Here is a 72,089-nt window from a genome sequence, read left to right as displayed (position 1 = left end):
CGTTAATAATCATATTAGATTTAAAATTCGAACTGATTTGGGTATTCAGGGAGCAGAAAGTTTATTTATTGAAATCTTAAATGATAATGAGAAAAATATTATAGTTGGTACTATTTACCGTCCTCCACAAAATGACGTTCAATCTTTTATTGACAACTTCGACCAATGTGCTAACGAAATTTTTGGAGAAAGAAAATCCATTTTTTTGATGGGAGATTACAATATAGATTTATTACAACCTACCCATTTCCATGACATATTACTTTCCAACTCACTGCATCCCCACATCAATAAACCCACCAGAATAAATAACACCACCAACAGTAAAACATTAATAGATAATATACTGTCTAATGTTATAACTGAAACCTGTATGAACGGTATCCTTTATTCAGATATATCTGATCATTTACCGATTTTTATGATTAATGATAAATCTGTAATAACTCCAATACGTCGCCAACCCAAACAATATTTGAAAATGTATCGAAATGAAACGCCACAAAATATTGAGTCATTGAATCAAGATTTATTCGAAGAACAATGGAATGAAGTCTTTGAACTCCAAGATGTTAATTCTTCCTACGAATTTTTTTTACAAAAACTATTAGATTATTATGATAAACATATTCCTTTAACTCCCAAAGTAAATGGAAGGAAAAGAGCCCGGCAACCGTGGATTACTCAAGGTCTTATACATTCCATTCTTACTCGAAACCGTCTTTATAAAATATCTCTGAGGAAACCTACTCCTGAAAACGTGAAAAGGTATAAAACATATAGAAATAGATTAACTTCTTTGATTCGAGTTTCACGTAAATCATATATTTCAAATAAACTCGAATCTAATAAGGATGATAAAAATGCTCTTTGGCGGATTGTTAATGAAATACTCAAAAAGAAACCTACGGAATGTCCTGATAGCATTACCCATAATGATAAAGTTATTACTAATTCTGATCAAATTGCAAATATTTTTAACAATTTTTTTGTTAATGTTAGTCCTTCTTTAGCTGCATCTATTCCCATAAATGATATCAAAAATTATAAAGATTACTTACCTGAAAGTAATCAAAACTCATTGTTTTTTACTCCAATAAATGAATCAGAAATTATTGATATTGTTCGATCTCTGAAATGTAGTAATTCCTGTGGGCCTGACAAATTAAGGGTGAATTTTTTGAAAAAAATAATCTACCCCTTAGCAGCCCCTCTCACCCATATATTTAATTTATCCTTACTTAACGGTGAGTTTCCAGACTCTTTTAAAATCGCCAAAGTTATCCCCATTTATAAAAGAGAAGATCCATCACTGGTGAAAAATTATAGACCCATCTCATTGTTACCTGCAATATCGAAAATTTTAGAAAAATTAGTTTATAAGCGTCTCTCCTCGTTTATGATTGAAAATGAAATATTAAATGTGAATCAGTTTGGCTTTAGGAAAGGATTTTCTACCGATTATGCTATAATTAAATCTGTTGATAATATTATTGATGCGCTTATTAAAAAGGAGCACATAATTGGAGTTTTTATGGATCTTAGTAAAGCATATTCGACACTATTGATCATGACATTTTGTTTGAAAAATTACATAATTATGGCGTGAGAGGGATTACTTTGTCATGGTTTAGAAGTTATCTAAGTCATCGAAAACAATATGTTGCATTTAAATCCAGTCATTCGTTCCATTTGAACGTGTCATGTGGTGTCCCTCAGGGATCTATCCTCGGGCCCCTACTTTTTTTGATTTATATTAATGATATCATTAATTCCTCTCCTCGTTTAAACTTCATTTTATTTGCAGACGACACCAATGTTTTTTATTCCCACAAGGATATTGTAACATTGGTGGATACATTTAACATGGAATTGAGTAATATTTTGAAATGGTTTAGAAGTAATAAGCTTTCATTGAATATTGATAAAACATGTTTTATACATTTTCATACGCTTCAATCTCAACCCACCCTTCCTCAAAGTATTTCTATTGATGATATAAACATTGCTGAGAAACATTCAACCAAGTTCCTAGGAGTGACCCTAGATAACAATCTAACTTGGAATACTCATGTCCAGAATATTATAACAGCAATATCTAAGGCAACTGGTGTGTTAAGGAGAATAAAATACTTAATTAATGATCAAACTTTAATGATGTTATACAACACCTTATTTCTACCATATGTAATGTACTGTAATATTGTATGGGGCAACTGTAGCAAAACCAAATTGAACACGATTTTTCTTCTTCAGAAAAAGGCTCTTCGTATATGCACACATTCAAATTTTTTGGCTCACACTGATCCCATATTTTATCGCCTAAAAACCCTAAAGGCCCATGATATACATTCATATTTAACTGCTATATTTATGTACAAACACATTCGAAATTTATTACCATTTTTCCATAATGCCCTAGTTACTAATGATCATATTCACTCATACCCTACCCGTCGTTCCCATGATTTTCATTTAAGTAATCCAAAGCTTTTACTTGCTCAAAAGTCGATTAGATATCACGGTCCGGATACATGGAACACTCTTCCTGAAGAGTTGAAACAGTGTGCCTCCTTGTTTTCATTCAAAGCAAACTTAAAGAAGCATATTTTATCACAGTATACTTCAAATACGAATTAAGCCCGAATAATTTATATGACTTATGTTGGTCTCCCGATAGTGGCAACATCGTAAGTCATTCCCTCTTCCAGCAAACCAATTTTATCATTCCAAATCCCAGCCTATCTGCCCCTGTGCACTCTTAAGCACTCGCACGCACATTCACCACCTTCACACATCAGAGTTTATTTTCCCCTGCTATCCTCGCAGCAGAATTTGTATTGTTTACCAATTTACCTACCTACCTTTTCCTCGGGCCGGCCATCTTTTCAAGCAATGCTTACAATGGCGGCCCTCTGCATTATCATTTCCTAAATATAATATTGTTATTGTAATCCCAGCTGCATAGACATGCATACTGTAATATCATTAATTTCCTTTTATATCATTGTTTATGCAAGTCAAACGACTCTGTTTCAAATATACTTTGTATATTTCCCATGTTCACGATTATTCAGTTTATGTACAATGTATATTGATTTGCAGAAAATAAAGTATCTATCAAACAAACAAACAAACAAACAAAAAAAGAACTGGCAATAGCGTGCAGGCTACTCGAGGCCAGTCATTTCAATGATATAGATTACAACGTTTTTACAATATTCACAGCAGCAATATTATATTTACATATTTACAGGTTTTGCAGGTTTTAATCTCGGTGAATAATTCCGTAAATCTTTTCATAAGGCACCGTCGCTAAATCGTGATTCTTGAAAAAAAAATTCATGGCATCGGAATGACATTACTTTATACAGGAATTCTATACTGAAAAAAAAAAGGAAATTGATTTGAAGTTGGTGTGCAAGCCAGTCTAAAGACTTGAGACGATTTGATTCCATTGATATTACTAATTGAGTGATCTTGATTAATATCGATATGTTGTGAAAACATTGGAATCCTTATGATTACAAATCGTTTTATTTTTGTTCAATTTGCGTGTCGGATTGAATGAAACTGTTATTACTTTGCTTAATTTCTATGTTATCTTTTAATAAAGTCAGCTCGAACGTAACGAGGAGGTTCTCTTTAAGGGCTCAACTTTCTTTTGTAGCACTTTCGGACACCAAAAATCGATACCTTATCAAATCAGTCCTTCAGGTGAAATAAAAAAGATGCAATTGGATTGACTTTAACAGGAGAGGAATGGTGAAGGAAACACATTCTTCAGCTCAGACGTCGAATTAAGTCTCGAGGTCATTTCCCAGAAAGTTTTACATTCCTCACTTGTGTGAAGAGGAAATCTTTAGCAGCAGTTAATGATGCTTTCGAAAACATTTGGTTTCCCAGAGCTTGAATCTTCCATTTTCTCCTTCACTCTTTCTTCTGCAATCTTCGGGGGGGGGGGGGGGGGGGGGATAACTGTTTTGAATAGGAATGTAATAATATAAGTATCTATCATGCATGCAACCCTGTTCTCGTTTGTTTTGATGCAATCTGTTTGGAATTGTATTCTATGTTATGAAGTATATAATCATTTAGCACACTGACCTGCCACTACGTGTACCATAATATAAGAACAGCCGACGTGTGGGGAAGATTCTCCGGGTGGAGCTAGTAAGTTGATAGTATCTTCTTCTTTCTTTAATCTTATACCAGCTTTGAATTATCCAAATAAAGATACTACACGACGAAGCACGCTCTCATTGAAAAATAATATGTATTCGTATTACATAGTAGTTTTGACGTTGCCAACTAAATGGCTGTAATGACACCAATAAAAAAACATGAAAATGTCAAAGAAAAAAATACAATATTGAAATCAATGTTGATGATAATAACAATGATAACAAATATGGAAAATACAACGGATTATGGATGACGTCAATAATAATGATAAGTAGATAACCAATAGTGTACAAAGACTTCTTTTCATTGATTCATATATTCTAAAGACTGAAGGCGTGTTTCCTTTGTTCATATCTATTGGACACAGAGCCTGAATTTCGCTTTAAGGTATTTAATTTCTCCTGATTGGTGACCAGTGTATCCCACAAGTTTTAAACAGATTTAACCCTTCTTTCACTCAAGTGAACTATTTTTTTCACTTATACGCAAATATATAATAGTGTGCAAGATATGACAATGCCATTTATACTTTGACTATTTGCTGTTTTTTAATTAACATGATAAACAACAAAATATTCAAACAACGTCTGCACATGTACAATATGAACGCGGGTTTGTTTGATTTTTTTTGACACACACACCAACATTTTTATAGAGAAGTCGCCCTTTGTGCAACTTTTTCCCCATTTCTTACTGTAATACAGAAAAAAAATAAGCTTGGGGATAATATCACATGCAACATTCGTTATTTCATTAATTTCTATTCATCTGTTATTATTATTATCATTATTATTATCATTATTATTATTATCATTATTATTTCGTTTTACTAGTATTTATACAGGGTGGCCCCGTCAGTAATCAAGTACTGTTTTCCAGGGGGCCCTGTAAAGACATACATACAAGGTAACAATCACAACAAATAACATTAACATAACACAATAGATAGTATATCATACAGAACAGAACTGTTCATAAAAATGAGAAAATAAGGAATAATACTAAATATATCAATTTACAACCAGGATGAAAAAAAATACTGACTAGGTTTATAAAAAAAAAATGAACCTTCTCTAATAAATATTAATATATCATATATGTATCAAAATATACGTGCCTGAAAAAAACCCAAACAACCATTAAATTCTGTTTCTATCAGTATACCAAGTCAATAACTATTATTTATACTAATCTCTTATTTCACTTATACATTATTATATTATATACTTCAAAATTCACAATTTATTTCTAATAACAACTAGAATTATCACTGAAGGTGATTAATACCCCCGCCCCTAGTGTTGCTTTATAATAGTGATGTCGTAAGGGCAATGACGTTAATACCAAGTTTATGCACTTGTAAAATTAAAAAACAAAATAATTTTATTTTACTGTACAATTACAGAGTTAACACTGAATATAAAACTTACAGCAAATGAAAACATGCTTTTCCCCAGCATCACTACACTTAAAAACCATCATACACACCAAGTTTAACCTTCATAACTTGAATGGTGTATTTTGATACAAAAATGAGTGGTTACCATGGCAACACATTTTCCTTATATTAACACATTGGTGTCTTGCAAAACTACATTTCTAAATCATAATACATACTAAATTTGACTTAAATTGCTTGAATGATGGAAAAGTTATTCAATCTGCAAAATTTTGGTAATATTGTGATTACCTTGGCAACGGTTTGTGTGACAAACACAAAAATTATGTGTTTCACATCTATACCTCAGGGCCATAATGCCTACCAAATTTAGTTTCAATTGTTTGGAGACTGTGGAAGAAGTTCACTCCACATGATTTCGCACTGGGGGTGGCAGGCTATTCCACAGTAGAGCACCGTCAACTGAAAAGGCACGTTTATCACATTCTGTTTTTACTCTTGGAATGATAACACCAAAATTCTCGGAACTTCGTGTTCTATATCCATGAGTGTGGAAGGACAATGTGAATATGTCACACAAATAGGATGGGGCGCTGTCGTTCATGATATCAAACAATAATTTGCTTTTCTGGAACTCCCATCTTTTTTCTATGTCAATCCATTTCAAGATACAGAACATTTCGGAGGTAGAAGTGAGCATGTTTGTTTTGAGGACAATTCTTGCCATCTGCTTCTGTTGCTTAATCAGGATATCTTTTGGTCCTTTACTGCAGTTGCTCCATGAGATACTGCAATAGTCGTAATAAGGGAGAATAAGAGAATTAGCGAGCAATTTGGCACTATCTGTGGTATGGTACTTTCTGACTCTGCGCAATAGGGCCATCCTAGAACCAATTTTGCTTGAGATGTACTTTACATGATCCTGCCAAGTCATGTGCTGGTCTAGCCAGACTCCCAAATAGTTAACACTGTTAACCTGCTTTATTGATACATTGGACACATTGATTTTGATTGGTGGGTGTTGCAATATTGATGTTTTTTTTTTTGTGGTGTTCCAAACATCATGAAACATGTTTTTTTCGGTATTCAGGGTGAGGTGGTTTCTCTCTAACCATATTCTCACTCGATTCAGATCATGATTAAGATATGTTTCAATGTTCCTTGGATTGGAAGCACAGTATACATAAGAGCAGTGTCATCTGCATACATGATTATTTTACCGTGGTCAATAACAGACGGAAGATCATTCATAAAAAGTGAAAAAAAAGAAGAGGCCCCAATATCGATCCTTGGGGGACTCCAGATTTTAACATTAACACATCAGATGTTCTACCAGCAAAGGATGTACGCTGTGTCCAGTTACGATGGTGACAAGGCTATAACCGTCTATTCAGGTCAAGTATAATCTCCATGATAACGTTCTCCTTATTTTCCCACGTTAACATGATATACTTTGTATACAGTCGAGCTCTCGTGGCCAAGCAGTTTGAGGGGAATGAAACAAAATGATAATAGTAATCGCAGAAATGTCATAGTAGAATATAATCAGTGAAGTTGAAAATCCGTTCAAAAGGTTTGAATTAATTAGGTAAATCCAGCCATCGTTGGACACGGAGAGTGTAGAACGATTCCTGATGCCACATGATGAGGCAATGACATAAGAAAATGGAGAGAAAATTCAACAACATTTCATATCTTACAAAAAGTAGACATTCTTCAACTTGTCGAAACTGACATAATGAGGGTATAATATATACACTAATCCCCGGCCTTCTGAAAAAGCCAAATGCTCTTTCATTATGCTAGAAAAAGGAAAATAAGTTGAATTCTCTTCATTTTTTTATTTTCTCTGCATATATTTCATACAGATAGTATAATATCCCTGCCTTCTGAAAAAGCCAAGTGCTCTTTCATAATGCTAGAAAAATGAAAATATCCTAAATTCTCTTCTTCATGAATCATCGTTCTCCAATACCTCAACTCCACGATTTGGAAATCATAATACTTAGCCGTTGCACATATTACGTGTCGAATTATCGGTAAAACGAACGTCACTTCTGAGTGTGTACAACGACAAATAATCCTTCGAGAGGTTGCCAAAACACTAACCAGTTGATAATTCATTACTCGAAAGATGATTCCGAGGTTGATTCTATACCTATGCTGTGTCAAAGTCCTGCTATATAACAGAGTTTGTTCCTTCTTGTGCATGCAATAAGAAAACCACTGTAGCGAAATTGCGTTTCAGTTTGTTTTCTTGCTGAGTTATATGAAACATAATTTTTGCCCATTTATTTTCTCTTTTTAATACTAGTTGTACTTGGAAGAAAAATGTACTGGCATCGAATTAGCAGTCAATTTGCTGACTCAAGCTGTTTGAACTTAAGCTGTTTGCGAAATGTGTAGGCAATTTGACACAAGATACAACCCGACAAATTACATTTTATTTCGCACGTCGTTTCGTTGTTGACGTAACAAAATATGTATGGATCTTCGATTATAGGCTTGCCAAACTTCCACCTTCGATTATGTGCAAACACGTTAAAGCTATAAACACAAATTACAGCTGCATGGATACAGTAACCAACAGTGGCCTTCTGGAAATGGCTTGCTTCATTCAATAGCTCAGTGTTCCAACAGTGCGACGGTAGTTGCAGTCAGGAGCGATCTGTTCACTATCAGCTATATACACAGATAGTCACAGATAAAATATGCCGAGTCGGAAGTACATTGTGTTTGGCTATCTGTAAACTCAAGGTGAATATGGACCACTAACATTGAGGCCTTCCTTTTTCGCCTATACATGGTGTATACGAGTATCTTATGGACGGTAATGGTAATTATACTGTAATCCCTCAACAATTCTTGATGGGTTGTACTTTGAAGTATATATATATATATATATATATTATATATATAGATATATAGAAAAGGAAATGCCCTGTCTAAAATCATATTGCAGGAATCACGTTTTCAAAACCTGCTATAATATGCCAGTCTCCTGAATTTACAATGGGATTACTTGCTTGTTGGACCGAAGACGGGGAATCACCGAATATTAAACATGTGGACTGTGATCACTCAACCTGATAACGCAGACCATATACTTTGTGGTATTTGTATTTGAAGTTTGACCTTAGTTTGTTCCTTTTTTGAGTGGAAGCCAATCGCAGATGACATTAGTTTTATGCGTATAGCTGTTTTATGATGATATTTTCTAATATCAATTCCTTATAAATTGAGCACTCATGAAGAAGCTCTCTCTGTATCTTTCACACATGAAACCTTTTGATTTAGCGTCCCTTGATAGAAATGATGATTATAGTAATAGCACTGCCCATAATAGCATAACATTCAAACCTATTGCGTCAACTGTTTTTTGCTTTGTTTTTATTTTCATGCGTTTTTTTTTAATGAAACACTTGAAGCAAAACGTTTGACTTTAAAAGAAAAACACAGCCAACGGGCAGACAATAAGCACACGAACTGCAAAATTGGCTTGTCTAGAGAATTCGTCGCCATATTCGTCTCATATAATCAGAGAAAATCAGGCAAAGAGAACTTTTATATGTTTCTGCATTTCAGCATATTTCTACAGCTTTTGCCAGTAAATGTACGGTACGAGTTCATACACAGATACAATGATTAGCAAGTAAAAGTCACTCAAGCTACTCTTTTTTTTAAGCTCCATTCTTTCTTCTTTTTTTCGAATTTGTTTGGTCCGAATTTCATTAAGCTTTTAAAGATCATGGTTCATTAAGCCAAAGAGAAGACTAATTCTTTGGGTCTTTATGGTGTGTGTGTGTGTGTGTGTGTGTGTGTGTGTGTGTATGTGTGTGTGTAACTGTGTGATGATATATGTGACTAATGTGAGTGTATTTTGAGTGTAGATTTATATAAATGGACACCATAAAGAATCACTTAGTGCACGTAATCATGCTACATGCTGGGACTCATGTGGATATTAAGTCTCCCATAAAAGATTGGGATTTGATAATAAAGTGCGTTGCCTTGAAGGGTTGCCCTATAGGGGCAAAACCGCTGTTGCAAGCATTTCCTACATGAAAAAGGTTTAAACATTAATATGTGAATAAATGTGTTAAATGTAAATGATTCCCATGGTTACTATCAATAATCGTGATTTCGTGAATTTATGTTTCCCATATCCCTATTGGATAAAACAAGTTACCTAAGACAGTAATGTTGATATGTATAGATATCTTAGCAAATAATTATATTCTTGTACTGTAGATATATTTCATGTGTTCGACGTAACATCATCCAATCGCACGTTAATTGAATTATACGTCCGATGTTCAATATCTTTTTTAATGGTACACAGTATAGTAGTCTCCTGCACCATAACCCTTCCTAATTTCGTTCCCACAGAAAGGCATGAAATCTATTATAGACCGATTCTGTGACGCGCTATGTGTATTTTTGGCATGGGCAGCGCCATTACTGCGGTGTCTCAGCCGACCCCCCCCCCCCCCCCTCCCCCACCCCCTTCCGCGCGCGGAATGAAAAACTGATGCATGGTTGTTTTAGCCAATAGGCGTGTCGTACTGAGTGCGCGAATGCTTGCTTAGTGCGCGAACCTTTGTTACAAGTGCGCGATAAACATGTTGCCCGTGGGGTGGTGGTGGGGGCGGGGGGGGGGGGGGGGGGTCGGCTAAGACACCTCAAAATGAGCTCATGGCTGCGCCCAGTGCCACAATTTGTCTGCTGCCCTCAACGAACCCGAATCGGTCTATAGTTAATTGCATTTTCGCTTATCAATTTCAAAATAACATGGTTTCTGATTGCTTGGATAAATACTGCGAAGTAGAAATCAAGCCCTGAAGTAATGTATACATCTTGAGAGGTATAGCGATTATTGAAACCGTAAGTACGGTCATTATAAGTTCTGTTCTTGTTGATTAAAGAATATAAACACTTAAGTAAAAACAAAAGAAGAAAGGAATCCGAGAGGGAAGGCTATAAATTAGCGTCGTGCGCTTTTTAAATATTATTGATTGCTTGAATGGACATACTTCCGTATATGAGATAAACGGAAGACCACACTCTCACACTATATTAAAAAATTGTCACATAAACATGAGTTAAAAGGGCTAGTGGGTATCACGTGTTTTGTAAACCGGATCAATTCAAATCAATTATGAGTATGGTGCGTTTCGGTCCTGCGACTATTTATACGGCATCGACACGTAAACATCAAATCAAACATTTTGAGCAATTGTAATAATTTACGACGGCATGTAGAACGTAAACACTGCAATTATTTTTGTTTCTCTTTCTCTTTCTCTTTCTCTTTAGAATTTGTTTTAATACCAGTATCCATGCCAAACTCAACCTATACATAATTACATTATATCGTATACGATTGCAATTTCCATCATTTTTCTTTCCTTTAAGATGTAATTGATTGAAATAACGTTGTTTGAAGTGCCTTCATCTAATCAGCTATAATATGAAATAACAATTTAGGTATACGAGTTGCTTTGTAACTTTCTTTTGTCATCATGCCACGTTATAACAATATAACATAGATATTTTGTTGTGTTAACCTTTCTGGACAAAACTCAGAATTAAAATTTAGTCATAATGACATGGCAGCTGAAAATGATGATGGTTTTTTAATTGGTCACGATCATTGCAATAGTTTCTTTAAGTCATAACCTTTGACATCTCCCTCCCCTCCCCCTGCACTCAAAAACGCTCCATGGACCATTATAATCAACGGTAAGACACACCGGATATATTTTATTCGCTTGTTACGGAAATGACTGTATATAGACACACACACACACACACACACACACACACATGAACACACACACACAAAAAAAACCCGGATATAGTTGTATTGCTTTTCTGATCAAGAATTTTTCTCTCAGTAATTTAGCAGACATTATTGTTGATCTGGAGCATAAATTCATTTCTGATGGCATTTTTCACGCCGGCCGGCCATGTGTGCATGTTGCACGTGTAGCGCTCCATAGAGAATTCTTCCGAAACCACGCACCAAGATAATCATATACTGGTAAGTCATTTGAATTCTTACCACTCTATTTTGTGTTTTCTAGTTTGATAGATGTATAGACATGATGTCGATGATAATGTGCAGCGAAATTCTAAATACTTGATGGGATGAATTGTTGTCAGAAAATGTTATCACACTAAACTTTGTAAATTAATGAAGTCTAATCATTCCGGAAATACTGTACTCATGTAGTTTACAGACTTCAAGGTTTTGTGGGGGGGGGGGGGCAGCTCGACTACAACTAATAGTTATGATTTCGAATTGCACACGTACAGATTTGGCAGATGAAGTTGCCGATAGTTCCATGCATGCAGCACACATTCGTGGTATTTCGGTATGGCTATAGAATACTTAGTATAAAGAAATTTGACTTTCGTCAGATTGAAGCGTCAACCCGGGAGTGTCAACTTGAAAGCAACTAAATTACAAATAACTCGAACATTTTGTGAGGTATCAGATTATTAGACTGATTTAGGAGACAGGGCTCTTCGCTTGTTATTAATGCACACAACCACGAGCAAAGCCCTTGCTGTGACTTGCATAACATGCACTTGTGACTTGACTCCGTCTCAGATAGCGACCACTGGATATTGCCTGTCCCATTCATATTATAGTTCGCTTTCCTTGCAGTCATCAAATCACTTTGAAAAAATGACAATGATTCGCTGCACGAAGCTCCGTGGGAATAAAATTAGTATAACATGCGAAGTAAAGAACACGAAGAGGGAGAATCCCTCCTGTAATACCTACCACTTTGGGTAGAAAACAAAATATTTCCCCCAAAGTTCCCCTTCAGCATATATTTCCCAACATTCTCACAGCCTGATGTCAACAAAGGGTATACAAATATGACTTCTCTTTCTCAGCCGGCAAGTGCACTAGCTCCTAGCATGGGACTGGGGGGGGGGGGGGGGGGACTGACATTCCTCCCACAAGACACACTCACTGACAATATAGCTAAGAACAGGAACACGCAAGAAGAAGTAAAGGAGGGGACTTAATACTCTTGTCAATCTTTCATTGTCCATTACCGAATTGTACAATAGAAGGAGATGAAAGACTTCACAGCACACCAGCAGGAATGTGAAAGAGGGGTATTCCCTGCACTTTTCGTTTATAATGGCTCCGCTACGCTCTGATGCTTTTGGATTGACGAGTAGACAACTGTTTGTCTATCTCTCGCTTTTTTTTTTTAGCATTTCACTGAATTATTGACATTTTGAGTGTATTACTATTGTATAACACAATGGCGACAAAATCTGCCATTTGGTTAAAATCCAAGTAAGTGAATAGAACAGGGGAAAAAAGGAAAACTACACTGCAAAAAGTCCGGTGTTAAATATGAAACACCGAGCTGGTGTTAAATTTCCGGTGCTCATTCATGGTGTTAGATTAACACCTCCGAGTGTCATTTCAAAATTTAAAATTGTGTTTTGAATAGTTTCTTAGTTACTGCACTTCTTGCTAATTTTGAACTTCAACAAGACGATAAAGAATTTTCTGATAAAGTACTTGATTTTTGAAAAAAAAAATGTGTAAACACATTTACACCACAGTAACACCAGTTGGTGTGGTCCCCGGAAGCTGGACGGGTGTTATACCATTGAAATTAACACAACCAATATCAAATCAATACCATGCGGTGTCATTATTGAATTAACTCTAGCGCAGTGTCAAAAATAACACCAGCCACAGTGTCAAATTAACACCACGAAGTGCCAGGCGAACACTTTTTAACACCGTCACAATACATTTTCAACACCTGTGGGTGTGGTCCTCTATTGAAGTTTGATCGGTGTTAGATTTAACACCCATGGTGTTAAATCTAACACCGATGTTTTTACAGTGTATGCAGAAATCAGGAGTGCTGTCATTGTGTTATCAGTTGTGATGTTGCAGATGTTACTTCACATCACATGTCCCTGTTGTGTCTATGATGGGTGGAAATGTATGCATCCTATGGTTCATAATCATTATGCTCTCTGCTTGTGGAAATGACCGGATGGGGGAAAAATTATGAAGATCTTTAGAAAAACTTTATGTTCTGATAACGACGTGAATAAACCGGAAAAGGGGGGACTTATGAATGCTTATAGAGAGGAGATTCCGAAATGGCGATTCCTTGCGATTCCAAAATGCAATAAAGAAATAAAGAATGCATTATTTTTAGTATGACAGCTCTATATACGCAATTACAATACTACAGAGCACTCCAGTTATAACGACCTAGGTTATACAGAAAGTCTGGTTACAAGATAGAAGATATTCAGGTTGCAATATTATTTGCTGTAGACCATATAGATGTTTTTTATCATTTTGTGCGGTTTTAACGAAAACGAGGACTTTGCTATATCACGGGAGTCCATTGTACATGGCCAATCCCATGTGGATCCGGTACACCCAGCTTGATGTTCGCTAAAAACATGATATCATTGTATTGTTATGATTGCATTTGAGCACTATGTATTGAATATTCTAAAATACATTATACTAGGTGTTACAAAAAACATTATTCTCAATTTTGATCCTCATAGTTCATAAAGTAAACTGTATCAGATAACTTCTACATCCATTCATGAGCAAAAGCTGAATAGTGTGGGGCTTTGTTGGAAGTAATTTAAACATGAAAACATCTAATTTTGTTTCAGATAAGATTTTAAGTTAGGGTTCAAATTTTTAATTGCTCTATTTTCAACCATCTGTCAATTAGGTGTATTTAAAAAACAAGGGAATGTGTGGGTAAAACCGAGGGCCCCATTTCAAAGAGTTGATTTGATGACAACTCTTTGCTGGAATGACAATTGTCATGGTAATGACAAGAATCCAGCTTCCCGATTGGCTGTTTGCTGTGGGAAGTTGTCATTCCAGCAAGATTTTATGAAATGGGGCCCCAGGTGGTTTTAATTATGCTTATTATTTATTCATAAAGGATTTCCACTATCACACCCCACCCCCCTTGCCCCGCCCACACATTCGTACCACTTTTACGTACACGTAATGTACATAGGCCAAGCGCACACATGCACACTCTGGTCGCCTTTTGAGAGTGAGCGGTGTACTCTGTACTAGCCATGCCACACACCATGCTTGATAAATTAGCAATTGTTGCCTTGACAGCAGTCTCCGTTAGATACTTGCCAAGGATATTGCGAAAGAAACTTCCCATCACAGTGGGAGGATTTGTCAAGCCGGGTTTCGAAGATGTGAGGGATGTTTTCAGGTAAGGTTGTTGCCCGGCATTCTCAGTTTCCCTTATCTTGTCTAGTACAACTGTAAATTTACCTCCACTTCCAGCTCCGCCAGCGCTGACTGCCGGCCGGCCGGCCGGCTGGTTCGATACGACGCCGTTGTGTGGGCGGTGTTGCGGTGCTGGGACTCGGTGAATACAGTAAACTACGCTAACAACACTCGTTGTGCACCATTAATTTTTATGTTTCACTTGTCATGCATATGTTAGAACCATCAACAGTGCCAATGTTAAGCTAAATTTGTTTCTGGATCTGCAAACACAAGATCTTAATCTGGAAAAGGCAGTTTCTGAAAAACAAACAAACAAACAAACAGAACAAAACAAGAAAGGCACACCAAATCGCAGTTACGGGACTGTAATACAGGGGCACGGCTCTTCAGATAACCTGCAGTGTATACGTGTAGGCTGTACCTACGCTGCAGATCGTCTCTCCAAGTGGTTGGTGGAGAACTTAACTTTCTAACTTTCTTCTGATTAGATCTAAGTTAAATAGATGCATGACGTTAGAATATGGAAAGGGCATGGTATTATGTACAAGTACAGCCTTGCTATAGGACTTGTCTGTATTTGGATTTGCAAGATCAATTAATTTAATTATCAATACAGCTGTATATATAATATAGGCCTACATAACATGTGTATGTCCATTGGCATTAATATAGGCTTATGGGTGCACCCACTCTGTGTAATATTATACAAATAATACACAGGTGAGAGTGTGTTAGTGGAGATGAAGCGCACTCTCTGGTATTTGCAATTGTGAAACATGCACGAGGCGAAGCCCAGTGCATGTTGCACTACATTCCGAGAGTGAGCTGCATCTCCACTATTAATACTAACGTCACAAACTCAAACCTGTCTGTGTATTATTTGATTTATAGAATGGGTCGAAAACTAACAGCATTTTTCATGTACCTTTGTAGGTCAATACCAGTCAGCTACATGTAGCACTCGCTCAAAAGTTGAAATGTGCAAAGATATTCGTCCCAGACATTTATGCACGTCGCACTCGTAAATCTCGCTTATAGTACTGTACGTATAAGCGTATACGTTCATACGCCACATGTTATGCACAAGAAAGGCCGGCTGGCAGCCCGAACTAGAAGTTGTTTACAGGATTGACAGCGCGTATAGTAGCGCGCGACGCACTTGTAACAACCGATTGTGTGTGCACTGCTTGTGTAAACATTGTAACGTCAGTGACTTTACGCTTTTTTGCACGGCGCCGTGCAATAGTATACAAATAATGAATGTTTATGAGTGCAATGGACAGAATATTTCATGAAGTGAAAGATGAAATGATCCATTCAACGAGGCGCAGCCGAGTTGAATGGATCTACATTTCATCTTTCACCGAATGAAATATTCTGTCCATAGCACGAATGAAAAACATTTATTATTTGTTTTATATAACGCCTAAATTAGATCCTTGTCATTTGATGTTTTATTAATTCAGAAACAAGAGAAAATCTGAGATCGCGAGAGTGCTCACTGAGCACTTTACGCTAGCGCGCTGTTGCATACACACACTGCAAACGCAAGCGTTTAACACGTGTAGTGTGCCGGGCTCTCATCGGTGCGTGCAATGGAGCAAATCGTATGGATCCAAAATTGCACGGTAAATGGAGTCGCAATTGCACGGGTGATGACGTCATAGTGAAGTGGACCGAATGATCAATGTCCAACAACCAATCAAATATTCGTCCTTTCTCCATTGATTCCGCATTCCATAGCCACACTGTTCGCCGACTTCGTTTTTCTTCTCTTGGTTTCATGAATCTTTACTGCTCTCCCCTATCTCCATGATTCTCCAACATTCAACTCCTTCCTCTTCCTCTTCCCTTCTATTTCATCTTTCCCCTTCTAACGATGTCCGAACATCCTACTTGATTCTCACACTATTCTTCCTTACCACTCTCTGTGTTCCTTTCTCTACCGTCTCCACGAGTGCAACTTCAACCTCTAGCCCATTACTGTCTCCCACTCTTCACTTTTTGCCCTCCTCACAACCCCCATATGTCGCTTCCCTCTTCGTTTCTCCTCTCTCTAGGCTCTTCTGCCAAACAGCGATCCGATTAAGGACTACATACACATGGTGTCACCGCAAATCTTTCTTCCTAACCAATCAAATGACGAGGATCTCTTCAGGCATTATATAAGAAATCATGCACGCACATGTGACTCATTTCAGCGCTTCCAATTGGCTACATTCTTGAACCCATTTTATGATAATAGATACCTCTAATGGTAATGCCAAATGAGAGCCTAGGGTAGATTAATTAATTAGACCCCAGTCACAGTAACAGTTATGATTGAAGGGGGCGGTACTGTGACACGTGGTGGACTATCACAACATACACATAGTAGGGTACAGTGGACTACCGTTATAACGAAGTCCAGGGACTGACAGTTCTTTCATATTAATCATAATATCGAAATTTTGTTATAACTGAACAAGTACAGTAAACAGTATTAAAGAACACAGAGCTGATAATGTTAGTTATGGCCTGAATTTCTGTTTTGTTGTTACCAGAATTTCATTATAACTGTGTTCGTTGTAACAGGAGTGCACTGTGGGGCCCTGTGGCTTCCCACAATAGGGAGCTTTTTCAATTTTTACCTCTTAATGGTGCGATCAGGTGCATACTTGCGTGACCATTTTTTACCTATTTTGAAAGACAAAAGGGAAATATACCTTCAATTGCAACTATCACTATAATCTTTTGAGCTATGCTCATTATTATAGGCCCAAGTTGCAGACTTCGCCCGATGCGTGAGAAAAATGGGTGCCATGCGTGAGATCGTGAGACGGCCCCTAAATGCTTGAGTCTCACGCAGAATGTGTGAGACTTGGTAGCTTTGCCGTACCTGCCACCGGCCCGGGGTTAACCAAACCCATGACTCCGAGGGTTCCACCCAGAAAATCTTATTGTAGAAGAAAGGGGGACCATTCACCTTTACCCCCATCAGCCTGCAGCCCCCACCCCCTACAAAAATGTTCTTTGACCCATGATTGTTATCATCCTTCTATACAGGTAGGTAGGTAGGTAGGTAGGAAGGCAGGTAGTAGCAGTAGTACTGTAGTATAGTAGTAATAGCAGTAGTAGTAGTAGCTGTAGTAGTAGTAGTAGTAGTAGTAGTAGTCGTAAGAGAAGTTGAATCATTACCATTATTTTAGGTGACCAAAAGCACTCACTTCCACACAACACTGCTTGTTTGAATAATGAGTAGATTGTAATACTTTATGTGCAGTGCCCCAGTATTTAATGCCGATGGATCAAGCATCTCGTCATTTTCTGTGTAACAGAAACTGTGTTTATTACGTGAATGGTAACCATACTGATCTCATTTTATCAAACAAACAAGCAAACATGTCTCACTAGTTTCTGGCTATAATTTCTAGGCAAAACTTTGAAAGAGGTCTGGAGTCCAGGGAAAGTGGCTCTGCATATGCTGTCTACTTCAAGGGTGAAAATGTTGTTAATATCTTCGGTGGATATGCTGATGCTGACTCCCAGCAGCTCTGGAGAGAAAACACACTTTCTGTTGTCTACTCAACAACAAAAGGTGAGTCAAGCAGATTCTAAAATTGCATTACATTACTGTAAAAGTGGATATTTTTGCGCAACTAATTTTTCCTGCTGGCCGGATAAGAAGAGTTTTGCATGTTTTTAATTCTGTGGAACCAAAATATCAACTACTGGAATAAATGGCACGCAAAAATATTCACGCGTTTTTATTTTCACGCTTTTACGACATTACAAGGTTGCTTTAAGGAGGTGGGTTTTTTTTCTTATGATTTGTGGATTCAGGGAATGCCCAGAGATCTGTGAAAGACTTGATGAGAGTTTGAGGATAATCAGTTTGTTTCAAAGTATCATATCAATGAATATGATACTTTGTTTCAAAGTATCATATCAATGAATGTTATATATATATATCAATGAATGTTCCTATATATGAATATTGGTTATTCATGCTCTGCCTGCTTTGTAGGAATTCTACAAACAGATAGATTTTAAAGAAAAAGACTGATGTTTCATCAAAACTTGACATGAGATAACAAAATGGGGGACTTGAAGAAACTGACTGCATTCTAAAAAGAGCAAGCTGCATTTTGCATGTGACAGTCTGTGTGTGGACATATTGCCAGTCAACACAAAACAGGTTTAGGATCCCCAGTGTAGGGCCTACTGTTTTTGAGCAGAAGCATTTTGCATTTTCATGTATGATTCATGCATCATGATATAAATTTGTAACCACAGAATGTTTAGTTTTCAAAGAAGTCCAATATCTGCCAGGAATTAAGTAGCCCACATGGTGAAGAATTAATTTTGGGCTACAGCAGACCACTATATTCTTTGAAAGAAAGAGGATGATGAGAATGCAAAATTGCCCACGTAAATCAGTTGGATATTCTTTTATGGTGTTTGTTCAAAAATATCAATAACAAATTGCCTACATAGAGAATAAGACTTGTTTTATCACTTTGATTATGTCTCTGTATCTCTTTAGCTGTGACTGCTGTCTGCGTAGCATTACTAGCTGACAGAGGATTGGTGGAATACAACAAGCCAGTTGCTCACTACTGGCCTGAATTCGCACAAAATGGCAAGGAAAACATCACCGTGGAGCAGCTGATGGAACACAAGGTGAGATCTCAGTATCTAGTAACTACTTTGGACATCCTCACAGTGAATTCCTTATTACCTCCGCCAAGGGAGGAGGTTATGCTTTCGTTACTGTTTGTTTGTTTGTTTGTTTGTTAGTTAGTAGTTAGTTAGTTAGTTAGTTACATGTAGTTTGTCTGTGTGCAAAATAACTCAAAAAGTCATTAATGGATGAGATGAAACGTGCAGGAAATGTTTAGAATGATACAAGTATAGTAACAGATGATTAAATTTTGGTAATGATCCGAGAATTTTTGGGGAATTTATGAAGGATTTTTGACATTTTGGCAGGTAGGATCAATGAACTTGGGAGTTCAGGCTGTGAGGTTTGTATGCGTGTACTAAAGTGCGTGCTCTAGTTTCTGCTAGGGCCAGGTGCGCGTGCAGCTGAGGGTTTATGACGTAACAAATGCTTCTATATTGGGAGATCGGGCGACTTTCAGCACACAATGCTATAATTTGAATAAGTATTTATGGGTGGAAATCACTGATATCTCTATGGAAGAACAAGATCAGTGGTGGAAAAGCTGCATGCTTGGTGGAGGTCTGCGCTCTCAGAGTGCTTTGCTAGTTTTTGATATGTTTTAACCCCGTTGAGGACGAGTCCCAAATGTACTTGGTCAGGTGTCTATGGGACATGCATGTTGTAGCAAAATCAACCCTCCTCAAAGGGTTAATGGCAGTTTTCTCTGGTGTGCCTTCTTCTCTAATTACTTAAAAATTGTTCTAAGCCTTTTGTGTGCTTTGTGCACTGATTGGCACAGAAAACCCTGTAGCATTGTAAAAACTTTCCGAAGTCCTTGGCAAAAACTAGTTTTGATTATATTTTGGATAAAAAATTTGTCTTCCATTGATTGGTTAATAGAGCTTCACGTGATTATAGGTATTTTGAACTATTTTAGAGTGTTGGTGTGTTTGACACTCCATGAAGTACTATTTGCAAAATGACGTCACTTTTATGACGACATTTTGCAAATAGTATATACTATTTGCAAAATGATGTCACAATCTCCCTTCTTTACAATCAAGTGTACCCGTCCACGTCCGGTCCCGAATTCTAGTGTTCAGGTTTGCAGCGGCCATACGAGCGCTTGGATACATGCGACGGGCAACTCTGGCGGTGCCACGGCTACTACGTTTTTCAATTTCCGGTCTCTCGCACTGTTGCGTATTGCAGGCGCTGCGCTGCCGCCGCAGTGCGGCTAACTGCGACCAGCCCCAACACGCAGTGTTGCAGTATTAACTGTGTACACGGAGCGTCCCGGGGTTAGGCTAAGCCTATAATGATTTTCACTTTTTATTCAAATTTTTGATCCAAAATATAAAACAAATATACTTTGACTAGTACTATTCACTTCGGGGCTATGCCCCTCAGTGAATAGTACTAGTTTGAAGTCACCTCTGCCCATAGTTTTAACAAGAAACTCTCAAGGCCAAGTATATTTGTATACTATCAGTATATAGGAATTACATATATCACAATGGCCTTTATACACATGTATGATACTGCCATGTTGTCAAGATTGGATGGGTTTTCCGTACTGTAATTGCAACCAAAGTTAGGGGATATCAACCATTGACATTGAAATAGCTTGGCGTATTGCAGTTCAGTATATTGGCAAAAGTATTTCATTCAAGTGTGGTATAAGAAAACTACCAGGGCCGGTATTCAAATCCATACTTAAGTTAAGTCTGTTATTGAGCTTAGGATTTTACTTGGCTAAGTAGTTTACTTAAGTCGTATTCAAATGCTGAGCAAAGAATTGGCTTAAACTTAGCGAAGATCGATGACATCGCCCGAAGATAAGTTTTTTACTTATGACGTCACGATTTTTGCGCGATGTCTTGGCCAAAATGGGCAGACGATCACCGCTGCGCTGTGCGACGATTTCCTATGGGAAATTACGTGTTAATTGTTTTTCGCACAAACCTTTGTCTAACGTACATGTATTACTCGGAGATCATAGCTACATGTTGTATCTAAGATGGAAGGCGACGAGAGAAGAAAGAAGAATTTTAGTGAATTAGAGAAATATGAGCTGGTGGAGGGGTACAGAGAGTATGAGGCGGTCTTAAAGCCCAAACTTGGCCAGACCGTGACTCATAAAGACAAGGAACGGGCCTGGGCAGCAATCACCATCAGGGTGAATGCTGTTTCGAGGGTAAGGAGGTCGGTGCCCGAAGTAAAAAAAAAATGGAACAACCTTTCCAGCACTATGAAAGAGCACCGTTATCAGGAAAGACAGGAGATGTCAAAGACAGGTATGTTGATTTATTTGATTTATTGGAATAATGAGGTGATATATAAGTAATATGTTACGTGGATATAGAGAGAAACATATGGAACAAATCGTAGATGGCGCAGTAAGAATAACAAGAAAAGGTCAAAATTGGGTCAAATCTTGCGCTTGCGCATAGCAAGTTTAGCCCTTTTCACGATCGACCTAGAGCTCTTCGCTGTCTGTGAAACTGCTCACAAATCACGGTTTTTGTCGGCTGCATACAGTATCAATTTTACTTTTAAAGACAAGTTAGGTCTAGACTACTCCGTCAAAACTTCCAGCAAGCGAGGACGATTTGTATCAGCTTATCTTTCGATTGTTGGATTTGTCAGTACACAGCTCGGGCTCAAGGCGCAATTCAACCATCACTCCGTCAGTCATCCTGCACGCGGGCCACTGGCGGCAGCGCTGCCCCAGGGTGCTCAGTGAAAGCCTGTGCATCATGCATCATCAGTTGCTCCTGTGCAGCTGCATGCTGTGATTAAACTATCCAGTTACATGTAGACTCTAGTCTCCTGTTCTGAGTGATACTAGTTTGAGGGTTCTTCGGATCTCGTTCAGCAAAGAAATAAAGCTAAGTTTTCATTCTACATTTGATTTTTTTTCAACATTGAATATGTAACGGGCTAAGCGTATGCACAAACTGGCCAAATACAAGTCAAGGGTAATTACTAATCGGTAGTGTGGTGCTTCCATTCATTTTTGAATATCTGTTTCAGGAATACTTTCTAAATGATCATTGCAGCTTGTTCGATTCCATTTTCAAACAAATGTGATTTTGTATTTTCTACAGTGTAATTGAGGAATCACAGTTTAACAAGTTAGAATTAGAGCTAGTGTTCTACATTGTATGTAGAGCTTCTAGATCTCAATCTTAAGATTCACAGAGCAGAGTATTTTGGATGTGTGATTGATGAACTTCTAAATATTTTTGTATCTGCACATTGACCGCATACTGGCATTACTGCACATATTATGCAAATTAAATTATGCATGTTTTCTTTGGTACGTAGATGTATCACTTTACAACTACAAACTGCTGAACAGAAACTGGGACATGTAGATCTAGATGTACGGTATTTATAAGAGTTTAATAATAATATTGTCTAAGTTAGATTTAGGGTTTGCCGGTATAGCCTGAAGTTATTGGCGTGGCAGTGTTGACCGATAAATATGTCGAATTGGTCGAGGAATTTGACAGAATGTAATTAGTACGCAAAAATGTGCGTGTCCGGTAATACCATGCGTCCGCTAATACCAATACCATGCTTGCCCCCCCCCCACTTTTTTTTCCAGTATTGACAATAGTTCTTCATTTCCTACCACAGCGGGGCCCTGAAGCATTTCTTTAGGTCCCAATTCCACGTTGTGAGGCAATGTACAATTGTACTGATACAGATTGTATATATCCACAGCCCTCGTTCACAATTCCCCTCCTGACCAACAAATGTCAATGAAAAAAGTGAAGTTCCCTGACTAATCGAATCTGACATATTTATTGGTCAAGACCATAGACATATCAATTAAAATTACTAGGCGGAAAGCTTTGTGATACGTCAGCATGTTAAGCATTGTTCTAGGACCGGCCCACTGGAATCAATTGAACGCACATATAGAGGGTCACTGAATAGCTGAATAATTCATCGTTAGTGGACGGTGGTGACGTCACGGGCGTACATGTAGCTGCGTTGTGTGTGGCGCACAACAATAAGACCAGCATGTATCAAGAACGAGGCTCAGGCATTCAGTAATGACATTGGTTAGTTTTGTGTGTGTGTAATTTGTAATCATGAATGATAATTTGTTTACAAATTCGATATAAACCTGTGACCTATTTTCTTTACCTGTGATCACGTGAGCATTCACAGTTCGCTGACCCAACAGTTTTTCAAATTGCGTCGCAGTAATTAAAACAGTTATTGCGCGTATCATCTAACAAAATGAATTATTCAGTGACCCTCTATTTGTGCGTTCAATTTATTTTTACAAAATGGCAGGGCTTGACCCCCCTGGTCAAGACTCAAGTGGCAGTGATGACAGGACGACATATACATTGTGTTGTGATGTGCATCGTATAGACATGGAATGGTGTATGTATTTATCACCATTAATTCATTGACAATCACACGAACCAACAAATTGGTCCCTGTTGGGCGCAAACACAATTTCGAGGAAAACGCGGATAAAGTTTGGGCGGGTTTCGGATTTGTTTTGTACATATAAAATGAACTGTATGCTATAAAGAATATCCCTTGTAAGAAAGCCTGAATTCTGCTGCTTACTATGATGGTAGTATAAACCTTATACAGTCAAAAAATTTATTACTTCAGCAATGTAAAGTGAACCTGGTTACATGCACTGTGGTAGATGTAATGATTCAATGGTTTACAGACCGGGAAGTTAATGTGCATGATCTTCGAACCGTCGAATCACTAAGATTGCATTGGATAGCAAATGATGAGCGAGACTAGAGACTAAAAGTGGCAAATGCTAGCCCTAACCCTATCCCTAACCCCACCTCTGCAGGCATAGGTATAATTTCATTACACCTATGGCTGCTTGGCATTAAGTTCTGTAGTGAACTGATACTGAATGAAAAAAGAAAATGAAATTCTGCTTTTTCCTTAAAAAAGCATTCATTGACATATTCAATGTTTCAATTTCAATAAAAGTTAAGATAAATGTGAAGCAGTATAAGTCAAGAATGACTTGGTTTGTAAAAGGTTTTGGACTGTATTGTCTGAATTTATATATATTTTTTGTAACCGTTAAAATGAAGGCAGGGATGACGTTTTTTTTTAGTCAAATAAAAGTAGAAAAGAAGAACAGAAATAACAGTGTTTGGGTGTACCTCGGACATCAACTTCAGTTGGTAAAATCAAATATCAATGACATTTTCACTTGGAGAGAATTCACAGATTTGTTTTTTTTCCATTTTTCTCAGTCCCACCTGTGCTTTGTACCACACAGTTGTACCATGGACCTACATGTACTACAAATGGACATTCATCACTCGTTAAGTAATTCATGCACCTGTTTCTGTCAAAAGCGTCACAAAAACATTTTAAGCTTGCTTTCCTGCTTTGATCTTACCATCACCGCCGACAACCAGCCTGGATAAAAACAAGACGACGCTTTGATAAATCTAAAAACTGATGTGCAGAAGATAGTAATTCTCTTAAATCAAGAAAAATGCATGTGCAGTTGTAGTGTACATTGGGAAATTATCGCTCAAGTAATTTCATTTGTGAAATGCGCGTACTTTACAAGAGAAAGCAATTATTTTGACAGGTTGATTGTGATTTGTAATCTAATTTCCCTCATTTTTCGCACATTGTTCCAGAGTAAACATGGACAGTAACCGTAGATGACATGTATGTCTTGTCATTAAGCCATGTTTCATGCTTGTCCACAAGTGTCCACTTCAGTAATTTCAATTTTGTGGCAGGAAAACTGTCATGTTTTCGGGTTTGCTTCTCCCTTTCATCAGTATTTATTCAAAGGCAGTTGAGTCTGAAAAGGTACCTCAGCAAAATAAGACTGCAATTAGGGAAATGGTTCTTTTGTCAATGACCATGCACGATTGCACAAGCGTCATTATCCCAGCACCTGAATGTACGCATGAAAAGATGCACATAATCAGGTGGCAGCGGTGATGATGGGATCAAAGAAAGACCTTCGTTTCTAGTCCATGTATAGTACAGTTGTAGGTCCATGGTTGTACATAATAGCCAACAGTGTACACGTGCCCTAACTCTACCCCATGCCATAAATCTACCCTTTACCCTAACCCTAACCTACTTTCCAGTCTTTAGTCTTGCTCATCGTCAGACGCCCGATCGCAGTTTAGTGCGTGCCGTCACAAAGGTGAAATCGCTCGTCTAACATACTTATGAGCGTTTCTGTGTTTGTGTGAATGTTTACGTGTGAGTGTATACATTTGTGTGTTTATATGCATATGTGTGTATGTGTATGTGTTTCAGTGTATGTGTGTGTGTGTCTGTGTGTGTGTGTGTCAGTATGTGCATGTGTGTATGTGTCTGTTAGTGTGCTTACAAGTGAGTATATGATACGTGTGTGTTTGTGTCCATGTGTGTATGTGTGTGCATTTGTGTCTGATGCGTGTGCATTTATGCATGTGTACGTGTGCGTATACAGTGTGTATGTTTACATGTGTGTCTGTGTGTATGGTGAGTTCTATGTGTGTGCGTGTTAGTGTTTAGTTTGTGTGTGTGTTCGAGTGTTTGTATGTGTATGTGCATATATGTGTATATATGTGTATGAGTGTGTCTGTGAGTGTGTGTATATTTGTGGTTGTGTGAATGTGTATATGTATGTTTTTGTGCGTGTGCGTTAGGGTATGTGTGTGAGTGTTATGACTTTAAAAATTGAAACAGAATAGTCTTTTGTTTGAACTATCTAAAAATGGGAAAAAGTGAAAATCCAATATGTTGACCATTTTTGACGGATTCGTCGGTTCATGTGATCGTCAATGAATTGTTTCGCAAGCTAAAATGTCAGTTTAAAGTACTTGGATGTAGGCTTGGGCCAAAAATATGAATATTTGCAAATAACAAGTGTATGGTGTTAAGGAAAAAGATCTTCATGCATAATATATAATGGCCCAGACTCCAGCCAGTCAAATTTATAGCTGATCAACATATATTTGAGGACATTAAATTAATAAGCCAGTTCGGAGATAGCTCATGTCCACATGGGTACAAATGACCTTTCATTTTTTGCAGTTGGTTAGGCACTTAACTAAATTCAAAGCGACATAATGCCAGCAGCTTGCCCAACATAGCAATTTATGGAACTCGTATTCTAACAAAGAATGAACCTGTGTAGATAAAGTGACCAGGATGGTTTGTCAATCAACACTTTGGGAAGCATCTATTTCATTGTGCTGTTTTGACTACATTAACAATCTTTTTCTGTTAACATTGCCAAATACCAGGCTTGCTGTCAGGTGGATGTACTGTCAGGCACTATTTATAAGGATTCCACGAATAATCATAACATTACAGTTGCTTATCTCAGTGAAATAAAAAACCAGCTTGTCTCTCGGTACAAATGACCTTTTTCTGCTCATGCTCAAACTGGAACTCCGAACTGGCTTATTTTACTAGACATTTTAAACTTTCCTTTAACCTGGGGGCCAATGCAATAATGAGAGGAGGTATCTGCCTTGTCTAAAAAGTAATGTCACACGCATTAAACACACACACACACACACACACGCACATGCAAACTTAGCTCAAGAGCTTATTATAAAGTGATTCTCATCTGAAATCGGCAAGACGTAGACTATATATTTACAAAGTTATCGTCACCCTGTGTCTTCTGTTTTTTTCATGTGGATTTGAGGTGGTGGAGGACCAGTCTGTGTGATGACTGACATTGACGAGAGAGTTGAGAATGCCATTGGAGCCAACTCAGCAGCCTTGATTGGCATCCTCAATGGAGCAAATTCCTTGTAAGTTATTTTTCAACCAAATCTCTTGGAGTGAACCTGAGTTTCTTGTTTTGTTATGTAAAAAATAAAATGAAATCGTCAATGAGTATGATATTGTGTAAAGTCTTTATAACAAGGACCTCTTAACCAGGAAATTTGGGTTATTGTATTAATATTCTGTTACAGTGTACCGTAAAACGAATTTTCGCGTGCACTTTAATTTCACGAGCGCCAAGATTCGCGAAATTAAAATGCACGCGAAAGTCCTTGTTTACACTATATGCATTGAATGCCAGTGGCACTTGGAGAATATTTAATGCCATGAAAAAGGCTGTTGGCTCCAATTTGCGAAAAATTCATGCCGCGAATATATCATGTTTTACTGTATATCAGTATTCAAGAAATAATAAAAAAAAAATTAATAATTTCATTGGTATCTCAGAAATATAGGTATATATATATTTCTTTATCCGATATTTTGTTATGTCTAATCTCTTTCTATTGAATTTGCACTGTATCAGTACAAAGTGATTCAAACTTTAATGTATAAGATCTACAGAATTTTTTTTTTAGGGGAATACATGTATGAAAATTTAATAAAAATTTATAAATGAAATTTTAATATGTCACATTCTGGGGGGAGCATTTCCTGCTAAAACATTGTAATGATGGTATTACAAATTGTGTTGCTATGATATAACCAACTCATTTGAATATTCATAAGAAAGGGTTAAAGCACACAAATGGTTTTGGTAAGTTAACTTCAAAAAAATAAAACTTGTTCAGTATTTGATAAAGCTCTTTCAAATAAATATTTGTAACAACTTTCACGCTTGGAACTGAAATAAGAATTACAATGTAACAAATTGATGATAATTACAACTTGCAAAGTGCAGATAACGCTCATCATTTTTTTTTTTTTTGGGGGGGGGGAAGGCCCACTGAACAATAAAAAAATAAAAATTAAATCATTTTAGATACAAAATAGCAGTTTCAAAGCAAATCATGACTCCTTGATGAATTGCCTTTATAATCATCAAATATCTGATTTTCTTTTTAAAAATTATATCAAATTTAATAAAACTATCATTGTATTTTAATAAAATTTAATGAAATGTGAGATTAAAAAATATCCGTACTAGTTTATTGATTTGATTTTTGTCATATTTGGCCTATTGTATAAAGGGAAATTTCTTTTTAAGAAATGACTTATTAATGACACCTTTTTAATGATAATATTGACTGGCCTGTAAGAGATAGGAGACTATATTGCCCGATTTGAAATCAAATATTGCCCAAGCAATATTTGTGGGCAAAATTTGATTTAAGAGAGGGTAAAGATATAGTCTGGATGTTTGAAGGCCAGTCAATACTGTTATTATTAAGTGGAAATCCTGAAAATTGTGTCAAATGATTAATAAAATGAATGTAGAACCGAAACAATAACCACCGCTCCCTTGATCATACAACTTGAATGGGACGTATGACATAAATAATGGAATATGTGTACAATTGTAGTTATGAAACAGGTACACGCTATTAAAGCATGGCTGTATGCAGCAGGGGAAGGGGGGGGGGGGGCATTCCCCCCCCCCCCACGTAAATTTTCAAAATTATATATTTTTATTAATAATCATTTTAAATTTCCCTCAATTCGCCCAAAATAGGCATTATATTATTCAAATCTTGTAAAAGCTCTAAGAGTTCCAACTTGTATAGTTTACTGTTTGTGGAAATATGACAATATTATTAAAACAATTTTGTGATTTCTCACTTTTCTTGCAGGCGTGGACTGATACCAGGCCGACAAGCTGCATCATCAGCTGAAGTCCCACCACTACATAGGAGAGCCCCATCACCAGCAGCTGGAGCCCCACCACCATCACCACCACTACCACAAGCTGGAGCCCCCCTGCCACCGGTAGCAGCTGGGGCCCCCCCGCAACCGGCAGCTGCAGCTAGAGCCCCCTTGCCACCACCAGCAGCTGGAGTCCCTACGCAACCTTCCACAGCTAGAGCCCCCCTGCCACCGACAGTACCTGGAGCCTCCTTGCAACGAGCAGCAGCAAGAGCCCCCCTGCCACCAGCAGCAGCTGGAGCCCCACCACAACCATCAGCAGCTAGATCCCCCCTGCCACCTACAGTACCTGGAGCCTCCTTGCAACGGGCAGCAGATAGAGCCCCCCTTCCACCAGCAACAGCTGGAGCCCCACCACAACCGGCAGCAGCTAGAGCCCCCCTGCCACTGGCAGCAGCTGGAGCCCCACCACAACCATCAGCAGCTAGAGACCCCTTGCAACCGGCAGCAGCTGTTGCCTCACTGCCTGGGAAGTCAAACAAGAGGCGTAAGTCAGAGGGCCAACTCTACAACACATACCTGGAATGGGAGATAAAGTGCTCTCAGGAGAAATTCAAGAAACTTCAAGCGGAGCAGGCGAAGTTGGAGCTAGAGAAGGAGCTGCTCACCTTGAAAATAAAAAAGGTGAAGATGGACATTGATGGAGAACACTTTCTCCGGTCTCTTACTGAACAGTAAGGATGCCAAGGGTGTGGCAGTCTATGGTTAGGCCCCCCCCCCCCCCAAAAAAAAAAAAAAAAAAAAAAATTGTATACCCTTTGCGACCAACTGAAAATCCTGGAAATTTTGGCTCGGGTTTTTTATTTATTTATTTTATACTATTTCAATTTTTTTCCCCAAAGTTTTCATCTACAAATTTGTGATCTATTTTTTTAACGCAAAATGAAAAATGTGTTTGAAAACATAAATACCTAAAGAAAAACAGATGAAAGAAAGCAACAAAATACCGACACTCTTGGATTTTGGGAATTTGTACTTTTTAATAAGGGCAAGCAAACATATTTTTTTGGGGGGTGGCCTTTTGCGTAGACGCTTGAAATGTGTATCACCTACTGCCAATTGATATATCTTGTTCATTTGGTCATCATTAAATAAATGACCTCTGTACCTTGGCCTGGCAGGGGTGTCACTATTGAAATCTAGAATGTATGAGCCCAGTCTCATTTATGGTTTTGCATATGTACTCTCATGTTGAAAGATGTGTATATATGCTCCCTCTTCCACCACACCTGAGCATGTTTCAAAATTGTTGATTTATATCCTTTGGGATCATGGGTGGGCTCAATTACATTCAAGTTACATTTCTGATTACATTCCAGAGATGATTCAAGGACTTAAAAGACTATTAGTCATTACAATATCCTGCCAAAGCAAAGCTACATTGTAACCTATTGTCCTGTTAATAGTAGAGGATCCCATTTGCAGGTTTAAAGCCTGATAATTTGCAAACTTAGTGCCATTTTAAAGTAGATATCGATAGAGAACCACCATAGAAATACATTTTATGTAAGTTATTGTAATAATAATGTAATTTATGATAATTGATTGATATTTAATTTCATGTGGGGTGCGTAACATATGTCCCCGCCGGAAGTAGCATTTAGTGGCAAAATGTAAAATATAGGTAAAAAATGAAGGTCAAAGAAGTCAAAGGTCAAATTTCTGTGTAGAAGTTTTGAAGCCCTCACCTAGTGCCATCACCAAGCAAACGGAATCGAAATTGGGTTATAAATGGCGAAGGAGTAGCATTTTGTATTCAATGTACAATATAGGTAAAAAACCAAGGTCAAACGTCAAAGAAGTCAAAGGTCAAAATTCCATGTAGAAGTTTTGAAGCCCTCACCTAGTGCCATCACATAAAGCAAACGGAATCGAAATCGGGTTAGAAATGGCGAAGGAGTAGCATTTTGAAGCAAAATTTACAATATAGGTCAATGGTCAAGGTCAAAGGTCACAACTGAAATTTTGTTGTAGAAGTCTCAAAGCTCCCATGTAGTGCTATCACATAAAGCAAACAGAATCAAAATTGTCTCATAAATGACAGAGAAGTAGCAAATTGAACAGTTTGATCACGCACGGACGCACAGACGGACGGACGGACGGACACACACACGTACGGAGCCCGTTTCATAGTCCCCTGCTCGAACTCGTTTGGCAGGGACAATTAAGGAAAATCTAGTATATATTTTTGCTTCCTATTCCTGTTCTATGAAATATTGTTAGTTTAAACTTCACAGATGTTGTTCTGGGGTCAGAAGCCATCTGTAGAAGAAATTTTGGAAAGATTTTCAGTGGCTTGCAAGTTGCAAATGGGATCCCCTGCATGTACCTTTAAGAACTGCTCTGGCTAATCCTGGAATGTCATTGAAAATGTAATTGAATGTAACTAGAATGTATTTAAGAATGTGATTGAAACCAACTCCTTTTTGGATTGAATTTTATGGCAAATGTGCCTCTCATTTTTGATCCTGGAGTAGGTAGCTACAGGGGAAACTCGGTATAACGAACACTGCTATTACGAGATATCGGTTATAATGAAGAAATTTTCCAGGTCCCAAATTTCCTCCACACAAGTCTATGTAAAATGCTACTCTTATAGCGAGATCGGCTATAACGAAATAACTGCTATAATGAGATAAATTTCAGACTTCCAAACAAAGAAAAACATAGCCAATCAAACCTGCTATAGCGAGTTAAAGCAAAATGTCTTCAGTAAAGCTTTACTTCGCCTATGCCATCATCTTCCGAGATTGTAAAGCTTGATGTGCCGAAAACTGTCTTGTACACACATAATTATTTTCCTTCAGTGCACTCTAGCTAGCACTGCATGTTGTACGTGTAAGTGTGTGTGTGCGCGCACACTGATACATGCAAAAAATGTGGTGGGACAGCCATATGTATACATCACATCATCATGACGTTTAGCAGGTGTGAGGAAATCTGATGCTGTGATTGGCTTTCTACGAGGGGAATTCCCCATCTTCACACACACGCAGTCATAATGTACGTATACAGAATGTGTCACACAAACACACAGCATTGTTTAGACCATATTCAAGCTTTCCATACAACACACACCCATACTATAACCACATACCAATCCACAGACGATCTTGCATGATACAATCGCAAGCTATACAAATTTACATATTCAAACATCTACAATTAATAAGAAACACATTATTGATATTGGATTTCCTTGGCGAAAAACATCTTTTTACCCATAAAGGTGAGTAATTCCCTCACAAACAATATCAAGTTATTAGTATTGAATGAAATATGATGGGTAGTCCCACATGTGCAAATTAATGTCTTTATGTTATGCTTTCTTTTATGCCTACTGATATAACGAGATATCGGCTGTAATGAGGAAAATGACTCTATCCCGACCATCTCGTTATATTGAGTTTCCACTTTTGTAGTTTACATTCTTCTGTATGCATAGTGAGAGCATGCATGTGTTTTGTAGAATGTAAGAGCATCTTCCCAAATGTATTTTTTTCTAAATTTGTCACAGGCTTCAAGAAATGATCATGTCAGATGGAGTCAACAAAAATCACCAGTCAACAAAAATCACCTTATTTCACCTTTTATGTTCATATTCTATTCAATTATTTATTTATAATACATATCATGAAATAACATCTATTCAGCATACCATTTTCCAAATGCACATTCCATAATATTTGAGTATATTCAGGAATATTCTGAAAGGTTCCATTATTTCAATGAAATTATTTGTTGCCAGGACTGCATGTTAAATCAAGTAGCAGATGTGATACTTCCCTAAAGTGAGAATTTACATCGTTTGCAAGAAAATTTTTGAAATATGTTGGTTATGACTTGTTAGGGAAGATAATTTATTGAAACACACCCTGTATAACAACAACAACTCTATTTCCAGTGTTAAGGGGAAAGTTTCTGTCTTCTATCATTGTCCATGGGAGCACAACTTTCAGCATATTGTAGGGCATTTTCCCCTTAAACAGATTTCTAGGTTGATGGATTAAAGTCCATTGTTCGGTTTAATTAAGTTCCCCTTAAGGTGAAATCCAACCTTGAGTGATGGGGATGATAATAATGATAATAATGAAGGTAATAATAATGATGACAGTAATAATGATAATGATTACAGTGACAATAGTATATGTAATAATGATAACAATATTAATGAGAATACAGTGGAAACTCGATATAAGGAGATCTAATATGAATGAATACCCATATACAGGGGACTCACGTTATAACAAACACAGGTATAACCAGATTTCAGTTATAACGTAGCCATTCCCATCCCAACAGATAAGAGAAAAGCAAATATTCCCAGTTATAACAAAAAATAATTTTTAATAGAATAAAAGTGCCGGTCCCGAAGTACTTCGTTATAATATGAGTCTTCTGTAACAAAGTAATTGTTCAGGTCCCACTGACAATATTTGCTTTGCATTGTCTTGTTTATTAATAATTGTTATTTATTACGAGATACAATGGAAAATAGCACGTAAAAATTTTAGGTTCCAATGACCTCCCTATAGCGAGTTTCCGATGAAATAGAATTTAGCAATAATTACATGTACAGGAAAACCCCCGTAATAATGAGTTGCGATATAACGAGATACCGTCTTTAACGAGGATATTTTACCAGTCCAATTTTCAATTGGACATGTTGAAATGTTAAAAAGATGCATATAATGGTTAAAACGAGGTACAGGTTGTAACAAGGAAAAATTGGCAGTCCCACTGACCTTGATGTAATGGGGTTTACCTGTGGTAAATGACGCATAATGGCAACCCATGTCAATTTATCACAGACACACAAATATATTTATTATATTTTATAAATTTGCTTGTGCCGCTCGCAATCTTTCACAATTCTGTATATTTGCGTCTCGTCAGCAGGTATTTATGCATGCTTGTAATGATAAACTATATTACAATTTGGTATACAATATTATATACAATGCCTGCTCATAATTACAACAGCATATTCTATAATTGTACTTGCAAATTATCTTAATAAGAACACAGAATACTCCTTATTTTTGAGATGCAAGTACCAATATAGAAAATGGGTGAAATAATCATGGCTTTTGGTTTTGTGGGGAGCTTTCCTTCATGATGTCAAATGATGAATATTTCCTTAGCTCGTTCTGATAACAGTGTAACAAATGTACCAATAAAATCATTCAAATATATAACATGCTATCAACTTGCAATGTGACTAAACAAAAGAAAATTCAAAACTCTGCCCCTCAAAATTTTAGACATAACAGTACAGCATACCATTGGCGATACAGTGATCTTTTCGGTACAAATGAGCTAACCGTTGTGTCTATTTCACTTGTATTCTTATACTTTTCAGCTGCAAGTAATAGTTTAACAGTTGCCTAGGTAACAAGGATTGTACAATATGTTCATCCTGGTATTAGATTGTAAGTGATAATGACATACTTCATGAGGAGGCGTGATCAACATTAATTTAGAGCCTGCAAAAGGATATATCTTTTTACGAAATTATCCAGCCACGTAAATGTATCCATCCACATAATTATTCCATAATTGTGTGCATTCTAACTAAAAGTGGGATTCTACTATGTGACGTCTGTAGGCCCGTGGAACATTGTGATTCATTCCTTGATGTAGTTCCTGATCGGGTTGATCATATCCCTGGATGTCCTCGGCAATGAGTGGAATCCTCATGTCTTTGGCAAGGTTGTGTAGAATGGCACATGCTGCTACTATGCAGCTGGCTTTCTCAGGTTTGTACCTATAATGTAGATGGATGTGCAAAGCTCTCATAAAGCTCTATAACCAAAAAAAAAAAAAAAAAAAAAAAAAAAAAGAAGGAATTATGGAAAAATCTATTATTGAAGTTCTCGCCATCTACCTGGTAAAGAAGAGCATCTACACACAATTTACAAGTCCATATGATTGAGAGGGTATGAATCCACAAATCTGACAGTGGAAGATTGACTGAAATCAGTGGCGCATCTAGCGGGGGAGGGGGGGGGGGGGCAAGGGGGGCATATGCCTCGGGCGCCACTTCAGGAGGGCGCAGAAAAAGGAAAAAGAAAAAAGGGGAAACCTTTGTATTTAAATGCTTATTTTTGAAGGGGTATATATCATGATTCCCCTCCCCCCCCCCCAAGAAAAAAAGAAGTGGGGGACGGTGTACATGCGTTATCACCCCCCCCCCCTCCATCATCCCCTTCATAACTGAAAAAAAGTCTAATCATTTCCTACCTGCGCAAAAATGAAGAAAAATATGGGGAAATGCCTCGCTGAACTTGCTTACACAAACTCGTATGCTTTGTGAATTTTTCAGTTATTCAATATAAGTGATTCATAAAGCCAGTCATCATCACAATATTAATAATTACTTGAATTATCAACCAAATATTGAAGAGAATCATGTGTTTCCTATATACGTCATATATTTCCCCTATATCCTGATTAGAATTATACAATATGATAATCAAATATTCCGTGCCCTTAAGCTGAAATACCTAAATTTTAGACTCGCTCGCAAAAATTTGAATCTTTATTTTTCAGCTCCCCCCCCAAAAAAAAAAAAAAAAATTAATATTTATTTCTCTCATATTTTCCACTGGCGAATAACCCTTTTTAAGAGCTTGAAAATGTATATTGTGCACTGTTTTTTCAGTTGCCAATAATACGAAAGTTGTGGAAGTTTGAAGTTGGTGTAAATTCATATAGCAATGATATGGCTCACAATGTTATTGAACTTGCACGATATAAACATTAGTGTTGTGATCCCCTCAGCAATGATTTGTCAAGTAGACGATCTAATTAAAAATATATACATGTATATCCAGCCTTTCTAATAAAATTTTAACTTCACTCATCCTGGAATGTATGATAAATCATGTATAGAATAACAATAAGACTTAACCTTAAAAAAGGAAAATTAGGGATTTCTTAATTGATTAGGGAGTTGTCAGGGATTAGGGAGAAGGTGAAAGTGCCACTGGGCGTGTTTCTAAATTGGTCACCCCTCAAAACCAAACTAATTTTCACAGTTTTCTCGGACACGATATTCACTTTTTAGGGAGGTATCACATGTCCTCATTGATAAAATATCAATTCCCTTCACATGTTTCATCATCTGTAAAAGCCAAACTTTTTATAGAACATCATTTTAAAAGGTACGACATGGTCGGTTTTTGCAGCACTGCACAAATTGAAAAAGGATAATTATGAAGATATTCTTATATATTGAAGGCCATGAATGCTCCCCATATCCAAGTACAATGATATTAATTTAATAAATGTATCTCCGATTAAAAAATGACAGCCATATCAAAACGAAATTCTGTCCGGCGCGCGTCCAACATGCTTTACGACAATTTTAAAACAGGCCCCACTGTGAAAATTACACCTCATCAAATATGTATGTATTTTCAATTTTCTTGAAACTGTACTGCACTTAACAACTTTCTTAACTTTCTTATTTGATGGATTTTACCCCAAAAATTATCACTGTGCAGTTGCCATTTCATGACTAAAGCAAAATTTCTTTTTATATATGCAATGTCAATACAATATGCCAGTTATTTATTAATATGTTTTTAAAGCTTAGATATATTGATAGTGTGCTGTCATCCACCATTTGTGCAGAATATTTGAATAGATCTTTTAGTTCTATTTTTTACCTTAATTCACCATGAAGGCAATGAAACCTTCTCTTCAGTTGACCGATTCCTCTCTCCACGAGACAGCGTGTTCGCTTATGTGCCAAGTTGTATCTGTGGTAACAATGGAGGAAAGCATTCACATAATACCTCATATCTGGTTATGCCTCATATTCTTGGTTTAACAAACAGGACCAAGACTAGTGTTCATTTTGTTGAAATATGTATCCAAGGTAAATTTTACTGCTTCACAATGGTATTTTTTTTTCTAATTGAAGATTTCGAAGATGAGAAAATTTCTTCGTGCATCTTTACAACTTACTACACCAGTAACAAAGCTATCAGCATCACCAACACACCAACACACCCACCCACACACACGCACACACGCACACATACACACGCGCACACACGCACACACACACACACACACACACACACTCGTGCAATCACGTGTATTTCGAATCAAGTACAGTAATGTGTAAGGCAATAATGACACAAACACACAATCCATTCTCATATTATGTACAGTATTTGCACACTTGTAAGAATGCCCGACTTATGCTCTGGCATATGTAATAATAGCTCCCACGGGAATCACAATGCTAACCCAGAACCTAACCCTAGCCCAGTCCCTATCTTCAACCAAAAACCCTTTCATAATCATAACCCTAATTCTCTCTGATGAGAGATTTCGCCGGAGCAACTGTCGCCGGAGCATATTATGTCGGATTACCACTTGGACAGGCATAAAAATGCATTTAAACATAATGGGGATAGTCATTCTTAAATTGCACTTGTGGGTAGTTGCTCATGTCCCTGTCCACTCAAATTTTGCGTGCCATTTGTTGAACGTCCGTCCGTCCGTAACGCTTTGAAAACTGGCATAACTTTGCTCCAATGAGTCCAATTTTGACTAAACTTCGATTTTACAAGCTTCTCAAGATACCTAACTTTTTATGAAACCTCAAATTAATGCAATTATTCTTCGTGAGTGTGGTTTTATGGAATTTATACCTTTCTTCTGCATCATCCGATGGACGAGCGATTGGAGTAAGAAGCCAGCACTTGAGAGGATAGCCACTGTCTCCTAGGAGGTGTCCTTCACTGTCCTGCAGTACCTCCTGTAGTCCACTCTCGCGAAGCACCCTAAAATGAATAATTTTCGACTTATCAATTAATTTTACACTCCTCTCAAGAAGAAAAAAAAAAGTTGATTACGTCTGCTAAATCAATAAATCAGAAAATGTTTTTTGTTTGTTGTTTTTTTTTATGGATATAAACTATGGCCATAATCAGCGTAAGCTTTCAAAAACTGAAAATACGTTTCCCCAACCAGTTGCTGATTTGGGGAATGGGGGTATTTGGTGTAGATAAAAAAAAAATGACACTTTTGATCGATAATTACTTTTTACTTACACAACAGTTATCATTCCATTTTCGTATGTAGGTAGCAGAAGAGTGTACAATTTTACTGAGTATAATTGTATTAAATCAAATGAAACTAAAATTATTTCTGAAAGTGATTAATACCCCCACCTCCTGACCAGTGTTTGTTCAGAGCATGTGGTATCGTTAGGGCGGCAATGAGGTGGATATACCAAAATAAGTATTTACCATGGCAACGCATTGTCCGCTTGCAATCCCAAAGGACATTTTAGGCAATTACTCTTAAAGAGCATCATATACACCAAATTTGACCTTCATCGCTTAAATGCTTTATCTTCATACAAAAAATGAGTGGTTACCATAGCAACATACATATATCTCATACTATCAACATACATATATCTCATACTATCACATACACATTGGTGTATTGTATAACTATATACATATAGATCATCGTACATACTGAAGTTGAACTTAAGTGATTTAATGATGTTGAAGTTATTCGATCTGCAAGGTTTTGGTAAAATAGTTTTTACCATGCCAATGCCTTGGCTGGAAAAAAAAAAGATCCACATCTATTCCTCAAGACCATAATGCCTACCAATTTTGATTTCAGTTGCTTCAAAACTGTGGAACTAGTTCACAGGATTTTTGAAGGAAACGTGCGGTTACCGTGACAACGCTTTGTCAAGTTAAAATACTAGTACAAAGGGTGTCTTGCATAAGTTCACCTATAGATTAACATAGATACTAATTTTGTTCTTAATTGCTTGAATATTGTGGAATAAATGCAAGTGGTTACCATGGCAACGCATTTACAGACGAACACAAAAATCCTATCTTACACATATATTCCTCAATATCATAATTTCCTCTAAACTTTCATTTACATTGATTCAAAACTGTAGGACTTCGCGACGCGAGATTTTGCAACGGACCAACCACCGCCCGCCATCACACCGCTTCATATATTATGTATGTATGTATATATATATATATATATACACATATATATACATATATATATAATATATATACATAATACATACATTATATATATATATATATATATATATATATATATATGTATACCCGCTTCAAACTTCGTTTGGCGTGGATATAATAAAATGTTTGGAAATTATAACTACTATAGGCTTTCTATAGCTCAGTCGGTAGAGCACCGGTCTAGCAATCCGGAGGTCTCGGGTTCGACTCCCGATGGAATCCCATTTTCTTTGCTTACTTTTCCACTAAGAAATTATAACTATTTAGAGTTAACTCATCAATCAATACAGCGAAAAGTGCAAGTATGGAATGCCTTACTCTTGAGTAACATCTGGTTCAAACTACAAATATTATGGAGTTAATCAGTTATAAATTTCGGTAACGTATCTGTTTTATGGTTTCATAGAGCACTGTGTTCACAATTACGTGCCAATGTTACATTGTTAATGCCCTTAATGCGTTGAGAATTTACTGTCCTTTTTTTTTTTTTTTTTTTTTGAATACCCGGCATCTATTATTGTTTATGCACGTATATGAAGACAAGTTTTGACTCAATATTTTGTTGCTGATTTTGGGGTTTCACTCTGACTGAAATTGAACTAACACTCTATGTGAGAATGTCCCATATACCACAGTGACACATGTTTTAAACAAAATCGAATCACAATGATTAATTAAATTTGAAAGATAGATGATTTTTATTACCTCGAATCATGAACACTTCCTGGCCATTGTGCATTCAGATTGATGATCTTTGCATCTGCGTCTACCACTACCTGAACGTTGATGCTGTGAAAACGTTTGCGATTAACAAATTGGTGCTCATCCTCACTTGGTGCTTGTATCTTGACATGAGTTCCGTCGATCAACCCGATCACGCCAGGAAACCTTGCTATCTGGTAAAACTTCATCATGTTCTCAACTTGCTCATGTCCTTGAGGAAGGCGAACAAAGTGTGGTAACCTGTCGGTAAGTGCCGTGCAGACTGTCTGGACAATCCGTGAAACAGACGCCTGAGAGATTCCAAGCGTGTCTCCGTCTGTTCTCTGGAAACATCCAGTGGCTAAAACATGAAGGGCTATGCAAACTTTGTCTATTGGGTCAATAGGATGGTTGTTATTTCCTTTCGGTGTGATGTCGTGTCGGATAAGATTAGTAATGTAGTGGATACCCTCCCCGTTGAATCTGTAGCGCTTGATTAATTCAACGTCATTGTAGATTTGCAACGGATGAAGTCGTCTGTGTACTAGTATTCTCTCCCTTCCCAATTGGTAGTTCTCATGGAGATGGAGAAGAGCTGCCATGGCCACGTCTTCCCCAGCTCAAATCCAATAGCCAAGTGGCAAACAACCTACCAGCATTTCTTATCTTAAGTAACCTACGAGCATTTCTTATCTTAAGTATAATACTTAACATGAATGACGTCACTCTGCAATTTTATTACTTTAAGTAAAATACTTAAGTAATAAAATTGCGACAAAATCTGTCTTAGCCAAGTATAATACTTAGCGGGAACTGAATCGCATTTTTAAACAAATTACTTTTCTTAAGTAAAATACTTGATTTAAGTATAAGTATTTGACTTAAGTATGGATTTGAATACCGGCCCAGGTACCTACAAATAACAATTTTTACTTCAAAGCCATGTTTATGTGCTCGACATTATGAAAGAAATAGCAAGATATGTCCATAAGTTTTGACATTTTTGCCGTGAAAAAAAGAAAATTATACAGACAAAATACATTACAAGTTTAAAATTCCAATAATGTTCAAATGAGTAGAAGGAAAACAAACAAAAAAATGGAAGAAAAAATTGTCATGACTGCTATGACAATACAGAAGTAATAGATACCAAACACAGATGAGATTTATGCATTTTGTGGGTTTAAAGGATGTTGCTGAATGGTATTTAGGTTATTGACACCCCTTTTGTCCCAGGCAGGTCTTCCATTATCGCCGGAACCATTCAAGTATGACATCTTGCAGGACTGTGCCAGATGCGGGGCCACGTTTGCCTCAGCTGCTCCATTGTGGGAACCCGGTACGGCCCACGGGTATCACTCTGTGTCCCTGGGACCACTGGCCAATGAGCTGCTGCGGAGAGTGGACCCACAGGGGCGCACTATTGGGCGGTTCTTTGCTGAGGAGGTAGCAAAGCCCTTTGGTGAGTGCTTCTGTTTCGTTGCCATTTCTAGTCAGTTTTATCAGGCAATTTTGGCTTCATTTCAAGCCTGTTTTCCCCCTTTTCCTGTTTTCTTTTTGTTTTGCTTTTTTTGTGTGAAATTTCCTGGCCCCCTTGAATCTTCTTTCTTGATTTCTGAATGGAAACATTCAAGCTATGCAGATAGGCATAACAGAATATATTGTAACATGAAAATTTTAGAATCTGAATCTCACCAAAATGTTCCCCAGAATTGCTATATCTTCATTGCTTAAGAATAGCAAAGACTGTGAAATACCATTAAATGGGTAATCACATGCATAGGGGTTGTATAATTTTGTCATGATTTTCATGAATACAGGAGCAGGCAAAGCCTTGGTAATTAGTACTGTATACAGTGTGCGTTACAAAACAAAATCAAGATCAGAAATTGTGTGCAATTGTCGACAGAATGACATATGTAGTACACACAAACACTTTCACTGTTCTTGCAGGAATTGATTTCTTCATTGGCCTGCCCCTTGAGGAGAATCATCGAACAGCAAAGCTCATCATTCCTGATCCCGGCCCGGCAGTGGTGCTGAAAGCGCTGAAGAGCAGCCGCAACCGTCAAGTGGTAGCAAGGTCCATGAGGGATACATACCTGCTAAAGGATGTCACCCTGAATGCAGGTGACCTAATAAACATGAGTTGTGCAGGGTAGGGTGCCGACAACCCAACAGCCTGGCTTGGCTGCGGGGCACTCACATGCAGTCGGGGCACATACATTCTTTCTACAGGTTCCAACAAAAACACTGCCCTTCTACCTACTGGCTAGTAAATTGATAAGAGAGATATTGTCAAAATATGGGCATGTGCAAGTCAAACTTTGTATTGCATCCTTGTGTGCAATTTTGTAACATGGAACTAAGTATGTGTACCTGCTACAAACCAGTGCCTGTATAGATTTTTGGTGGTATGTTAGCATCAAGAATTGCTCATATTTCTTTGTTGCATCCATTTTGGATATTCATTGTGACACAACTCCTTACATTTTCTATGTAAGCAATGGTCATCAGTGTATACAGTGACTGCCTGTGCACACAGCAGTGGGATTGTGTTTTTATGGGTCTTTGAATTGCTTACAAAATATATGTGTGGTATGAGATCCTATGACATTTCTTTAAAAAAAACACACAAACAAACAAACAAACAAACATTGTGGCAACTTGGAAGGTGTCAGTGATTGTGGTAAATGATTCTCTACAGAGCATCTAGTAGAGTCAGTATTAGTTTGAAAAAAAAAGAGAGAATGGTTTATTATCAAGGAGGTTCTGCTATGATTATTTCAACCAGAGCATCTTGATTCTTCCCTAGAGTTTTGTAGCTTTGGATTTGTGCATGAAGGTGAGATTTGTCATTTGCATTTTTGATGCATTTTACTTTGCAGTTTAAGACACAGAACAACCCTGAATATCGTGCGATAGAAATACCATCAGCCAACGGCTTCGGCACTGCAGAAGGATTAGCAAAGGTTTGTAAAATTATAAAGTATCTGTGTAAAAATTCCTCTACAGTAAGTAATCTTGTTCAAACTATAAGCCAGATATGGCTTGTTTTGAATATGATAGATCATAGAAAAGTAATAGATATTTTATTGAAATCAGCTGATTTACAATACATACATGGAATTTATTGTCAAATTATCAAATTGTAATCCATGGAGAATGTTTAAATCTATAAGAGGTTTAAGGCCTGTTTGTAAGAATCATCTGTTTGTCATGAATATATATTTTTGTCTGTCAGAAAGATACATTCACGTAGCTTTCCTGATGATATGATGTATCATAACAATTGCGATATTTGTCAGGAGGGTCTTACCAAGTTTTCTTTTATATTTGTGTGCAATATCATGTTTGTTTTGTTTTTTTATATCAACTAGGGGTATGTGCCCCCCTTTTTTTTCTAATGACATTTAGTTTTGAAACTTATGGACATTGCACTTACAGAAATGTCAGCATAAATTGCCGGCAGTCAATAGGACTATGTGACTTGTATACAAAATGCAATCCATTCAAAATTTTATTCTCGATTTACAATGATAATCACTACCATGGCAACAACTGCAAAATCCCAAAGTTTATTTGTGGGTGAGTCCATAGATGAAGCAGTGGAATTCCACTGAGTTTTCTGATGATGCAAGGCCTTGATGTCAATACAGACCGTGAGACGACTCTCGTTATAACAAAATCTCAGGACTTACAGTTTTCTTCCATTACTGGGTATATGGAAATTTTGTTGTGTGCAACTAAAGGGAATTTTAAACCATAGATGATAGTGATGATAATTTGGGGGCCTGAACTTTTACATCGTTGTAACAAAATTTTGTTTTAACAATATTCATTGTAACTGGAGTGCCCTTTACCCGTCTTCACAGCTGCTTGGTATCCTAGCAACGGGAGGCACATAGAAGAAGCTCCTGTCCAGGGAGTTGGTGGATTCATTCCTCGACTCTGAGCCAGAAACCATGGACAAGGTCATTAAACTCCCCATCTCCTGGAAGCGTGGAATGATCATTGACTACGCCGAGGTATGTTCATGCCTCCAGTGATGTGTCCAAATAGCATGTGGTCTTGATTTAGCTAACATTTATATCAAATGAAAAGGAAACAAATTACAAACACTTACATTCCAAGGTAGCAAAGAACCCTTTGCTTGAACAGTAGCAAATACTGTTCAAGTGGACACTTTTGCTGTGTTTAAATTTTCTCACATTTTGCGCAACTAGAAACTAGCACAAAAATAAAAGCACGCAAACATTATTGCTTGTCATGTGTTCCAGTAGTTTGTGTTTTGATTCTGCAGAATTAAATACAGACCAGCAGAACTTGAAAAATAACTCACACGAAAATATCTACTTGTAGAGTAAAGAGAAATGTAGGAAAATCATTCATTGTATTTTTGCTTATGGAATGAAATTAGTGATTGGAATGATTGTTGTTGTTTTTGTTCCCCATTTCTTTCCACTAATGAAGCTTTAGTTTAAAATTTTATTGCCTGCAAGTGAAGTTTATCCTGTGACAGATCTCAAGTGGCAAGAATCATAGAATGTGAACCAATACCCTGTTCATTACCCAACATTATGACTTTCATGAAAACGATTTTAAACTATTGCACTTTCAGGACGGAGGCAAGATCTTTGGCCATCCTGGCGCAGGAGGGCAGGTGGCATTTGCTGACCCCCGCTACCAACTCGGTTTTGCCTTCACCTCGAGGTGCGCATCTCCCTTTGGACTTGGGGACGACCCACGATACTTAACTCTACAGAGGGCAATGTACAAGTGTGTTAAGAGGATTGAAGGAGAAAATGGTTAAACCTTAATACTAGATCACTATTTGATATCAAAGCTGGACACAATTGATGTGGTAATGATTGACAATGCATGTCAATAGACTAAGACAGAAAACAAAACTACACATGTATGAGCACCTGAATAGATTCTGAAACCAGATCTGTCAAATAGAGAGTTCTGTGTTTACATGAGGATTTTTAATGTGAATTCTGCTGGATAGAATTGAAGATGCTAAGAGATGGGACTTTCTGCTAAGAAAATTATTGACCTACTGAGGAGCCAGTAAGTGTCCTTTTATTCCTGATTCTTCCTGAAGGCAATGGATAAAAGAACACTGCTCTCATGGTGCTATCAAAAATGCCCCTCTTTCAGTGTTCCTGTGGTCATGGAAAACCTGGAAAAGTCATAGAATTTTGAAAATGCTTTTCCAGGCCTGAAAAAGTCATGAAAAATGCAGAACTTTGGATATTTCATGGAAAAGTCATGGAAATTTATCAATTTGTATATTTGTTGCTTTTTAGTGATTTTCATTTTCTTTTTTTTTTCTTTTTTTTGCAATGTTATTCTATTACAGTGTATTAAGGGAAACATTTTATCAAATAAACTCTCACTAACTTGTGCACTACAAACAGTGTTGGGGTGGTATACGTGTACACAGTCACTTTATGTGCACACTCCTTGTCTAATAGTGATTTTCATTTATTTAACACTAACCACAAATTTCATTTTGTAAAAGGTGCGGGAACCCTGCTTTTTTTTTATAGTACTGTACATGTACTAAATCCTAGAGTTATTGTGTACGTAGAAGAAAGCTACTTTTGTAATGAAGGAAAAGAGTGAGAGGTGAATAAAAATAAAGAATATTAATTAGGAATAGGATCTGATCATGTAGATTGTATAGGATCTAATGGTTCCAAGCTATTACATCAGAGACACCACAGAAGTCACCACAAAGTACTATACACTGTATATGGTTTATTCTGTGCTAAGCACCTATTCAGTAGTAGTACCTGATGTGTGTGATAGTCATTTTGCAAGAACTTTCATTGGCGATATGTAGACATACAGTCAAACCTGCCTTAGCGGCCACCTCTCTATAGCGGCCACCTGTCTATAGCGGCCACTGAAAAATCCCCCCGAGAGAAAAGCAATGTTAAAGACCCTATGTATAGCGGCCACCTGTCTAACGCGGCCAGCGACCACAAATTTTGTTTCCCGTGGTAGATTTTAACCTGTCTATAGCGGCCAAAAACTCGATGGAGCCGTAGCCGAGCCGATAATTCAGCGTGTTTTTCTTCTTGTTAGCCGTGCCAGTCATTCCTGGGCAACGTTCAGTGATCGCCACCGCTGCATTCACCATTTATTCAGTCATAATAATGCACTAGTGATAAGCTTTCTTCATGACTGTGCACATGCTACATGTACTGTGCAACAATTTCATAAACACCGGCATTGTTCTATGTATGATACACACATGTGCATACGCACACACATACATGTACATGTAAGTATATATAGATGTATACAACGATGATACATGTTACCTGTCCATAGCGGCCACCTGTCTATAACGGCCACTTTTCCTGTATCCCTTGGGTGGCCGCTATAGACAGGTTTGACTGTATTTGTATGATCAATCGATTAGTGTTATTTGCAATGTCGGAAGTGTGACATATGTTTATAATGAATATTTGTCTTTCTACGAAGTGTTGAAAAGCATTACTTTGATGAAGATGATTCTAGGTGTAGTTGGGATGATGCATTTAACCGTTGAAGACAAGTCACTAATATACTCGGGCAGGTGCCTATGGGAAATGTGTATTGTATCAAAATCAGACTGTCTTCAACGGGTTAAAAGATGATTTTACTGCAATGCAGTATTGCTCAAATTCTTTGTATAATGCTGCAAAAGAGAGAAGAAATTAAAACCTTATTTTGTATATAAACCACATTGCTTTCTTGCTTCTGCTACATTTTTGTTGTACTTCTGCCCTGTCTTAAAATAATGTTGCAATAATTATAAATGATTGTACATGTAAATGTATATTATAAGACAAGGAAGAGACAGTCTGGTGACAAGCACAACAGCATATTGATACAGTACCACCTTATTTGATAACGAATAAACAAAGCGTTTGTGTAAACTCAGCTCTGCTTGCAACAAAATTGACCGAATAAAATCACATCTGTGCTATTCCCTTTGACTAACTCTTATGCTGACTTTATACAGAAAGGCTGATCAGACCTACTTTCATACATTTGCACTGTGTGTCATGCATAGCTTTTATTTGTCTATGTCATAAACTGGGCTGTCATAAACAGAACTGGTACTGTACATTGCAATTAGACTTCCCTGAAACTGAGGTTACATCTATTAAACTCAAATCCTCCACAAAAACAGTTTATTAGAGTTGAACAGTCTGTCTTATTATTAAAGGGGATGGCTCGTATCTGATCAGTGGGAATCAATGGAATGCTGGGAGATGATTGGTCCGATTCTTGAAGGATTCATTTAAGTGTACGTTATTTATATCTATTGTTGTTTGAAAATTATTTGCTTCAGAACGGGCTCATATTCAAGTAATGTACAGTTTAATGCCCCGTCACTGTACAGGCATGCTAACCTGGAAACATTAAACTGCACATTACTTGAATATGAGACTGTTCTGAAGCAAATAATTCTAGCACAACAATAGACATATAATGTACTCTCAAATGAATCCCGCAAGGATTGGAACAATCATCCCCCAGCATTCCCCCTGATTCCCACTGATCAGCTACTAGCCATCCCCTTTAAGTACTCGAATCAACAAAGTATGCAGCAATTATAGGTTGCTGCACTTTGGTTAATGGTTACTGCTGGCTCTGGTACCAGTACACATCACAAATTGTAATTCAACTAAATATACCACTTAAAAAAACCAAAAACGAAAAAAGCAAGCTTCAATTTTACACTAATAAAATTGTGCTTGTCAGAAAACAACAGTTATCATCTGACATTCAATTTCAACGTAAAAGTATAGCATACTGTGTGTATTGAGTGGCCTGTGTGATCACATTGCCCTCTACTGGCCAGATTATTAAACTGTATCAAATTTCCTTTCTGACATCTCACCCAATACAGAATTATTAGAGATTTTCCTAAAATATTATCACCAAAAAGCTTGGACCTAAAGATATTGGCACAAGGCTTTAGCAGAATCTGGCATTCACTTAGAAAGTTTGAATTGTGTTGATGTTAGTAGGACTGAAACCATTAAAATTAAGTGCCATGAGAGTTTGCTGTAGAAATCTTATCTTAAATTGACCTCTGAAAATTTCTCCATACTTCACATTGGAAAAAGGTTACGTAATGTAGAGTAGAAAGAAACCAAACAAAAGTACTACAAACATGAGAAACGGGAACTTCTGTATCAAGAAGCATTGTCAACACAGGAGTTGGTTATTGTCTAGTTAAGAAACTTCTTGATGGTACTGCAAATTGAATAAATACATTGTTATCAAATGATCCAATGGAAGGTGATATTTTCTGATTCTGCTGTAATGAAGCACTTAAAATGAAGAAAGAAAGGTCAGATGCAATATATACAGCACTGTAGCAAGCATATCTTATTGTGGTCTTTACATAACATAAATATGGTATAAGCTGTGGTTCGCTTGTAGGTTTAAATAATTACTGTTTTACACTGTGCTGCAAATTAGCAACATGCAAAAAAGATGCCATGTGCTAGGGTTACAGTGTACAGTGGAATCTTGTTATTTTCGTTATAATTGGTTCGTTATAACGGGAGTGCACTGTACTTATTATAGCCTTGGTGTCAATTTGCGAAAACAGCATCTCACAAAAAGGCCCATGACCACGTCCTCATTTGCAAAAATATCTGTACATAAAAATAACAGCTTGTAGAGCAATTAATTGGTTAAATGATCGACAATGAACCCTACATCATATTATGGTCATTAAGGAGATCACGTTATTCATGTAAAGATGTCTATAAACATGAAGATGTCACCTATGACATATAACAAGCTTAGTAGTTTGCAACCAACTTTAAACCGTTATTTTAAAAACATCAGTTTGCTACGAAAGCTGACGGAAAAACAAATATTTATTTTGGACTTAAAAATTGAGGAAATGACACACTTCTTGTCTGAATTTTTGAGATTATGTAATCACTTAAATATTATGCCATACTATGATAACAAGGCACTCAGAGAGCACAGACCTCCGACAAGCCAGCAACCTATTTCCACCCTTACACGCAAGCAATTTCCCAAAATAGGAACATTTTGTTTACATCATTGCTCGACACTTTGCCCGAGCGGAGCACACGCCTTTGTGCACGTATGTAAACCTCCAGTACGCACAGCTTAGGACAAGTTAATTGTCCTTATATACCAAAAGATGAAATATCCTTCAAAAATCCATAAAATTTCCGGATCACTACCAAAATTTAATGAGGTGTTCCTTGTGTCAATATTGACTTATATATGCAAGTTTCATTTCAATCTGTGCTCAACTTTTTGTATGTAATTGTGTTCTGTAAACAGACAAACCAAACCAACGCCGATTATCACTTAGCCAGTTCAGCCTCCTTCCTTGGCGGAGGTTACAAAATAACATTGGTAATACAAAGAAGTCATAAAGTTGTCCATTTTGTAATTAAACAAAATGACAGTTGGCCAATAACGTGGGCATTAGACCAAGAGATTATTAGACCAAACGGCCATCAGACCAATTTGATGATAGACCAAGAGTTCAACTGTATTTGTGTTAGACACGTATGATCTGCCATTTAGACCAAGTGGTATTAACTAAATGACTACATGTAAAACCCATGGTGAATGTGGAAGTTTGTGTAGCAGATGTGTTTGTATGGTTGTTCCCTCACAAATTGTCTAGAATTCCACAATGTTGACAGATCCGTTGACTCTTTTTCTTGATTCAAAACCTTTCCAATTTCAAGTTTTTCTAATGTAGTGGTCAGTGAGAGAGAGAGTATGGTTTCCTGCCGCATATGTGCCGGTGACAACATACTACTTTACACGCCATATATTTAGCGAGAATCTAATTTTTCGCGAAACGGAACTTGGAACTTCCCCGACGATTTCGCGAGTGGATAGATTTGTGATCGTGGAGTACAGTACTGACTGGAGAATATGTATGCAGGCACGTCTCATTCATGTCGGGGGGGGGGGGGGGGATAGACTTTAACTCTTCATAAAACAGGACCCAGGGAGCGCTGACAAATTTGACGAAACGGTGCCCCTGATCCAGTACACCTGCCGACAACCCTATTTCCTAGCTACCTGATTGGTCACAAGTTCTTACGTATGCAAATTTGGTGAACAAACTTCTACCGAGCTACTACTCAGCTCGTGCTGGGCGCTTGCAGATTCCTCATATCAGATTGGTCAGAAGTGCGTACATGCGAATACCATGCCGCCAATGTACGTGCGCGGCCATAGAGGGGGCGGGGGTTGGGATAGTGGTGGGGGTTGGGATAGTGGTGGGGGTTATGGGGATTATACCCACGCCGCCTCGCTCGATCCCTGGCATGCATGGCTGCCCCCCCCCCCCCCCCCCCCCCCCCTTTACAGCTTCTTCTTCTTCTTCTGATTAAGTCTGCCTCCTTCAATAGACTGAAGATTCTTGCAGACTGGTGCTATTTACATTATAATACAATTTATTTACAGATATTTACAAGCACATAGAAAATTTGACGAAAATACTAGCCACTGTGATCAACCGTTAGACGGTTTCGAAATGATCCCACAGATGGCGCTGAAACAATTTCTGACGACAGGGAATTCCAGTTCCTTACAGTTCTTGGGAAGAAGGAATGGCGATGCGATTCAGTTCTCGAATATGGTACCTAATAGGAGTGTGGTTGCGAGGCTCTCGTTAACTGAGTAGCCTGTTTGATGATATAGTCCTGTGCTGAAAGAGGAGTGAGATTATTGTGTATTTTGTACATCATAATTAGCCTGTCATTTTCTCTGCGCTGTTCTAGAGTGGTCCAATTAAGTTCTTGTAGCATTTTGGTGACACTCGAGGTGTTATGGTAGCGATTTAAAGTGAATCGCGCAGCTCTTCTCTGGACCATTTCCACTTGGTGGATTAGGTTCTTGGTAGATGGGTCCCAAACTGTGGAAGCATACTCAACAATTGGTCGAACCAACGTTTTGTAAGCTGTGGCTTTAACATCACAAGATTTTATGCGAAGATTGCGTTTTAGAAATGCAAGCACGTTATTGGCTTTATTGACAGTATTGTTGATGTGTTGGTTAATTGGGTCCACTTCAAATCAGAAGTTATGGTTACACCCAAGTACTTCACGGATTCAACAGATTCAAGAGGGGCGTTATTTAGATGATACACGTGTTGCACCTTACTTCTTTTCCTGCAGTACTTCTGTCAGATCCGTTGCCGCCGTGCGCTTGCTACTAGTAATTGCACATTGAGTGTGAATTTATGATAAAATATTATGATGCATTATTAATGGAGTCACGTCACGTCCATTGTCAGTGGGGATGGTCGGTCAGGGTGGTGCTGGTGATTACGTGGGTCGATCGGTCGCGTGTGTGGCCCACGTGGTAGTGGTGGTACAGGTGTGCAATTTCCAAGCGCAAGAAGCAAGCTAGCACGCTGCCATTTCGGTGCACGTGCTTGATGCTGATTGCAAAGTCCCATCAAATTGATCTTGATGGCTCAAAATTCATTGTCAGACCATATCTCCATCTTGTTTCAACCGCGTCCGGATGAGTCCTGTACGTCAAGCTTTTAGATCTCATAACTTCTGAGTAGATCTTACGTCCCAAAGTGAAAAGAATGACTTCGTTCCGAATCAAGTTTGGTCAGTTTATGCACTCCGCCGCAGTTCAGTTGTGTTAGGAGACTTCGTTGTATAGCAGTTACAGCATGACAGCGACAGCGTGCATCGATTGTTTTCTGTGTCGACTGTAGGCAAAGGTAAGGTTAATGAAGTTTCTCCACTTTCTTCGTTTGTTCATAAAGAATAAGCCAGTTCGGGGTTCCAGTTTGAGCATGAGCAGAAAAAGGTCATTTGTACCAGGAGATCGCAGGTTGGTTTATAAATTCACTGAGAGTGTTTGTTAGGTCATTATTCAAGGAATGTAAAGTTAGTCCTTAAAAATGGTGCCTGCCAGTGCTTCCACCTGTCCTGACAGCAAGCCTGGTATTTGGCAATGTTAACATAAAAAGTTTGTTAATGTATTCAAAACAGCACATTGAAATGGATGCTTCCCAAAGAGTTGATTGACGAACTATTCTGGTCACTTCATGTAACATAAGGCATAAAACAGAGCTATAGTACCAAGTCTCACGCATTCTGCGTGAGACTCAAGAATTTACAGGGTCCGCCTCATGTAGGTATGATCTCATGCATGGCACCCATTTTTCTCACGCATTGGGTAAAATCTGCAACTTGGGCCTATAACCAGTCAATGAGCATAGCTCAAAGGATTAAAGTGATCGTTGCAATTAAAGGTATATTTCCCTTTTGTCTTTCAAAATAAGTAAAAAATAGTCACTTAAGTTGCGCCTGATCGCACCATTAAGAGCTAAAAATTGAAAAAGCTCCGTACTTCTAACCCCTCCCACACCCTCGCTCATGCGCACATGAGCGCGCTGAGACATTGAGTCATGAAAATCTCACTCATAAAAATTTTTTGAACTTAATTGGCATCCCTGCTAAAAGATGGTACATACACTACACAACTCAGTTCATTCTTTGCTAGAATACAAGTTCCGTAAGTTGCTATGTTGGGCAAGCTGCTGCAGTATGTCTCTTTGAATTGAGTGAAGTGACTATCGCCAGAGAAAAATGAAAGGTCATTTGTACCCCAGAGCTACCAAGTCTCACACATTCTGCGTGAGACTCAAGCATTTAGGGGCCATCTCACGATCTCACGCATGGCACCCATTTATCTCACGCATCAGGCGAAGTCTGCAACTTTGGCCTATAATAATGAGCATAGCTCAAAAGATTAAAGTGATAGTTGCAAATGAAGGTATATTTCCCTTTTGTCTCATAGTCACTTAAGTATGCACCTGATCGCACCATTAAGAGCTAAAAATTAAAAAAACTCCCTACCAGTACCGTGGGACTCGGGCCAAGGGGGGAAAAAACTTTCCCACACCCTCACTCGCGAGCATATTCACATGCCGAGATGCCGAGTCATGAATATCTCACTCATAAAAATTTTTTTGAACTTGCCACCCCTGGTACCCATGTGCACATGAGCTATCTCTGAACTGGCTCAAATTCTACTCAGTTTCATCAGTATTAAATGCACTTGTCAATGTAATGACTCACCCCACTACCCCCGGACATGGGTGCGTCATTTCCTCGTTTGGTCGGTCAAATTTGTGACCCAGGTGTTCGTCATTTTACCAGCTTACCGAGGGGTGCGTCAAAATCCCATCATTGTCGGTCACATTTTTGACCGAGGGGTGCGTCATGGTACGTCACTTGGCTATTGAAAATAACACGCATTATTCTGAACCGAGGGGTGCGTCATGGTACAAATGTACGTCACTTGGCTATGGAAAATTGCACACATTTTTGCACGCTACTACCGGATACACGTATCGCGAGTGAAATTACAGTGAGCGCTTTCCCGCGGCAAGTGAAATTCAAAGTCGGGAAGCGTTTTGGAATAAGAGGGAAAAATGCTTGCCAGAATCTGGCAAGCAAATAATTTAAAAGCCACCCTTTCTCCTCACATTTTCCCTCCAACAAACCCATGAAATCATGAATACTCGATCTCAAACCAGGGACTGTTCAGCGATGTAACCAGTTAACAATTTCAACCTTACTAAGTTACTGTCGAACACTTAGTATAGGTAGTGCCTATTGCATATTGCGATGCAACACCAAGACACATTGCTATCGAAGAAAGTTCGTTTATATTCCAATACAATGTGCGTCTAAATAATGTTCTGTGGTGACAAAGGCGAATTTTTGACAGTAAAAGAAGCAGCAGCAGGAGAAACTGCCTGCCGCATGCCATTTTCTGCTCGCGGGATGCCGACCAGGGGTGGTATTCTGAGGTCGTAATTAAGGGTGGTATTCTGAAATCCTTCCTAGGAAGAAATTTCTTCCTAAGTCAGGATTTTTTCCTAAGTGGTATTCTGAAAATCTCCTAAGTTTCTTCCTAAGTAGACTTAGGAAGAAACTTAGGAAGATTTTCAGAATACCACCCTAAGTCTGTAATTAACTTCGTGATTAAGTCGTGAAGTTAATAGGCCCTTAATCATGGGCAAAATCGGTATTCTGAGGACGTAATTAAGGTATGATTAAGTCCCCTGTAATTATCTTAGGTCCCTCCCGTCTAATTGTTATTCCATCCAATCAGACGCGTTGTTAGAAGCCAAAATGATGATTACACGCGCAAATATGCCCTCAATGCGCGCTCCTCCCCCTCCTCCCCCTGTAATTACAACCCAAGAGCTCCGTGCGCACACTCAATTTGATTACAACCCCTCACCTACGCACGCGAAGATCTCAACCTCTTTGCTCACATAAAATGACAAAATTCCTCGAAGATCGGCTATATTTCTTTTTTTTTCTCTGAATTCTACGGATACCGTGATAACAAGATTCAACCGCTCCTCGGTTACCGAAGACGGTAAGCATCGTTGTGGCAGAGAAAACACGATGTATTGCGTGATATCGGAGTAGTTAATGACACTCTTTGGTATCATTAAGTTTTCCATTAACTTTCATACTTAATTACACCCTCAGAATACCGATTCGTAATTAACTCTGTGATTAAGTCCTCTCAGAGGTGTCCGCGCATTGATACGCGCAAACGCGTAGGTCCTTCCCGCCAAAACGCTTGTTGCTATGGTAGTTAATATACCCCCTATTTAATCATGCTCTCAGAATACCAATTCGGTAATTAAGTGCTAATCAGACACTTAATAAGCTCTCAGAATACGGCCCCAGACGCGCGACGCTGTGCGAATCTCTACGTACAGCAACTGGGCCGTGTATAGTTACTCGCGGGAATGCCGTGCGTGGCGTGGTCGTCACGTACCTGCTGTGCAGTATGCATTCACCGGACTAGCAATGGCCGCGCACACACAGCGCATCTGCACACATGTGATTGTCATGTATGGATTGCATGCACAGAATACATATTATACAACACCTCAGAATGATGTCGAATTGTGATTGGCCAAGAACATGTCACATGACATTCAATAGTATACGAATAATTTATGAGTTGTGAGTGCATAGGGCACGAATATCGCACGAGGCGCGAGATGAGCCACTGGTCTATTCAACAAGGCGCGTAGCGCCGCGTTGAATAGACCAGTGGCGAATCTCGCGCCGAGTGCGGTATTACGTGCCCCAATGCACGAACAAAATCATAAATTATTCGTTTTATACAACACCTTGTCCACAATCACAATACAAAATTAGTGACCGCCAACTCAGGAAGGCCCAAAAATAAATGTAACAATTAGGCAGAGAATTGTAAACCACCCTGTGTACTGCTTTCAAACACTCGTCATGATTCGACCACACAGTCACAGGAATCACGAACTCCGCAGGGTCTATACCCATTCTACGCCTGACTGTTAGGTCGATCTGAGATGTCGGTAGATCTAGTAGTAGGTCTAGACTTTGTCTATTTCCGAAAATGATTTTGTATAAAAACACAGAAAAATAATCAAATTACGGTTTCTCAACTTGAAATGAAGTCTTGATGTTGGGATCACTGTGGTCCACGTAGCAGATCAGAGTCAAAAGTAAAAACACAGCAGTACCGCTAGGTGTATACAGGCCGCGCGATACACACATGCAACTAGCTAGGTAAAGTAACTGCGCGTACACGTTAACGTTGCAGTACTCCGCCGCGCCTGGTCTGTGAGACTTACCGGCAGCGCAGCGCAGCCGGCCAGCACGTACACTGTACAATGTAGTTTGCTGGCGCTTTGCTACGGGTGTGAGCCACAGAACTCTGTGAGCGGCCATGCATTAGTAGCCCCCCGCGAAGCCGTGCTATAGTACCTTCGAGCCGTGCTATAGGCCCATGCCAGGGGCCTATTGTATGGCTGTCACTCTCAATGAGTTTGATAGGTATTTTCTATTGAATGTCATGTGACATGTTCTTGGCCAATCACAATTCGACATCATTCTGAGGTGTTGTATAAAAAATACCTATCAAACTCATTGAGAGTGACAGCCATACAATAGGCCCCTGGCATGGGCCTATAGCACGGCTCGAAGGTACTATAGCACGGCTTCGCGGGGGGCTACTAATGCATGGCCGCTCACAGAGTTCTGTGGCTCACACCCGTAGCAAAGCGAGCGCCAGCAAACTACATTGTACGTGCTGGCCGGCTGCGCTGCGCTGCCAGTAAGTCTCACAGACCAGACCGGCGCGGAGTACTGCAACGTTAACGTGTACGCGCAGTTACTTTACCTAGTTAGTTGCATGTATCAACATCGCGGCCTGTATACACCTAGCGGTACTGCTGTGTTTTTACTTTTGACTCTGATCTGCTACGTGGACCACAGTGATCCCAACATCAAGACTTCATTTCAAGTTGAGAAACCGTAATTTGATTATTTTTCTGTGTTTTTATACAAAATCATTTTCGGAAATAGACAAAGTCTAGACCTACTACTAGATCTACCGACATCTCAGATCGACCTAACAGCCAGGCCTAACTCGATCTAACGTTAGCGTAGAATGGGTATAGACCCTGCGGAGTTCGTGATTCCTGTGACTGTGTGGTCGAATCATGACGAGTGTTTGAAAGCAGTACACAGGGTGGTTTACAATTCTCTGCCTAATTGTTACATTTATTTTTGGGCCTTCCTGAGTTGGCGGTCACTAATTTTGTATTGTGATTGTGGACAAGGTGTTGTATAAAACGAATAATTTATGATTTTGTTCGTGCATTGGGGCACGTAATACCGCACTCGGTGCGAGATTCGCCACTGGTCTATTCAACGCGGCGCTACGCGCCTTGTTGAATAGACCAGTGGCTCATCTCGCGCCTCGTGCGATATTCGTGCCCTATGCACTCACAACTCATAAATTATTCGTATAGGGCCTACTAGTACTCCCTTACGGAATATCGTAGCTGCAGCAGCATGATGTACGGTGAATGACGGTACGGTGCTTACAGGGCCAGGGTAAGGGAAACTTGCCGAAACTTTTACAAATTATGTTTACGAACCAAAAGAAAATGAAATTGCTTGAATAAAACGTATGCAAAAATCGTTTCAGTATTTTCGGGGGTGCGTCATATGTACCGAGGATGTCCGTCAAAAAAGTGACCGAGGTGTGCGTCACTTTCAACCTGCTGTCCGTCAAAAAAGTGACTGTGGTGTTCGTCACTTGCAGCGTTTTGTCAGTCAAAAAAGTGACTGTGGTGTCTGTCAAAAACCCCGTGTGGTCAGTCAAAAAATGACCATGACACACCCATGTCCGGGAGTAGTGGGGTGCGTCATTACATTGACAAGTGCATTAGTGGCTGTTCTGCTGCTGATTCCATCCAAATATCATTAGCATCTGAGTTGAAATTTACAAATGTGAGTCTTCACTGTTTGGGTAGGTTTGTGCAAGGAAAATTTTCAAATTGCTAGATTCATGACTGGGAGTTGGATATCATAAGAAATCGTACAAATGGTGTACTATGCTAATGACCAGACCTGCCACATTTTAGATATCCCTGCTCTTTTAATTGTGTAAGCCCTTTCCCTCCATGGACTCATCACAAATCTGTTGTGTTTGTTTGTTTGTTTGTTTGTTTGTTTTTCACCCAGATCCTGTTTGTAAAAAAGCTGACAGCTTGTTCATGAAGATAAAACTAAATTGCATGGAAGTATGTCCATAAGATAAATTTGCATTTGTGTCTTCTTTATCACCTTTGTTTTAGAATGAAAAAGTTTGATTAGTTGCACAATAGGTTACATTGTATTCAACTCTTATACTTGTTCACTTTTTAATCTTCTCAGTGTTTGTTGGAACTGTATGTACTTATGTTTTAAACAAAAGATTTCAAGTACAATTGTATTTGTTACTTTGACTGTACAACGTAGGCTACTTTGTTTTCAACTCAATGTTGTACACTTGAAGTCTGTGTTAGTTGGACCTCCTGCCAATTGTGTACTTATGGCATCCTTATTGCATTTGTGTAAGACAGTGGCAGTGTGAAGTGGAATTTAGCTGCCCATAATTGAAAACTATGATTTCCTTTGATATGCTCTAATAAATCAGCTTATATGTTGCTCTTTCTCCCAAAAGGTCACTTGTTCTTCTTTCCATGCCTGCAGTTGAAATTGCACTTTCCAGTTGTAACGAATGGTACTCCATCATATGGCGACAGTCAGGTTTCGTTACTTGATCATCATACATGTAAGTATGCTCTTTTGCTTGAAAATGAAGATAAGTTTTGCTGGGAAATGCTTGATTTATCACTAGGTTGAAAACTGAAAAAGCTTGTGATGTTCATTAACAACTTATTCAATAGATACTTGTTTAAAATATCTGTGCAAGTCTGTGCAGGTTTTTATGTTGATCCATTTCAGTTTTTGTTTCATAGATATGTTCTGTGCTGCATTGTAGCAGTTTGTTTGTATTCAACAACATTTATGTACATTTTAATCAAAGTGCATGTTCAACATGGTTTTAATTGTATGTTACGTACTGGACCAAAGATCTGCTGCAGTGATGATGTTGATAAAACAACATACTCTATTAACATTGATTGTTGTATAGGTTTAAAAGCCAGATAAAAACATGGACAGAAAATGTATGGATTTATTTATTTATTTATTTATTTATTTATTTATTTATTCATGTCCCTGTCAGCAGGGATATCCCTATCAGCAGGGATATCCCTGTCAGCAGGGATGAGTATCTTTTAAGGTAATTATTTCCTGTACCAGTTATTTTCTATCATAAACGATGTGCATGATTTTCACGGATTTCATCGCATATTATAGACAACTTTGTCTTTGCACGCACATAATACTATAGTATACTATGTAGCGCAGCATAGCCTATAATGTTTGCCATACATAATAGGCCATAAACACCAACGCGCTGCAGCGGTGCATTGAGTCCGAATTTCGCTGAGGGTTCCTTTGTCCAATAATTGCATTTTAAAAACATCATCAAATTTTAGATATAAAAGGTTCCGTGGCATTTTGTATTGTTATTGATGTAGTTTTTTTACCTCTGAGGCTCTGGTGTGGATCTTTGTTAGCGCGCAAATCATTTGTAACCAATGAACCCGACCCGCTACTGACGTGCACGAAGACGAAGTTCGAACAATGTTTGTGTGTACATGTTCGTAGGTTTGTACATGTTCGTAGGTATACTGGTAGGCCCCTAGGCCTACTATATTTTTTGTAGGGCCTACTGTAACTGTTCTAGGTCCAAACTGTTAGGTTTAAATTAGTACTAGGTACTAGTAGCAAATATCGCTCTAAAAACAGTGTAAATACCCGATTAAAGGGGCTGGGTGGGGGGTTCTCCCGACTCGATTTTTGTTTATCACAACAGGTTACGTGATGTTTTCAGTAGCTACACGTAGGAACGTAGGGGTCTATATAGGACGCTAGTGTTTGCGCGTGGATCTTACGTTAGAATCTACTAACTAGTTTCTAATATGAGTACTACTATTTATGAGTTTGCTATTAACCGCTTACAAATTTACATTATATAAGAATATGCTCTTATAAAGTTGATGACGTCACATGTATGTAAAACCGGTATTTCCACCGAGTCCATGTTAAGACAGTGCACTAGATCTAATTGTAAGGTGCGAGTTCAAGGGTAGCGAGAAACAGAATCACAGCCCCTATTAATAACTGGCAGTTGTTCTCTGTCTGAGAACTGATCCTAAATTTCACAAATGAGTCAAAATGGAATACATGTATCATCGCTTTTTTCATGATTCAGGTGAGGGAATATACGTCTACTTTGATGGTAGTATTTGTTGAAATAATCTCTTGAAAAAAAAAAATCCCTTCTGGAATATGCCTCTTCCCCATACTTATGTTATTGCCACACTTAATGATATTGGCAATAGTGCACTTGAGAATCTTGAAAATGACAGAATTGCAAAAAGACCTTTTATTATCTATCTAAAAAACCTTGAAAATGAGAGTAGATCAATTGCAAAATGGCATTTGATTTTTCCATTTCTCCTCAAATAATATTTGCACAAATGTACACTGCATAAAGATGATGAATACCTGGAAGCAGGATATTATTGCCCCCCCCCCCCCCCCCCCCCGTGGCTAATTAAAACGAACTTGAAATTATGAGCATATTTCAAGTAGGTATATATAATAGAATAACCGACTGAATTAATCTGAAGCCACCTGAACAAAACCCTTTGTTTTCTGCAGTTCTGATCAAATCTTTCATGCACACAAGATAAATCTGTTTCATGCACTTGTATACAGTAAATACACTAGTGCAGTTATGTGGATGTTCAGTACTTTGAATCCTAAGCCAGTGCATCACACCTTGCGCACCAGTTTGACAGTTTGCGGACTTGTAGCCACTTGATAATTATGTATGTTCATGGTCCTTACACTTGCAGGTTGAACAGTACTTCTCACTCCTTCTCCCAGGCAACGATGCCAAGCTTTTTTGAGCAGTGGCCAGTTTTTGGTGGAAGGTCTTGTCAAGCTAGCAAGAGGAAAGCCTTCAGAAACCACAGTCAAGCTGTTGAGTTTGCTGGGAGAACACATACGGAAAACTGATGTGGATTCATGAGACTTGGAGCAATCATCAAATAGTGTAACACCAGACCTGGTAGCAGTCAGGGTATGCACAATACTATAGGTTTTGAAAGCCCCTTTTTTATGTTCTAGATGTCTATCCATCCAATATCGTTTCTTGTGTATCATGCCGCAAGTTGAAAACAATCATCTGTGAATGAAACTTGGTAAGGCTTTGTAAATCCAGGGGGCGTTCCACAAAACTTGTCATTGATGACAACTGTTATAAGTAGCTGAAATCTTTGCATCTGACAATACATTTTATCAAACGTTTCCCTGGAGTCGATGAGGGTCATGAGGTCAATAATCAAGGGTCAGGAGCCCTTCATTATGGAAAAAAAAAATGCAGGAAATATCTTGTGACTTTGATTTTTCAAAGGCAGATGAATGGATTTCACCAAACTCAATTGTAATATAAAAGTTCACAGTCACAAATCAATATGTAATGTAATTTTGTTATTTTGGAGATGCTGATGAAATAAAGAAGAGTTTTTTTTCTTGTTTTTTTTATAGAAGCCACACAACAACCCATGGGTTCATCCTACATGAAGGATCATATGTTTTACTTAATGCTCCCTGATTAAGTATGCAGTGCAATTCACTGATAATTTCTGTTGATACCTGGATACTTTGTTAATGAGTCGTAGAATATATTGTATATAACATGCATTTCATACAACACAGCATAGAATGTAAGTAACCTGCAAATCCTTCTTGTACTCTATCTGCTTCCACCTGTGAACCAGGGCGCAAGGATTGTGCAAGATTTCTGTGGCTTTGGCTATAGACTACCTTATCCGATTTCAAAAGGTAAGTCTACATGACTATAAGGTTTGTTCAAATATGATGCGACAAACCCCCTGACATTTTTAGTGTTCAGATATGGTGCGCCGAACCACGCCACTTTCATTATGTTAATGAATGCACATGACTCAAAAAAAAAAAAATAAGATAAAGATAAACTCATGACATTGTATCTTCACTTACTTTTGAGCTTGATTGCACCATAACTTCTTGCCACTGTGTGGCAAAATATATTCCTCTTGCCTCAGTGTTTTTGTTTTGTTTTGTTGCATTTTGATCTGTTTATTTGTTTGTTTTTTACCATCTCATATCGCATTGATTTGTGCACTAAAATGTTGCCGGAATTTGTCTCATCATATCTGAACAAGCCTTTATGAGTCATTTTGGACAGGCAATTAGAACTCACAGTACTTTGGTATTCTGAAAATGAAATTGATTTTTACGAGTTTAATTGATTTTGCATTTTCTACTTTCTATGATCTGTTTTTGTATTAGAAAAGAAATTAGAGGTCAAGGGAAATTTTCTGGTTTTTTTGTGTTGTTGGACTATGTAATTTATTAAGATCACTTGCTTTTCAATGTTTCACAGGTTAACTTTTTTTTTTTGGATGTTGTGAATATTTTTGCGCACTTGCCTTGTCGGGGTTATGTCCTGATATCTACGAGAACTTTACTCGTGAATGCTTCAAAGTCGATCCTTGAACTTTAAAGATTGTCTTCCCCATATGTAGGCTAAAATTTTGAAGTTGCTTTTTGATCAGTCACGAATAAGAGAAAAGTGATAAATTTCAAAGCTTCTTTAAGAAAAAATAGGTATAAGTGAGTTTTAATTGTGAAATTATAGTGATCTTTAAGTAAAATGGAATAAGATCCATTTATTATCCTCTGCCCAGAAGTGGTGCCTGAATTGTTATGGTTTTGAGTAGTCCATCCCTCCGTGTGTGTGATAGCTTGAAATCTGTTAAAATAATCATAAATGTGAATAAAATGTGTTAAGCCTATGCATGACTGAGTCTATCAAATTGCATTATGGAATCGAAATGAAGGTCACAGTCAAATTTGTCTAGTTTTTATTTGTAATAGATTCATACAATGTCTGTTTGTTTTTCATTGTTTCCTTACATTTTCAGCCTGATGCTAGTTTTGATCACCACTTGAAGAGGGAAAGCAGAAGAAGATGCAGCTCTTGATGCAGCTTGCTTGCTTGAAGATCAGAAGATGCAGCTTGCTTGATAGAGGACGTCAGAAGGATAACATACATGTGTACCAATATTACTTCATTGTTGACCACTTGGTACTACCCTGCCCTGGTGATATCATTCAGAGAGCCTTCGACACATTGTTCAAAGCACATTAAATATGTGTTTTGTCTACGGTATGCAAAACCTCTCATCAACCTTTGGACATTTGGAATTACCCCGAGTTCGTGAACCGAGATCTAAACTTTCAAATAGATAATGAAGTGATGCATTCTTTAGGAGTTCCCTCAGAAACTGCTTTTTTTTTCACTGCTTGCCATACGAACATGGACTGAGTGATGGACAAACAATAAATTGCGCCCAGGGGGCCTGTGTACGGACATAATTTGATTCGTTCAATGGTTTTAGAAGACACTTGAAGAATCATCATTGTGACAATGAAACTGTAAAGATATTCCAAGTCCAGTTCTATGGAGGAACCGAGATAGAGACTGATGATATACAGTTGATGAAGCAGTACTCTTCATTAGTCGATGACAGTTTTTGATGAGGAGGTGATTACCTTTAGTCCAGGGGACATTGAACAATGACCTTGTAATTTTTACATGTCCTAGTTTACATGTGTCAGTATGGAGTAATGCATTACCATGGTAACATCAAATTTTCATAAAGATTACAAATACAGAATTTGGATCAAGCTACTCAGTTTTAAATCAATTCTGTTGAAATTCGATTGTCCAGAAATCTGTTGCCATGGCAATTGCAGTTTTTAAACAAATCATACAAAATTGTGTGGATCACGCTGCTCTCTTAGTTTCTTTTTTTTTTAGCATTTAAATTTGAATTTGATACATACAATGTATGGTCACTATGATAATATGTTATCGAGACACTTTGTGGGGGTCATTAATCCGTTTCCATGGCAACAGCATCTTCATACAAATCATCCACAAGTACGATGTGGATTCAGCTAACTTCCTCAGATTTTGAGCATTTGACTTTAAATTTGGCACATGTGACCACTGTATTATGTACCTGTGCAAATTTTATTTTTCGTCATTGTCAAATAGTATGTTGTCAAGTTAATGGTATTTTGTAATGAGAATCGTATAAGTGGATTGAGCTTACTCTCTCAATTTTTAGCAATAACCTTGAGATATGACACCTATATATTGTGACAAGATAAATTCTAGATGTGCAAAACACTTTTCTCGTCAATGTTAAACAATGCGTTGCCATGCTAACTTATTTTTTTATGCCTCCGCCACGAAGTGGTGCCGGAGGCATTATGTTTTCGGGTTGTCCGTCCGTCCGTCCGTCCGTCCTTCCGTCCGTCCGTCCTTCCGTCCGTCCGTAATAAATTTTGTGGACAGGGTAACTGCCAAAACCTTTTAAGGTATCCTAATGGAACTTGGCATGTATGTGTATTAGGGGGTGAAGTTTTGCCTATCAACTTTTGGGTGCACATGGTCAAGGTCAAAGGTCAAAAGGTCAAGGTCAAATACGTAAAATTTCACTATTTCCTCCATATCTATGCAATGCCTGAAGATATTTTCTTGAAACTTAGTGTATACATGTATTACCCAATTAAGATTCTCTGGTGAAAGTTTTGGGTCATGAGGTCAAAGGTCAAAGGTCAAAAGGTCAAGTTAAAATATTAAAACTTCGCTTTTTTCTCCGTACCTTGGAAATTGTTCAAGGTATCTTCATGGAACATAGTATATATACACGTACTGACTGGCAGTTATTATCTAGAGAATCTAGGGTTCATAGGGTCAAAGGTCAGGGGTCAAAGGTCAAGTGCAACACTTCAAATTTTTACTATTTCCCTCATACATGTATTTATGTAATGCCAGCAATTTTTTTTTTTTTTTTTTTACACTTGGTGTATGCATGTATAACCTAGATTATCTGGAAATTTTCTTTTTCTCTTTTTTTTTTTGGGGGGGGGGGCGGGGTTTGCCTCAAAGGTCAGAAGGTCAAAGATCAAGGGAAAGTGCTGAACTAATTTTTTTCTCCATATCTCAGAAGTTGCTCAAGTTATCTTGAAACTTACTACATATTTATGCATGTTCTGCCTGACAGTGATTATCCTATGAATTTTAGGGTCAAAGGCCAAAAGAAAATGGTAACAGTGTACTTTTCAATACAGAAATTACACTTTTTCTCCATACCTTGAAAATTACAGTATTCATACACTTACGAATGGGTCAAAGTCAAGTTAAAGTCCTTGAATCCCCAAATACATGCTCTCCTATTCATCTAATTAAACCTAGGTAAAGGAAGGTGAACATTCAACACATTTGTGACAAACATGTAATTTCAATATTTTGCCAATATTGTGAAAATGTAATTATACATTGTCCACATGTACTATAGACCTATTAGGAGAATCATGCATTATGGCGGAGGCATAGCAGTCGCCTTAGCGACATTTCTAGTTTTTAATACAAAGCAATCGAAGATATTGTGATTGACTCATAACTCCCTCATGTTTTAGGCATTTGACTTGAAATTTGGCACGTGACCACTGTAGTGCGCTAATGTGCAAATGTCATCTTTTGTATTGGTCAAAGAAAGTGTTATCATGGCAGTGACATTTTCAAATTAAAAACTTACACAACAGTTGATTATGCAATCTCCCTCAGTTTCTGAGCATCTGGCCTGAAATATTGCACAGAGTGCTAATGTAATGGCAACCATCTTTTAAAATGAAAATCAAACAAAAAATACAATGTACTGTGAATTGGGTGAGCTCCCTCAGTTTTCCAGCATTTGACTTGAGGTTTCGCTCATGTAACCAGTGTAATCTTAAAATGAGTCGCACACTGATCTCACTGTTGAGTAATCTTGCTATGGTAACAACTTTTGTTACATTGTACTTTTTTTTCAACAAAAGGCAGACAAGAATATCGTGAATTGAGCTAACTCTCTAAGTTTTAGGTGGGGGTATCAATTACATCCAGTTCGAGTTGAAAATATTGGCCCAAGAAGGCCTTATGTGTGTCATTTGAATATCTAAATGATCCGAATTTCACATGCTTGTATCGTCACTTGCAATAGCATTGATCAAAAGAAAGAGTATAATTTTTTTATATTAACATTTTACAACCAGACTGGATGATCTATGTTGAATATTTGAATTATACAGCTGAGTAGGCAATTCAATTTGAACATTTGAATGATAGAGCCAAGAAGATATAATACTAGTATCAATTTCATTTGAAAATTCAACTTGATACACTTTTGTAGTGCCAAGAAGGCCAAAGGTATTCAGAGTGAGTATTTAAATTTGATATTTTAGCCTACAATAGCCATAATGTATCTCATTTGCATAGATAATCAAAGAACCAACTGAAAGGGTCAAAGGTATTCCATTTTGATACTTATATTGTAGAGATGAGGCTTTCATTACATGTAATAGAATTATTGTGTTTTGTTGAGACAGACAGAATTTATTAAATATTTTGATCAACCTAGTAGCACGTGACTGTCTTTCACCTACTTACATTACTGTGTTATTTTGTGCGATTGAATGTGGAGAGTGTGAAATGATGTCGAGGTATCGACACTTCAAATTGTTAATAAGTTGGCATGACTTGGAATTTATTTCTCACTCTGAAGCGTTGAATCAACACTTCTGTGGTGTCAAATAAACACCAAATAATGCAAACTTATAACACTTTGAAGTGTTAGAATAACACCATGACAGGTGTTGGGGTATAGATTCTAACAACAAATAGTGTTGAAGTTACACCGTCATTGGTGTTAAAGGGTGTCAAAAGAACACCAAAGTGGTGTCAACTTATCAATAATCTAAGCAACACCAAAGCTGGTGTTGGTATATTTTAACACCACGGGTGTTGAACTTACACCATAACTGCTGTTGGGATGTTAAATGAACACCATTATGGTGTCAACTTCTTAACACTCTCTTAAGTGTTGAAAAAACACCGAGGCTGGTGTTGGTATATTTTTACACCCTTAACACCCATGGGTGTTGGATATTTTAACACCAGAGACGGTGTTACTTCAACACCAGATGGTGTGGTCCTTTATTGAAGTTCGGCCGGTGTTAGATTCAACACCAGTGGTGTTAAATCTAACACCACTGTTTCTGCAGTGTACAACCCACGAGTTCGACATTAGAAAAAGGCTCTAAAAGAGTCATACAGCCCATGAGTTCGACACTTGGCAAATATAAGGGCCCATGAGTTCGACATTAGGTAAAAACAGCCCTCGAGTTCGACATTTACAAGACGGGGCTTAATGTGTCGTTCTCGTGGACCTTGTTTGCTTCGTGTAGAACTAATGGGCTGTATAACTCATGGGCTGTATGACTCGTGGGCTGTATGGCTCGTGAGTGTCCGTCTCGTGACATGCACCCGTTTCTTCTATATACATATGTATCTCTATTTTTGAACAAGCTAATAATTTTCCGAGCATGGAAGTCATTCATTGTCTGTGCACGTGTGTATTGGGTATGTATGTGTGCTTGTTTTTATTCCCATAAAATCAATCATAACAATATACAGATTAAATGAACAACCGTTTGGTTAAAAAAAAGTCTAAGTAAAATGCAGTAACCAAACGTTCCTATAGTACATATTCCACATGACATGTCAACAATTTCTACGGGTGAGCCTCCACCATGCTAAACAGAATTTTCAAACCATCAAACTAACAATGGTCACGAAGATCACGTCCAGGAGAAGAAAATCCCATGAAGTAGGGCAAAATCCCATGAAGTAGGGCACACTCCCCAGGCGACGACAAATACGCAGATGATCAGAACCGAACAGATGAGCTGGATTGCTCCAGTTGAGCGACCGGACGTGATGGAAAACCTCTCCGACGAGTGACCAATGCAGCAATTACAGCATCCTGCGTCTTGGGAAGGGGCCAGGACATTCTGAGTGTGGCAGAGAAGGCACTAAAAATGTCTTTGATTACATTTCTTTTCTTTTCGGGGGGGGGGGGGGGGGGGTCGAGGGATATCGTGCTAACTTATATGCTGATTAGAAATAGACTGTGTACCATTTCGCTAGTGCACCTGAATACGGGCTATCCAGCCGGTTTCTCAGATGGAAAATAAAAACAAAACAAAACATAACAAAACAAAACAAAACAAAACGTTACAGCTGGTTCGACCCCCACAGAAATTTACAATTTCATGTACTCTTCACAGCTTAGTTAAAAAAAAATAAATAGATAAATTTAGAAACAAAAAATCAGCTTATTTTTCCAAACATAGTCTGAAATAATGCTTCCAGTAATCTTGTTAAGGTTTATCCCTTGGCAAGCAACTTTTGACTTTGGATGCGTTTTAGCTTTCAAGCACTTTACCATTAACTCAACAGTTTCATCTGCAAAATGGCATTAACTCGGCTATGTTCACGTAGTCCAATTCCAACATCAGTACTCAGAGAACATTATGTAATTCAAAGATAAGACCAGCGGTACAATTCAAGCAGCAATATCATCTAGTGTCCAATTATGATTGTCGTAAGAATATGAGCCGCGAGGCATTTAGTTTACAGTCGCTACTAGAAAATAATCAGACGTAGCTGAAAAACCAGTGCTTGCATGAATGCATGCGGACAAAAAAAAAAATCGTCTGAAAATCTGGACACTGCTGGAAGAGGAAGGACAAATTCGGCAGGGAAAAAATCAGGTAGCATTATCCTATAGGCGTCTAAATCGTAGGTAACACCCTCCGAATTGCTTCCTCGGAACATTTTAGAGGTTGGATGACGAGGGAGGTTTAAACAGTTACGTTGGCCCAACTTACCTTGGATCAACTATAATACTCCCCCAACTATTATTGTATTACCTGAATGGTGGCCTTCTGATGGGGGCTGCATGGGAGAAGGCACTAAAAATGTCTTTGATTACATTTCTTTTCTTTTCTGGGGGGGGGGGGGGGGTGGTCGAGGGATATCGTGCTAACTTATATGCTGATTAGAAATAGACTGTGTACCATTTCGCTAGTGCACCTGAATACGGGCTATCCAGCCGGTTTCTCAGATGGAAAATAAAAACAAAACAAAACATAACAAAACAAAACAAAACAAAACGTTACAGCTGGTTCGACCCCCACAGAAATTTACAATTTCATGTACTCTTCACAGCTTAGTTAAAAAAAAATAAATAGATAAATTTAGAAACAAAAAATCAGCTTATTTTTCCAAACATAGTCTGAAATAATGCTTCCAGTAATCTTGTTAAGGTTTATCCCTTGGCAAGCAACTTTTGACTTTGGATGCGTTTTAGCTTTCAAGCACTTTACCATTAACTCAACAGTTTCATCTGCAAAATGGCATTAACTCGGCTATGTTCACGTAGTCCAATTCCAACATCAGTACTCAGAGAACATTATGTAATTCAAAGATAAGACCAGCGGTACAATTCAAGCAGCAATATCATCTAGTGTCCAATTATGATTGTCGTAAGAATATGAGCCGCGAGGCATTTAGTTTACAGTCGCTACTAGAAAATAATCAGACGTAGCTGAAAAACCAGTGCTTGCATGAATGCATGCGGACAAAAAAAAAATCGTCTGAAAATCTGGACACTGCTGGAAGAGGAAGGACAAATTCGGCAGGGAAAAAATCAGGTAGCATTATCCTATAGGCGTCTAAATCGTAGGTAACACCCTCCGAATTGCTTCCTCGGAACATTTTAGAGGTTGGATGACGAGGGAGGTTTAAACAGTTACGTTGGCCCAACTTACCTTGGATCAACTATAATACTCCCCCAACTATTATTGTATTACCTGAATGGTGGCCTTCTGATGGGGGCTGCACATCTGGATGTTTTCCCCTCTCTGCCTCAAAGGATCGAGAGATTCTTCATATATCGGATCTTCCCACAGATTTCGTCCTCCGTCCATCTCCACAGTTGTCTGTTGTCATGAGGTATAATGCCTAAAAAAATACGAAAGACAACTGGCGATGAAATGAACTGTTGATGTTTTATTCTATCAAAGAATAAGAAATATGTCCTTCTCCGAAAATTCAACTTCCATTTGTTCATTGAATATCAAAAGCAATTGGAATTTGTTTGATCATATTGAACTTTATCATGGTGATTGATATCTAGGAGAAGTATAATCATGTAAAAAATGGAGAAAAATGACCTTCACAATTATATTCTAGAAGAGAAAATATGCGCCGTTACGTATGGGACCAGTAAAATTTTGTGTTTTTTTTTTAGCATTTTTATCAACCTCAAAACTCTCTGAAAGTATTTCATTCTACAACTTGTAACTCACTGTGATGGAAGTCACAACACTCAAGATTATCAGAGGTAAGTTTCAAGTCATGAGGCAAAAAGCACTAATTACAGGTTCTAAAGACAGACATGACGTGTTACGTATGGGACAGTTACGTATGGGACACTTTGTCCCCCATTCATTTAGTGTGTGGAGAACCATGTTTATGGGTATTTTGCATAATTATTGAAGTAAAATCAGTTGAAACTACTCAAATACTGAACCAGATTGTCAAGGGAACAATATTCCCGAAATGTTTACCATTATAATCATATTTAATCATATTTCACAATTCTTACACTGCAAAAAGTCCGGTGTTAAATAGTGAACACTGAGCTGGTGTTAAATTTTCGGTGCTCATTTATGGTGTTAAATTAACACCTCCGGGTGTCATTTCCCAATTTAAAACTGTTTTTTTGAAGAGTTTCTTAGTAACTGCACTTCTTGTTGATTTTCAATTTAAACAAAACGATCAAGAATTTTACATTAAAATACTAGATTTTTGAAAAAATGTGAAAATAAATTTACACCAAAGTAACACCAGCTGGTGTGGTCTCTTATTGAAGCTGGACGGGTGTTAAACCATTGATATTAACACCAACAAATATCAAATCAACACCATGTGGTGTCATTTTTGAATTAACACCAGTACAGTGTCAAAATAACACCAGGTACAGTGTCAAATTAACACCACGAAGTGTCAGGTGAACACTTTTCAACACCATCACAGTGCATTTTCAACACCTGTGGGTGTGGTCCTTTATTAAAGTTTGATCGGTGTTAGATTTAACACCCGTGGTGTTAAATCTAACACCGATGTTTTTACAGTGTATGACCAACCTGGGTATGCATGCCCTTTTTCCCCATTCGTTTAGTGTGTGGAGAACCGTGTTTATGGGTATTTTGCATAATTATTGAAGTAGAATCAGTCGAAATTACTCAACTACTGATCCAGATTGTCAAGAGAATCAATATTCCCCAAATATTTCCCATCATAATCATATTTAATCATATTTTATATTTTTATGACCAACCTGAGTATGCATGCCCTGTCTTTTTATCAGGATAGTTACTACTAAAAAAACTGTATATCTAAGTGTTTACTTCCCATGATGAAGGGCAGTTTGCCATTCAGTTTCAATAAAAAACAACTTGACACAAGAAAAAATAATTTTAATAAATATGCAATAGCTGCTGCGTGGAACCCCAGTGATCGAGTAGATATATGATGTCTGTCTAGCAATCATGATGTTGATTCAAGTCACACCTCAGTATGTTTACCCATGATTTTTGTCATGGCTACCTACCAAAAACTGAATAACTGAATAACTGAGATATCCAGAAACATGGTGTCCTAATAAAAGGTGGGTCACATTTTCCATTAGGACCACTTCGTTTTACTTCAAACATGTCAAATGTATTTGTTTGTTTTTTGATATCTCAGCCATTTCAAATTGGATCTTTATCAAATAAACTTTGAATTCCTCTAATCTTAGAATTGTATGTTCTTTAATAATTCATATTTGTAGTTTCCAATCATCTTGTAAAATGTTGAAAGCTGAATCCCCATTTCTACGAAAACTATACCATCCCCTTAATGCTGATTTTCATTGTGTATTTTGGCATCTCCCCTCCCTGTTTCTGAAATTGTTCTGTCAAGTACATGTATTGTTTCAAGTGTCTATAACTCAAAAGTAGCTGCAAAGTTGGAATGCTTTCTGCAGGATGACTGACGATTTGTGTACTAGGAGACCTTCCCAGCTAGCTACATGCATTCACATGCAATATGTATGATGAGGATGTCCCATATGTAACATTATTCAATTGCCTGATAAAAATAATTCTTTTACTATTTTTTCTTCTTTCTGTGGTATTTAACTTCTTTAAACAATAAATTAGAACTTCCCAAAAGGACATTCAAATAACCTGTGAAATTTCAGAAAAAAACCTAAAAAATGACTTCAATTTGTTGCGTATGGGACATCTCATGATAGGACACGAGGTAATTTGCATAATCATTTGCATAATCCCTAAATTTTCATACCAAGTTAAACTATTTGATGAACTTCTTATGTCCACATATTAATCAAATATAATTTGCTTTCCTTTGAATAAATATGAATTTTTATAAATATCCCATACGTAACGCTGTATTTCACATTTATGCAAATGAAGGCCTTGAAATTTGCATAAATTTACATAATATCATATTTTCCTCTCTGGAAATCAAAACTTCAACTCATAAGCTTCAAAATGATACTAAACATGTCAATATTCAGCAAAGATGAAATTTTGCCTTCTGAGGGGACCTTATCTTGGACTTGCCCTACAGTGTTTTCCCAAA

At 37.9% G+C, this 72,089-nt stretch overlaps 2 protein-coding genes, 1 long non-coding RNA gene and 1 pseudogene across 3 annotated transcripts; 2 read left to right on the top strand and 2 right to left on the bottom strand.

The window, feature by feature from the left end:
- The first annotated feature begins 14,710 nt into the window (after positions 1-14,710).
- On the top strand, positions 14,711-44,706 carry LOC139726987 (beta-lactamase domain-containing protein 2-like; annotated as a pseudogene).
- On the top strand, positions 27,169-29,854 carry LOC139727000 (uncharacterized). Its single transcript, XM_071637983.1, has 2 exons — positions 27,169-27,305; positions 29,070-29,854. Exons 1-2 carry the CDS (start codon positions 27,220-27,222, stop codon positions 29,818-29,820), a joined length of 837 nt encoding a protein of 278 aa, XP_071494084.1. The 5' UTR covers positions 27,169-27,219; the 3' UTR covers positions 29,821-29,854.
- Positions 34,350-38,044, bottom strand: LOC139726999 (uncharacterized). Its single transcript, XR_011710725.1, has 3 exons — positions 37,812-38,044; positions 36,816-36,908; positions 34,350-34,909 (listed from the first exon to the last, which is right to left on the bottom strand). It is a non-coding gene; the product is annotated as an uncharacterized lncRNA (long non-coding RNA).
- LOC139726998 (putative nuclease HARBI1) lies at positions 39,702-40,714 on the bottom strand. The gene has a single exon (XM_071637982.1). The coding sequence runs from the start codon at positions 40,493-40,495 to the stop codon at positions 39,893-39,895; it is 603 nt and encodes a 200-aa protein (XP_071494083.1). The 5' UTR covers positions 40,496-40,714; the 3' UTR covers positions 39,702-39,892.
- Positions 44,707-72,089: the final 27,383 nt, after the last annotated feature.

This window comes from Diadema antillarum, unplaced genomic scaffold (genome assembly GCF_040938485.1).
Source record: "Diadema antillarum isolate AM-2024a unplaced genomic scaffold, OU_Dant_1.0 seq00000108_RagTag, whole genome shotgun sequence".
NCBI lineage: Eukaryota > Metazoa > Echinodermata > Echinoidea > Diadematoida > Diadematidae > Diadema > Diadema antillarum.
This window is presented reverse-complemented; position numbering and strand designations above follow the sequence as displayed.

Bases quoted from the DNA above. Each gene is read 5' to 3' on its own strand.
- LOC139727000 (XM_071637983.1), top strand. From the start codon at position 27,220: ATGACTGACATTGACGAGAGAGTTGAGAATGCCATTGGAGCCAACTCA. The intron at 27,306-29,069 runs GTAAGTTATTTT...CTTTTCTTGCAG, and splicing joins CTCAATGGAGCAAATTCCTT to GCGTGGACTGATACCAGGCC.
- LOC139726998 (XM_071637982.1), bottom strand. From the start codon at position 40,495: ATGGCAGCTCTTCTCCATCTCCATGAGAACTACCAATTGGGAAGGGAG.